This window comes from Neolamprologus multifasciatus, chromosome 13, assembly GCF_963576455.1.
Source record: "Neolamprologus multifasciatus chromosome 13, fNeoMul1.2, whole genome shotgun sequence".
Classification (NCBI taxonomy): domain Eukaryota; kingdom Metazoa; phylum Chordata; class Actinopteri; order Cichliformes; family Cichlidae; genus Neolamprologus; species Neolamprologus multifasciatus.
This window is the reverse complement of record NC_140451.1, coordinates 9,037,065-9,109,153: the sequence shown is the minus strand read 5'-3', so window position 1 is coordinate 9,109,153 and position 72,089 is coordinate 9,037,065. Positions and strand designations below refer to the sequence as shown.

The following is a 72,089-nucleotide window of genomic DNA, read 5'->3' as shown; positions in this document are numbered from 1 at the left end:
ATAATCAACCTGTCCCAGGATGGACATCCCTGTTCAGAAACATGTCATTTGTTGCCTGTTAACACTGGTAGCTGGCACAGATGAGCATTAACATCAACAACATCACCAATGAGAGCACTAAAAGGCTGTAGACGAACACAGAACCAGGCTCTCTGTGGCTGCTGTGTGTATGTTCACCAGCAAAGTGTTCAATTCTATCTGCTGTTTGGTGTTGGAAAGCTTCTGTGCAGCGGGGTTATTAAAATCGCATAGATGAAAGCAACTGCCTCTTGCTGTTGGCATTGTATTTAATGGAAACTATGAGAACAAATCAAAATCACAAAGCTGTGAGCAATTAAAAACTCAAAGCAAACAAGCTAAAATATGACAAACCTACCTGTGCTAATGTGCAATAGATTCTTTTTAGACTCTTTTAATGGCTTTCTTCAACATAGTAGACAGAGAGTAATTATCTTTTTAAATGTAATAATAATAATAATAATGGATTGGATTTATACAGCGCTTTTCAAGGCACCCAAAGCTTTTCAATGCCACTATTCATTCACTCTCGCATTCACACACTGGTGGAGGCAGCTACAGTTGTAGCCACAGCTGCCCTGGGGCAGACTGACAGAAGCGAGGCTTCCATATCGCGCCATCGGCCCCTCTGGCCAACACCAGTAGGCGGTAGGTAAAGTGTCTTGCCCAAGGACACAACGACCAGGACAGAGCCCGGGGATTGAACCGGCAACCTTCCGGTTACCAACCCCCTGACCCACGGTCGCCCAATGTATTACTTCTTAATGATAAGACTCTTTTAAAGGTCACTCAGCTGATTGGTTTATTATTGTTTTTGAAATCATGGAAGAAAAAAAAAAAAGAATTTATGACCAGTGACCAGGGTCAGAAGTTAATGGGGTCGAGGTCGGGTTCAGAAAATACCCATAAAATGAAAATGAGACAAGAAATGCCTGAGTAATTAGGAGTAACTGTTTCTGCATGGCACTCCTGCTCAGCTCCTCTTTTTAAATATGTTGTTAAATATTCACAAACGAGCGTGACCTCTGACTTCTTTGGGCCACTTAAGTGAACTGTGGAAATTTATGACTGATGGAGTTTTGAAGTCTCCGCTGTGACTTCAAATATAGATGGAGCACAAGTAGGACAGTAGAGCTAATCTATGTACGTGTTTGTTTGCCAAAATAAGGAAAGATTTGTGAATATCTTTATACCTTTATAACCTAGAAGCCTGTAATAGATTAGCGCTCTCATCACATCATGAGTCAATCGCTCTGGCTTTGAAAGAGACCTTTAACAGATAACGTTGGCAATCTGAGCAGTGGAGATAATCGTGTCAGTAATTCAGTGTGAATATAAGTGACACAGATGAATGGTGCCTGTTACTTATGGGGTTAAAGCAACCTAAGATTTATTTTCCACCGAGCGAAAAAAAAAAAAATCAATTTACATCATCTGAGTTGCTGCAGTCTGATTCCTCTGAGGATGTGTGTGTATCCAGTTAATACTGCCGGAGTGTTTGTGCTAATGAATGACAAATTTATTCTCCTCATATATTAGTCAAATACCACAGGATTATCTGCACGTATACACCGCTGGCGAAACGTATTTGGAGTCGTACAGAGTATTTATGACATCACAGGAATTCACACCACGTGTGTGCACTTGAAGCCACTGAGAGGTGGATCGGTGGGGGTGGGTGACAAGTTTAATCAGGAGGACGGCGTAAGACATAGCCTCACATACAAAGTGTTTGCTCTCTCAAACTCATAATCTTCAATAAACAGTGTAAACTCAGAAAGCCAAATATTTATCCCTTATACCCCCGTGCTTCTGGTCCTCCTCCAGTGCACGCTGCTGTGGATAAGCAAGCTCTCATATTACCAGGGAGAACTGTCGATAAAGTTTAATAACGAGTGTCGCTTCATAATCTGGATCTAATAAGAATCTACCACCCTTATAGCACAGGACGGTATGGAATTGCCTTTTACCTCCCAGTGGTCTTGGGATAACTCTAATTGTACTGCGGTGCAGAGCTGTTATGCTCAGTGGGGATTGGAGTCCAATTTAGCATCTGCTGTTCTGATCATGTTTTGTCTTGTCCCGTGTTTTAGGCAACGAGGCGTCCTGTCCTGGCCGCATTTCATCTTGTACTTGCATTTAGAATCTAAAGCTCCTAACGCTCTACTCTGATCATGTTTTGTTTTTAAATATTCAAATGGCTGTGTTTGCCACCCTGCTGCTATAGTGCCTAATATAAGTATATATACATATATATTTGCATTTAGAAAACCAAATGATGCCATCTCTATGCCAATTATCAACTGATAAAACAAGACGCCTGACTCGCTTTGAATAAACTCAGACTGCAGCGCTCAGCATGTTTAAACTCAGAGGAGATTCAGGGTTTCAGTATGACTTGGCATATTAGGTAGAGGTGAAAATACATCAATCATGATCTGCTTGTCAGTTACATAACTGGATGGCTGCTGAGAATGCATTAGGCTCAGAGATAACTGGCAGTAAAACAGGGCGTTTCAGGTTTTCTCCTACACATACAGCGAGGCGTGTCATGTAAACACCCACAATAAAAGGACTGCATGCACAGTCTTGTGTTGTTAGGAATCAACCCTGAACTAGTATAAGCCTATTACTTATTTATTTATTTAATTTTGCCCAGGAAGTTTTGAGTGAAATGGAATTGCTGCATGAGAGCAGACAGCCGCCTGCGAGCGTCTAAAAACTGTAATCAGATCAAATTACTCTGAATTATGGTGCACCGCTATCTTTCACCGTCAGAATATTGAAAGTACAGCTGTTGCTTAAAAATGTAAGACCGACAGATTTGGTCTACAGCACAATTACTAAAAAGCACAGCCGACCGTCTTCCCTATAGTTAAACCAGTTTACTCTCTTGCTTTAAAAAGCGCCATCGTCCCAGGGACGATAAAACCTAATCAAATCTCAGCACGACAACCCGAGAGAAAGTGAAAGAAAGAACCTGAATGCAAAACTTTTTAAAACCAGGTGAAAGTTGGAAGTTTTTCCTGAAGGACAGCAATACACACAAAGTCAATCCAGCTGGGCAAATACAACCAGATGGAACAGGCTGAGACAAAAGCTAGTAAACACATTAAGGTCGAGCACATGGGAATCCTAACACGAGAAAACCAGTGCTGGAAAGCTAAGTACATGACAAAGATGATCTGGCAGAGGATAAGGGGAATGCACACACACACACACACACACAGCTTATATACACAGAGGAGGGGAGACAATTAGACACAGGTGCAGCACATTAGGGCAGGTAATCACACAGGCAGGAAGCACAGGGGGGAGAGGAAGTGAAGGACCTGGAATCAAAGAAAAGGGGGAATGCTAATATAAAAGAGCAAATAAGAGGAATAAGGGAGAAGAATACAAAACATTATGGGTCCTGATGGGGTCACGCATTCAGTTTGGTCATTTCAGTCGTCAAACCAAACCCGACCCGTATTAGATAAATGGGTGTAACTGTTTTGATACACACAAAAAAGGGCTGGGTAGAGCTCTGTTTGATCAGGAGAGGAGCTAATGACGCATGAAAGCTCGAATTGTCCAGTACATCCTGGTGTCTGACCGACTGCAATGTCCACATGAAAAGCCACCCCCCCCCCCCATCCAAAAAATCATTTGCAGATCATTGCAGGAACTATGAGGGGGAAAAAATGCCAATTAGAAAATTAGCCACCATCCTCGCATAAGAAATAGATTTCTGTGCCACTGCATGACTGAACAAGTGTTCCAGGTGTAAGGATCCGTATTGCAGGAAACTAATTTCTGTGTTTAGAATCCAGTCCTGGAAGTTTTACTGTGATTCCTGAAAAGAACGATGTTTTTGTAAAAGTTTCACTATATCCATCAGTATGTCTAAATGTCATGTTGTGTGTGACTTCCGCAATCTTAACAACAAAGGTAGAGAATTCAGCATGGCCCATAAAGCTGCAATAATGGGAAAATACATTTTAGATTCCGAAAACTTGATTTATCCCACCAATGAGCAATGCCATTTCACAGAACCCAGAATGAATAAACAACACAAGAAACTGAAGTAAATAAAGAAATGATTTATTTGACTGGTGTGTGATTACTTGTAAAATGGTTTACCGGGAATCACATAGCAGCCAAAATCTAACATTCGACATTAAAATTCAACTCGTCATTGACAGCAGTTCAATGTTAAAGTCGCACACACACACACACACACACACACACACACACACACACACACACACACACACACACACACACACACACACACACGCACGCACAGACTTATAGACAAGCCGATGAAAATAAGAAATGAAAATAAGAGATGCTCAGAGAGCATAAGCCGCTGCCAAGGCAGCTAACTCTGTGGGCAGTATTTACTTTTAAGTTAATAGTAATGAATTTAATATATATATATATTCATTTTGGTTTGTTTGGTCTTTATAAATATACTTGATGTTTGCAGTGCAGTAAAGATAAGATCAGATAAGAGTGTGCATGACAGATGTTTACTCAGACTACACAAACATTATGTAGGAGTAGATCATGGATGATAGTGACTGATTTGTAAATAACTGGACATGCATAACTCAAACTTATTATATATTATTATTTTAATACAGTATATTTCTAACTAACCGTCATACAGGCAGCTCACTCCCTTTCTCTGGACAATACTTTCTTAAAATAACGCTGTATAGCATTATTATTACGATTATCACGTAACCTTCATATCAATCTATTGACCTTGAAGGAGAGGTCAGAGGTCAAATGTGACATGATATTTTAAATCTTGACATGGTGCCTTCTACATGTTGACAACACAAACCACAGCTATAAGAATCCTAGTTTCTAAGTTATAAGGCTTTTTGTCCATTTTTGACCAACAAATCATTAAGTTGACCTTGCAGAGCACGGTGGATGTAAGCCAAATTTTAATGGATCGTTAACGCGACCTCGCTCTACACCCCTACAAAGTTTGATGAGAATTTATTCAAAAGTTTTCAAGCAGAATGACACGCCCACACTCAAAATCTACCCCAAATAAGGATAACTAACCTCCTAGGTAATAAAAACAAACCATTACTCTTGACATGTTTAAATATGAATTATGGCAGTTTGATTAAAATATTATTGGTGCTGTTTTGATAATAGTGTAGTTTTCATAGTAATCTCTTTTCAGTGGTATTGGTGAACCTGCTGTAGCAAAAACACCACAGAGGATATTGTCACCAGCTCAGTTTCCTCTGTGGAATTTGCTTCATGTATACATATGTGTGCTCTTTATAAAAGAAAGTAATATAAAGAAAATATATAAGATATAAAGAAAGTGAAATTTGCAGCCACTGCACAGCACCCCGAGAAACTCTGACAACTTTAGACATTTTATGCAATGGGAGAAAAAGTAATTTCCTGTTTTCTGTTATGCAGTTCTTGCACAAATCGAACAGTGGAAAACAAGCAGACTCGTGCGACTGTTAATGTAGCAAAGATTGTTTATTGGAATTTTGTTGCGTTGCTTTATGCATCATCAATACATTAACATGTGCAAAATAAAATATCCCATTGCACATACAGGATAAAGAGAACCGATGCCACTGAGGCAGAGATCTATACAAAAGATTCAAACCCGTAAAAATGTCCGCGTGATGCCATTTTATTAGAGTGTTGTAAACTTGATCACCAAGTGAATGTGTTTTATTGACTGAAATAAGAAGAATGGCTATAATTCTATTGCTGCAGACACACAGCCTTCCAGAAGAGATACCGATAAACAACACCAGCCTCTCCAGAACTGTTTCACGCTGTGTTTATCTGATATAAATGTGTGACATGAAGGCTTCTTCAACAGCTATTGCCTATTATGACTTTAATTCAACAGCAGTTTGCAGTTTAGGTGGAATAATTACATCTTTGCCTCTCAATTTGACCAGCATTAAGCTGTCTCACTATTTGTGAGGCCTCTTCTGGGCCTTTTAGTGACACATAAAATTAAGGTGAGAAAATGGAAAGTAATGGAATTTTCACTAACAAGGATATCTGTTCACTGCAGTACTTTCTGTGGCAAACAGTGTGAGATTAAACAGCTGCAAACCTGTTAAAAGTCCCCTGCCTGCTCTGACTTCATCTTGATGAAATTGCTGTCTAGAGTCATTAAAATTTCTCAACTTAGTCTTTTTCTTCAGAGAATAATAATAATAATAAAAAAAGTGAAAAGTGAAAAAAACTAATAGGCCTAAGGAATATTAAGTCCCACTTTTATGTGCTTTATCACAGAGACTCATAGAGCACATTTTGGGCTCTGATATGCAATTGTGTTCGCTGTTTAAACATGCTAAAGGTTTAAAGTCTGTTTGCAGGACAATGGCCACTAAATCATCAGATGTGCAATTTGAAGAGAACGACAAGCAGAAAAAGTCACACACTGAGTAGATTTGAGACCCTGGGTCAATGCTCTTTTTAGGAAAAACCCTGCTGCCACATGCAATTTGAGCAGATGGTCCACTACCATACACAAGGAGTGCCATCCCAAAGGAAATGACCCAATATTTGGCAACAATCTCAGAGATGTCACGTTGAACTGGGCTGTATTTCCTCAGGTAATTCTTCACTGGGTATCGTATAGCAGGTTAAGTGGGCAGAATTTCTACTGGTGAGAGCATTAGCAGTCCATAAAAATTACTGTCATGGCAGATTCAGACGGGACTAAAATTGCCGACATGCTCTGGTAATGATTACATCACCCCCACCTCTACTTCCTAAAACTAATGCTGCCGAAATAGAGCTGTATCAAGTGAAGACTTTCACAAGGTGGTTAGTGATAGATGAAGGATTTCAACTATAAAAACTCCAAAACTATTGATTTCCATTAGCTGTACCAGATGGTATTTAATGATGTTATTATTAAACATTAGCTTAACGTTGCACACAGTGAATAAAGATAAGTATGTCTCAGGATCTCATTATATACTGAGTTCACACTCAGTATATTATATCTCAGCTACGCATGCAATGAGCTGACAAATAATGCTGTCACTAAGGTATCACCGAACCTGTGATCTGAACCTAATGTCACCCAGAACATGCAGTTTTAGGCTGTTTTCTGTGCAGCACTTTTCTGTAGGACATGTGTATACAATAGCCATAGTCAGTTTTTGAAACCATTCATGATCAAAGATTGAATTTGAATCATAAAGATCCATCTCTCTCCGTTAATCCTTTCATGTTCCTGTAATTTCTGTGGGATGTTTGGAGGTTTAGATACATTTAAGAAGAAAGTGCGCCGTTACTGTTTTCATAGGAAGAGGGTAAGTAGCAGGCAGGTAATCAAATACACCTGATTAAGTGTGAGCATAAGTTTTGGTAGTTCACTGCTCTGGAGGATTTAGATATGTGCTAACAAAATACCACAATTTTACCACAAGTGGATATCCCATAAAATGTACTGCAAGGTCAGACTATGCAATAACTGGAGAAACTGCAAAAACAAAACAAAACTGTGGAACAGTGGAAAAGAGCCTCGGGAAGTGGAGGTACACTCTGGAGAGAAATGTGTACATTAGAAGGACAGCTCAGGTTGAGTGGTTTAAAAACGAAGTTAGAGATAATGGATATGTGCAGTGGAGGGAATAGTAGATATAGCCTCCTGTGGAACACAGAGCTGCCAGGCAGGAGGAAAAGAGGAAGACCACAGAGAAGATTCATGGATGTTGTGGAAGAGGACATGCAGGGGGTTGTTGGGAGAGAGGAGGATGCAAGGAATATAGGGTGAGATGGAGGCAGGCAGATGGACGCGGAAAGGGGCCATCCAAAACAAGAAAAAGTAAAGTCCAGCTATGGCAATAACATGGTCTACTCTAATATTCCGAATATAAAAACCATTTGTTATCATTTATCATTTAAATTGGACAATGAAATAAAACCAAAATAAACCAAATAATCCAAAATTATGCTTATAAGGTCTCAAAAGACTCAAAACAACAAATGTAACAAATATCATTCAAATTTTACATGAAAAACAATTTTACTGCATTGTAATTATAATTTACTGTATTATAAATGTAGCTGTAGCTCATATATTAGTGATGTAAGATATTATTTTTAAATACTAGGAAAGAGTTCAGCCCTCTGTTAGTCACCACATTGTGCTTTCACTGGTTAGTTGCCAGGAGTCAAAGTGTTTGAATCCTTTAACAGAACGCTGAATGTGAATAAGAGCATGCCTGCTCAGCAAACTCTCCCTAAAGGTAATAAAAAAAGATTTCTCAAGGGTAATGGCTGAAATTAGCTCATCACTGTAGTAAAAGAAGGGGCTCACATTATTAGGCCTATCTCCACTTTCTGCCTAATGTAGTGTGGAAAAGGCTCATGCAAATGCAGAGTAAATCCAGTTACAGGCACAGAGGCTTCCTCCCTTGGATTCCCTACTTATTGCTGGCTGTATAGAAAAAGAACAAGGATTGTTATGTTTATTCTGCTGCTGCATTGTATGTATGTTTCCCAGCATGAAGTAAATAGATTATAAAAATTGCTTAATATCTAAACACTTGGACATGGTTTACTTCTCTGTGTGATTTATCCTTGTGCCTTCTTTACAAAGCTTGCCAGGGACAAACACAAGCTTAACCTGTAGGAAATTAGTCTCAGTGAGGATTTATTGATACCGCTTTGATGTAAATACTCTTCTCTGAGGGTGTTGAAGATTGTTTTCAGGATTTACTGAAAGCCTTTTCCACTGTGTATCAACTGAATCTCAGCAAAATTATTGCTGAATCGCTTTACATTTTTCAGATTTTTGCACTTCTAAAAGGAGGAAAGATAAACAGTGTTGGAATTAATGTGTGTTTTGCTTGCATCCTCCAGCTTGTGATCTTAGGACCACTCCCAAGCGCCACACGCACACACACATACACTCAAACACACTGATCAAAACACCAGCATCCTCACTCTACCATTCTTGTTTGGCATTCTGCTCTAGTCCTGATGCAGGCAGGGGTTTGGACCTTTACTGACCAGGAATCCTCCATCCATTACAATGCACACATCATTAAATCTTCAGAATTTATTACTTATTCACACCTATAAATACACTTTAGCCTGATGTCATTGTCATTATATCTCTATGCTCGGTGAGTGCACATGGTAGGAAGAACATCCTATACATTCATAATCATACTGAGGAACTCAGTGTTTTTTTTTCTTTTGCAGAGACACCATAGATTTGAGTGCCTGTGGCTACAAGACTGTCATAGTTATAGTCAGACTACCTGTGACAGAAAAGTGCCATCAATACATATTTATCTCCTAAAATCAATGGAGATATAGTTTTGAAAAAACAAACCCTGTGGTCTGTGGTGTGACTACATGTGTTAAGAGTTATATTCTAAAACACTTCTTCAGCAGAGAATCAGAGAGGAGAAACACACATATTTTCTTGCTAGCAAGGGCAGTCATCAGAACTCACACACCAAGAGTGAGGCTCAGAGACTAACAACTGAGGACTGCCCTGGTCTTTATTTATACACTTCAGAGAATGTGGAGATGTATGTGTGTGTGTGTGTGTGTGTGTGTCAGAGTGTGACCACATAAACAACTTCCCTAAACCTGCTGGTCTGGAAGTCCAGCAGTTCATCTAAACAAAAGGCACTTAGCCTAAAACAGATATAGCTATGTTTATCCTACCATAAAACAATAAGACAAGGTACGACCTTTCCCATGCTCCTAGGATGTGGGGGTGAATGCCAGAAGAATGTACACAACGTTGTTACAGACCTCCTAGGATGAGACATTCTTTCAATATGCCACCAACTATATGCTTCTGAACACAAATGATTACATGCAGTATTCTACCATATGCAAACTTATATCATTAAAAGATTATACTGACTACTAAATACAATTTTCCATTGACAACATGTGACTGACAGTGGTCTGGTGCATCATCAGATTCTGATTTAAGATTAACCTGGATCTTAATTGGTGGAAATCAGTGAGAGGAACACAGAGATAAATACATAAATGAGAGCCCAGTTTACAAACCAACAATAGTTATTGTAGTTTTTTTCCCTACCCAAACCTGTAGAAAATACAATTTTGTTAATATGGAACAAGGCATATGGTTAGAAAGAGGTATCTGGAAATCATTAATTCCTTATATTAAGGAGCTTGAACAAGCAGCACATAAAATTATCTGCATTAAAATTAATGATCAAGGATGTCATCAATTTTTATGTTATTCATCACTCGTATAAAAAGTAATGGAACAAGGAGAGATCCCTGTGGGACACCATTATTGGTGATGTCTGCCTTGCAATCACAATGAGTTCTCTTAAAAAGGGACTCAAGGAAACAATATAAAGCACTGTCATCATCTAAACCTAGACTATGTTTTTTATATAATTAATTTTAAGGGTGTCAAATGCTTTTAAGAATTTGTGACTTACAGTAGATGTTTTACGTTTACTTGTGCTGCCTCTTTCGAATGGAGAAAAGGAAACTGGTGAATAAAAACCTACTTGAAGCAGGTTACTTGTTACCTTATACTGTGGAGGAACTTTTAACAATGCACTATGATTTACACACTACAACCTGGGTTTGCCTCTTATCTCTATTTAATTTTATTTAATTTTAATAACTGTACAGTACTCTGTTTTTGGTAACTATTGTCCTTGACGTAAATATGTATCTTGCTGCTGTTACAACCAAATTACCCCTTGTGGCACAATTAAAAAAATATTCTATTCTATTCTATTCTATTCTATTCTATTCTATCTTCTCCAGGTTACACACTACCAAAGTTCTACAGCCAAGTTGAAACACTGCACAAATAAAACTTACTAGGGTTGGTTTTTATTGACCACATTCAGCATCCCCCCCACACCACGAGATAAAACTGCATTTGGAATGAGTATAAACTTTTTATGTGACTCTTTGAACAAAGCAGAATTAATCAAAGCACAATCTTGTGACAATTCTCACTCTCTGATCTGCTGGCTTGTCACACAGTGCTGAAATGAAGCGTTGTTAAAAGATTTTGATCTGACTGACGTTAACTCAGTCATGGGACATTTTTTTTAATATTGAAGGGACACAGAAGAATAAGCTATTGCTGTCTTCTCTATTATATGCCAACCACAATTAAAGCTAGAGCAACCACGTTTTTAAACCATTAACCACTGAGGCTTTGCTGAGCATATATGCGCTTTCTAAGAAATGCCTAAAATAGAAAAAAGGGGGAGTAGCAGATATTTAACTTGGACCCATTATGGATTCACTCTGCCCATCTGTGTCTGGGAGACGTTCCCAATCCCAGCCTCCTTTTCACCAAATCAGAGGACCATTCATTTTTAATGGAAGATTTTCAAAGAGGAGAATACGGCAGTTCTGTCGTCGCCCCCTTCACCGTTTTCAAAGGGAGGCCAGGAAGAAATTGAGAATATGAATAAATTAGCTTCAGGATTTGAAGTTTTTTTTAGGGTAGAGCAATAATAACACTGTGGAGTTGAATGCATTGACCTCTTCTGTGTTTTAGAGCAAGGCAGGCAGTTCCACCGAGCTATAGATGGCCAGCTGGTGGGTCCAGAAGATGATGTGAGGAAATATGCCGGGGATCATCAGAATGAGCTGTATTATGTTGTACAACAACAGTGATTAATTCACTAGATAGAACAGCTCAGAGACTTAAGCAGCATGTGTGCTTCAATGAAGGTGTTTCACAGACTATAATTCACCCTGCAGGCATCTTGCCTATTGCTGATAACGCTGACTCCCACCAAAGAAAGCCTTCTCTAAACTTTCTGTTTTGAACTGGAGGATGAAATTATTTTGGTTTACAGTAATAAACCCATTTTGTTTGATTTTTAAATATTATGACAAAGGATCTTTGCGTTATTTTTAGTATATGTTTGTTTAGTATGTATGCCATTTGTACATAGCCAATAAGAACTACATTCTCAATCTATATGTATATGCATTAGCTATATCTACACAGCCTACATGGAAACCTACAAGAGCTGCTTGTCCTTGGAAAGCCATGCCATTAAGTTCCTGGTGCACAGTTTTTGTGCTGATGTTAATGACAGAGGAGGTTTAAAAAGCTTAGGAATTACTGAGAGGGTGACTCTTAAGCACTATGCACTTCAGGATTTCAACCCTCGGTGTAACTTTATGTGATCTGCCACTCTGTGGCTTTTTTGGCGCGATTCCTAAATGCTTCCATAGAATCTGTAGTAGGCAAGTAATTTCACAAACTTGTTGCAATGGTGCCATGCTATTGCAGTACCACATTCAGTGACCTCTTTAGAATTGTGTAAAAGGAGACTGCATGACACAGAATTCAAGGCGTGACCCAATACTTTTGTTTGTAGTGCGTTTTTAAATGTCATGGATCATTAGGTGCTAGGCAAGGTACACATTTTGTTGGCTCACCTATCACAATAGCATTGGCTTGAATGAATTTGGAAGGAGAAGCTACAAGTAGCTAGCCTCGCTAGGTATTTCACTATCCATCTTTCTGTTAATATAGGACTGTTGGAATAAGTCATCAATGTCTGATCTATAACAGAATCTGGTATTTTTATAGATTTTTTAAAAATAGACAAGCCCCCTCCAGATCTGAGCCAGTAATGTGGAAGGAACTCCTGGAAAAAGCTTCCGCAAAAACAGGAAGAAGAACACAAATTTATATTATTAAATCTTTATGTTCAAAACTGGATTGAAGAAGGTGTACACCATGTGTTTGTGTCAGCTGGGAGAGGATCAAGCCTCTGTGCAAACTTGGATAAATGACAAAGAAGATTTATGGATGGTTGAATGGATGGATGGATGATGTCAGCCATCCAGACATGGTTTCAATAAATGTAAACGTGTCATACACCTGTGATGCACAAATCCATTTTATTCCAACCACATGCAAACAGTATATCTCTGTGGCACTTGCTGAAACAGCCTAGAACAAACCTCAGGACACACATGTTTGCAATTCAAACCTAAATCATGTTTGTCACTCAGGAAGAAAGGACAAACCATTCCTGTGTCACTGTAGCTGTCACACCCGTGACACAGACCGCCCAGTGGCTGCAAAAGCACGACTTGTCCTTGGTTATTCTTGCTTCTTGGAAAGACAATACAAGCCTGCAAGCTTTTATGGAATCTATTGTCATTTACAATATCTCAGACATGAATAATTCAACACTTCACTCCGATAACAGAAAAATCATTTCCGTTATCTGAGTGAAGTTATGTAAAAGTCTGAGTGATGTAAAAGTTTACATCTCGAAAAACAAGAAGGATAAGATGGGATTATACGTGTTTCTGACTTATAGGCACTGTGACACTCATAATTGGAAAAATGCGCTCATCTAAGAAACACATTTTAAAGGCTATTTTTATTTATTTTTTCCCATAAAACATAAGTGTGTTAAAGCTTATAGTTAGGGCTGGACCAGGTGACCCTGAACCCCACCTTAGTTAAGCTACAATAAGTCTAGGTTGCTGGGGGCTTCCCATTATGCAATTTTAAACACTGCTCTGCATTTATTCATAATTATTTCTTAATCTCTGGATCTCTTCCACAGTGTGTCTTTTGTCCTTAGTCCAGGTTGCATTAAAGCAGGGGTGTTGAAGTCCAGGCCTCAAGGGCCGGTGTCCTGCAGGTTTTAGATCTCACACTGGGTCAACACACCTGAATCACATGATTAGTTCATTACCAGGCCTGGAGAACTTCAAGACAGTTGTGTTGGATCAAGGACACATCTAAAACCTGCAGGACACCGACCCTCGAGGCCTGGAGTTCGACACCTGTGCGTTAAAGGGTTAAAAGGGAGTTTTTCCTTCCCACTGTCACCAAATGCTTGCTTATAGGGGGTTGTCTGATTGTCTCTCTTTTACTGTATCGTCTTTACCTTACAAAACAAAACATCTTGAGGTGACTGTTGTTGTGATTTGGCACTATAGAAATAAAATAGAATTGAAATGACCTGAAGTGAATGTCACAGTATCTGCTGAGCATGATGGGTATTTGGTATGCGTAATATCTCGAACACTATGGGGAGTAAATGCACAATATATGCCTGGTATTTAAACCATCTATCTCTAACATTCCTTGAGGTCATACAGCATCAAATTGCATTTGCTGGGTGCCTCTATGATGTTAGCAAGAGATCCCTGTTTTCCTAAATTCTTTTTTTTTTAAATGCATTCATAGTGAATGCTGATTATAATGTTCAAAGCAATTAAACTGGTGCTCATTTGCTCAAGTGTATGTGTGTTATATATGCTATCTAAAATGGAAAGCGACCGAGTGAAATAAACTACTAGTAAAAGCCTCAAAGAAATGAAACAGTGGATTCTATTGGATGTTAAGTTCTAGACAAAAGTTGTGCAAAACTTTGAGCTCCATTGTTGCTCATTAACTAAAAAAAAAGACTAAAGTTTTCTTCTGAATTACAGAAATGCATCAATAATACAGAAAAATGAAAAAAACATATGGAAGTAGCAAAGTGGGAAACCACAGACTGGTGAGCTCTATTGCAATTCTGCCTAGTAGAGGTGTTTATCCCACAATGATTTATGTTAATATTGTGTTAAATGGGCTGTGAACCCAACATTTTTCTCTAAGCTTTGGCTCACCAGAAGATCTATCTGTGAGACTGCTTAAGCCTGCAGATGGCCCAGGCTGATCAGGCATCCAGACAGGTGGGTGAGACCCTTTTTAATTGATAATCCCATTGTTCCTACTTAGTCAAGCATGGATCAGTAATATCAGTGGAGAAAACACCGGCAATGGATGTGCTACAATTCACAAAGTATAAAAGCAACAACACTTTACATCTTTGTGATGTATAGGCTTACGTGGTGGAAATGAACTCAGTTCTGATTATACTTTACTATGGAGTAATATCTCATTAGGCACCTTAATCTTTTGGTAATGGTTCATCTTGTGCTGCTATAAGAAATGAATGGTATTCCATGCAAGAAGTTACCCAAGTACTACAGGTATTATAAAGCAGTGTGCATCGCTTTCTCTGCAGAGCAACACAAAGCTCTGACTAAGACTTCCTTGTGTAGCAATATCTCATTAGGCAAAAATAATTGTTTGATAATGGCTTCTGTTTTTCTGCGTAAGCAGATAATGCTATTCCAGACCAGCAGTTGTCAAAGATCCAAAGATGTTCTACAATATGCAGCTTGTATCTTTGCTGAATGGACACTCTATAGACAGATTTCGGGGGGACTTTGAGACTACAATCAAAACGTAATGTTTGATGCAATGTGCCACTGGAACACAGGAACGAGCCCTTAATTTTGGTCTTTATATTACTATGCTGACATTCCATTAAAAATATAAAGTAATTTATGATTGACCAGTTCAATTAAATATGAATTGGTAAAAAAAAAAAGTTTTTTCTTTCAAAAACAAAGACATTCCTTAGCAAGTTCAATCTTTAGAGCCGAGGTGTATATGTCAAGATATTAGTCTTTTTTCCTAAGGCATGTACTATTAGTCTGAATCACAAAATACAGGATCCAAAGACTAATATTTACAAACGGCATATCATTTATTCCACTCAGAGAAGTTTTTCTTTCAGTGGGAGCATAAACAGATGATGTTCCTGCTGCTGATGATACGTGCAATGTTTACATTGACCAATATTTGAATAAGCCCAGCATATGTGTATATATCAGTCAAACCAAATGGTTTGGAAAACACCCGAAGAGCGGCGTATAATTTATTAAACACATGCGCACTGTCTTTTTTCTTTCATCATAGCAGCCCCAGATGCATGAAATGTGGACCAGTTGAGATTGCAGAGCAAAGTGCCTCTCTGAAGGGCTAGGAGACTATTTAGCCCAGTTGAGCTGGCAGCCCACAAATTATTCAGGGATGAATGCCGCGGCGCATTCACACGTTGGTGTCACGTAGAGTTCACAACCTAGCTGCTCTGCACAGGTGGACTCTGAAACGCCCGCAGATAGCCTGAGGGGCTATTGGCACCTGTTAATTTGAATTTGACTGTGTGGGTGTTTGCATGAGCAGCATCAAATTGTTTGCGGTCAAAGTGAACAGGCTTTTGAATCTTTGCTGTTTGAATAAGCCTTTTGTTCACGAGTACACCAGAAAGTATGCAGTGTGCAGCGCATTTGCTTGCATTCCTTTCACACATCGAGCAGTAATAACATTTTGGTGGAAGGACACATACATGCATAAGCTTTGAATCAAATAAATGCTGTTCCTCCTACATTTTTTACTTTCTTATTTTCATAAACTCCTTCACCTAAATCGGACACAACAAAGTGCTGTTTGACAAAAACTAGTTAATGTACTGTATTTACATTTTATAAAACTATGAACTGTAAACGACACTGGCTTCAGAAACATCAGGGATTGGTCAATCTCAGCAGTGGCTTTTATGGGTAAAAACTCACAGCTTACAAGTGATTTGTAAGCATTGTAACACCATGTTATACCAACCTTTTACTTCCCTCCTTAAGGCGGTAAAGAGTGTTTTCATGCTATTTGGTGTCCTTACCTACAATTTATGGGTAAAATTAAATGTTTGCCCTGAAAACATGCACTGTTGAATATTAGAGTAGTATTAATAATACCCTTGTGAATCACTTCCTAGAATACCTACTTGTGTTTGCAGAATTGAAATTCTGCTCATAAACAAACCCCTACAACCGTGATCTGCTGTAGGGAATGAGCTGAACGGATTTTTGATGTTAAGCACCGAAATGTCAGACGCATCTTCTTTTCTTGGTATTGTATATGTCTTTCACCTTTTTCTGCTGTTAGCCATTTTCCTCCAGAGCCTCACAAACACTGTGTTAGACGATAAGTAATATCACACAATCATATGAATGTACATAAATTATATTTTCATGTGATCTGTTCCTGGTCAGTTTACGTCACATTCGCCCATTTTCTTCTTCTTCGTTACATATTCATAGCGTCCCTTTTCATCGCCCCTGGTGCCTGAAGAAGCGCACTGAGCTTGAAACATGTTTCTAGCCTATCTGCATGATTGCTACATCCTCTTTGATGTCCTTCCTTGTGCTTACGGCGAGCTTTTCTGTGGCTGTATTAGAAGCATTCTTTGAAAAGGAAACGGCAACAACAACAACAGTAATAACGGTCATAATATTAATGCTGTTTGACACGCGCACTAGAACGTCTATATTTTTGACATTAAAAAAAAATTAATTGCCCAACTTCTTTGCACAGTGAATGACAAGCCACACCACTTTTTAATCAAAGAATCCTAATTGCTAAAAATGAATGAAGGCTTAAGCGAGCATTAATTATTTTCTGTAACTTCATTACAGTGTTTCTTTGTTAAGTTCCCCATTAATTAATGACGTGATAAGCTGGGGGAAGGTATGCTGAACATGATTTTTTTTTTTCATTGATTCAAAGTTTCATCTTTGTGGAACTTGGCCTCAGCCAGCTGTGGGAAGAAGCCTGAATGGCAGTGGACTGGAGTGAGGTAAAGAAATTGTTAAAATGCTATATTAGTTCTAATGTGAAGGACTACATGATTACAAGAGGATGAAGTTGAAGGAAGAAGAAAAGCAGTTGACTGAGGCTTTATGAGTCTAATTTTAGTAATAAACTCATCACTGAAATAGCTAAGTCAATAGCACTTACAGTTATACAACAGGGTGGTAACTGAGATTGTTTTTGATTTTTTTGTAGTTCAGGGAACAATCACTCTCTAATCAAGTGGATTATAAACTGTGGGAGTCGGTTTTGTGGGAAAGGAGACTCAGATGACAATCAGCGTTTCAGCAGGCACAAAACAACTGGTAAATACCAGTTGCCCTCTCAATCTCACTTACCACAGCACATGCATGTTTTGTCAATCATACAAGTTTGTGACAAACGCCGTATATCATGAATATCATGACGCATGCCGTCAATCTTTTTCTTAACTGAACATGGTGCATCACATCTAGTTTTTAGAACACAATGACCCTTTTCCTCCAGAGCCATTCTAATAGCGTCATGATTTCTTTTTTAAGAGATCTGGTTGCAAAGCAGGCTGAAGTTTTCCACCACATGCACGGTGGTTTGATAGATCAAAGTACAAAGTGAAACATGTTGTGCTTTGACAGGAAAACAAAATCTCTTTTTCATTTGTAAAATTGTGTTTTTTACTGTAAATATACAATTTTAATATTGGAAATCGTGTGCTTCTTGTCTCTGAGATATGGTCACCTTATATAGTTGTTTGTGTTTTGCAGGGTCTTACATGTCTCTAAAGATGATTTGGCCATTTGTGCCCCTTTGTAGTTCAGGGTTGCTATGCAACATTGAAATTAAAGACACACTTTGGCAGATCTTCAGTGTTAAATATTGATTAATATTAAAAATGAAAAAAAAAAGCATAATCAGGATGCCTCTCATTTTATCTGCTCTTTTAATTAAGCTGTAGTGTTAGAGTTCCCGCGTCTCTGAGTTTGTTACAGTCGGCTTGGGTCTGAATTTTGTCTTCAGACTGGGAGCGTACCTGTGACCCTACATCATAATCCATCCATCCATCCGCTTCCGCTTATCCTTTTCAGGGTCGCGGGGGGTGCTGGAGCCTATCCCAGCTGTCATAGGGCGAGAGGCGGGGTACACCCTGGACAGGTCGCCAGTCTGTCGCAGGACCAACACACAGGGACAGACAACCATTCGCACTCACATTCACTCGCACATTCACACCTAGTGGCAATTTGGATTATCCAATTAACCTATTCCCACAAACTGCATGTCTTTGGATGGTGGGAGGAAGCCGGAGTACCCGGAGAGAACCCACGCAAACACGGGGAGAACATGCAAACTCCACACAGAAAGACCCCGGCCTGATGGTGGAATTGAACTCAGGACCTTCTTGCTGTGCGGCAACAGTGCTAACCACCGTGCCACTGTGCTGCCCTACATCATAATGTACCAACTATACTTGCACCCCTCAAGCGTACTTCAAAGATGTCTAAGAAGAATGAATACTTCACTGTGATATCTTCAGCTGTCTGTGACCACAAAAGAATATGATTGCTCTCTAACTGTCACTTTACACATGCAGGCCTTTTCAGTAATCCACGCTTGGCTGTTTAAAGAAGGGCTGGGTCATCCAGAGAGCCGAGCCAAGCAAATGCTTGCACAGCCGACACCCAAAAAAGATTCTCAGTGATACAAAAACACCTTTAAACTTCTACTAAAGGCACTTTAAAGTGCAACATCACTGAGCTGTTTAGGGGTCTGTGCAAAGACTCCCTCTACTGTGGAGAATCTCTGTGTATGCCTATGAAGTAACCTACGTAAGTGGCCGAAATCATAGCCAGCATTTATGCTTGTGCTGGTGAATCACATGATTGACTGTGCGAGCCAAAAGAAAAAAATAAAATCCTGGGTCCTGCTCTTTGTTGTGGTCAGTTTGTTTAGGGGATACGTATATTTGTCCCTCTGTATTTATACTGCTTTGTACATTATAGTTTCAGCAATCTCACTCTAGGAATTTGCTACCATTTGCTAATCCTTATATTAATGCTGTGATTATAAGTCCTTATACTGAGGTGATGATCATTATTCTCTCACTGATAAATTCAAAAACTGTGGTGAAAAAATACCCAGAAGTGCATTACAGCGCTGACCTGAACAATCGCAACATATGTGGGCTGCATCAACCCGATATGTAGTTAAATATCTCAGGAGGTGCAGGTCAGGTTATGTGGTAGGTTACGGCGCAGGGTTCACAGGGGTTTGCGGTTATGTCATAGGTTACAGGTTAGTTTCAGGTATTATAAAGTGGCATATTTAACATTCATTTAAAAATCTTCTCTATACACAGTCTCAGTGCTGATCAGAACTGCACTCAACCTTGATGAAGATGGAATTTATACTCGTATGTTCAATAAATGCCTTTGAACTTTGATTATAAATAACCCACTGAGACACATAAAAGCCAAAATCTCAATACGCTTTAAAGCTCTGAAGGGTTTTTTTTTTCAGCCTGGGGAAATAGTTAATCAAACTGCTGTAAACAACCTAGATTGGAAGGTTTGTAGAGTATGAAGTGCGTTCTTAAGTTGATAGCACAGGATGGGTTCGATTATAACTGATCAGCTGATTAAAACGGTATTTGTTGTGAGTCCCCCTGCTGAGATGATATGTAACCAAAACTGTGTTTACAAGCTAATTATGAGCCATTTGATCTAAAATTCCTGCTAGTTCAATCATGATCATTCACAAACATACAAATGTCAATGTTTCTTCGTTCACATTCACAGATATGTACAGTTTTTTATTTACCAATCCATCAGGACAACAGATTACTGTGTGCATATCATTCCTGGACAAAATAAGTCAACTGTTCATAGTTAATGCTAGATTAACTCAATATCCATTAAAAATAAATAAATAAATGTAAATTTATTCCTTACAGTTTATGCCCAAGGAGCACTTCCTTAGCATGCAGAAAAACTAAAAAATACTAACAGTATTAAGACATCTCAGCTAAATGTGTAGTAAAACTATCAGAAAAGGTAGTTTCATTGAAGATCAGTATGTGGCCCACAATGTAAAAACGAGTTTGACATTCTTGAACATTCCTGAACTTGTTGTTCTTGTGACCTTTCTTGTAATTGCCAAACAAGTTTTGGTTTTTAATGAAAGATTTTCACCACCATTAGATCAAGTTCTATCGCTGTCCATGGTACCTAAAGTGTGAAACCCAATGTAAAATAAGAAACCCCTTGGAATTGTTAGTATATTATTGGTCTGATGGTTAACATTTTAACATTACCAGCTAAGCACTGCCATGTTAAGAAAGTCAGCACATTGATGGCGGAATTTAGCCAAATATGTTGCAGAGGTAAACAAAAACCAGAGTGAAAACAAATGTTTTATCTATTTATAGATTACCAGCTGAATGTCAAAGTTTTACATGGACACCAAGTAATTCCCACTCTATCTTGGCAACCTGACTAACTGATTTGTTATCTGATTACTACATTATCTTGCTTCGTCGTCATGATTGTCTGATATTAAGCACCGGTGTGGATATTTCTAAAAGAAAAACTCATGCAATGGAGAGAGAACAAACAGCTTAAAGCTTCCAGTTCGAAGTTCTATGATATTAGTCAAGCCTAACAAAAGGTTTGGAGGTTTTCTACAACAAATAGTCAAGAAACCTGTGTCTAAAGTCGATAGACTTTAGAGACAAAATAGGTCTACAAAGAATAAACAAAAAAACGAACCCTGTGAGCAGGACAGTCAAGAGGCCATGTGTCATGTTCCTTCATCCCTTCACTGGCTTTTTGCTCAGTGTTATTTTGATCTTTACTGGTATAACCTAGAGTCCCTAAAGGGTGCACTTGGCACACAGACAAGCTCTAACTCCCTGAGGCTCAGCTGCCATCAGTGTATCTAAAATATGCAGTGCTGCATAAAAAAGTTGCGAAAAGAAACAAAACAAAAACTAAATCTTACAACGAATAAAAAGCTATCACACTTGGTACTTTTGCTTTGCCTGAGGACACAAATAACTTCAAAGATCTGTCAGAGAAAAGGCAAAGATGGGATTTTTTCCCCCTCTTAAATGTACTACCCTACCTCTTTTTGTGCTTCTTTTATTTCCAGGGATGAGGGCAGAGCTGAATGCAGGACAAACCTATCATGTTTGGTGATTTGGTGATTATAGAAGTGATCAAAGGGAGCATGGACAGCTCCAAGCTCCAGCACGAGAACAATTTGACCACAAAAGACAAGGAGGAAAAAAGTTAACCCGAGGCAAAGCTTTACTATCGATATGACTTAGCTTTGCATTTCTCTGGCAATCCTGCCCTTCCAGCCGCCAGAATAATTAGGATATTGTATGCATATTATAAGACAAATCCATCAAAAGCCTTTGCATACGCGCATTTGCATTATGGTGTTGTGCATTGTGTTGTCAAATTACGGGCCACAGAGTGAGTTATAGACCCAGTGAAATGAGTGATAAATGTACAACTAGTGCATTTGCAGAGGCCAATACTTTCCCATAATCACAACTTTACTGAATCTGTGAGCCATCAACACAGTTGTTTGTTGAGCCTTAAAAGCAAATAAATATGCAAACACATCATATCCAGAAAGAAGCCTTTACATACCATTAAATATTTATCCTCTGCATAAAATAGTTATACACTATGTAAACAAAAGACAAACATGAGCAAGTGCTTACACATGCAATCTGCTGCACTCTCAGTTCCAACTTCCTGCAGTAAATGTATTCACTGGGTCTTTTTTTATGTGTATTTAGGCCTTTTATCCACTCTCCCGCTTCCTTTCTCTTTATCTGCACCATTTGTCGTTTGCGGCAGCTGACATCATGTTTACCGTTATTAATGCAGAAAACTTTTATGGGCGTCAAACTTCAAACGGGCTTCTAATCAAACGGAAGCGACAGTACTGTCACCGTTAGCAAAATGTCACAATGTACAGCATTAGCTCTCTTTAATGATGCTCTTTCCTTTTAAATAGCACACCTGATCCCTTATTCTTTTCTTATACTGTAAACATACGACATCTCTCAGCACCGACTCATTTATTATCAATTTGCTTTTCCTAATGTTGAATAATCTCTGTAAATTTACACTTTTTCGCCTGATTGCAAAAATAGCTGTTTAAATGTCATCATGTAATGAAATAATGAAACAAATCTAAGCAATAATGCCTGGTTGGCTTTAAGGCGGATGTACCATGCCCTACTGAGAGCTTGGCAACAACTGTGGAAAAACCAAAAAAACCCAAAGTATAGACTCTGTAGGGAATGAGTCTTTTGGAAGGCTCCTACATGAATTAATTGGCAATTAGCATGTAAAAAAACCTCAGTAAGTTAAAAACAAAGAAGATGTTACACTAATGAGAAATTACTAATGTAAAGGTGAAACGCCCCTGCAGCTTGTCTATCAAACTGTTCCACAAATACAACATTTCTGATCATTTAGAATTTTGTTATCATGATAAAAGTGCTTCTGAAATGCAAATGTTTTTTCTGTTTGTTTTTTTTCTTGTTTTGTTTCACGATTTCACTATTACGTTGCCGCCAAGCATTCCCAGCACTATGTGCTTTTCTTAACATGCCTCTCCCCTCCTCCTTTGATTGACCTACTTTTCAGGATGCTAATAAGTCAGGAGGGAAATGTTTGGTGTAGCCCTGTCGAATTTGCTCTCAGTGGGCCTACATCACACTCCTGTCAGCCTGTTTATTGTTGATGAAGTGTCCTTTTTTTTTCCCAAGGAGCCAAGGTGTGAAACAGAAATATGCTGAAGGATGTATGTTTTTAAGACGAGAAACAAAATACCTTTTGGCGCCGCTGCTTTTGTCAAGAAGCTGCGCAGGTGATAAGTTCAGGAACATGCAGCTCTGTTTAATTCAAGTTGTAGGCCTAATCAGTTTCAATCAAGGAAGACATTTTATGTTTTTTTGTGTGTGTTTTTTTAAGGCTTGATTGACAGGGAAGCTGTTCACTTTAGTCACTTCCAAATAACATGTCTAAAAATAGCACACAAATTGGGGCTCATGGAGAAGCTGAATATGCTGCTGTAAATGAGTTTAACTTGTATGGAGATGTGTGGTCATCTGATGTCACTGCCTGCCACTGTGTGGAAAGCTCATGCTCATCTGAAAGTGATCTAAAACCAACCCAGAGGTTGACTCTCTAAACGGCACCAAGCCAAGGATAACAGACTCCAGTAGCTAGGCCACATTTCATATTATAGTGAAATGATACACTTCTACACCGCGAAGGCTCTAATTTCAGATTTCAAATATCTTGATAGCTTGAATTTACAGTCTGATATTTAAATATGCTTAGTCCCAAGACATTTAATATGCCACTATTAGCAAAGATCGAGTTCCTAACGTCTAATGAGTCTATTTGCAAAGTATCTCTGAATTGTTATATTAGTAGTACTATATATGTAATGTGTAACTAATTCTAGGTGAAAACTACATGGCAAGTACAGGCAGTGTATTATCAGCGTGTGATTCACACAGTGGCAGGTGGTACATTGTCAGCTGTGAATGTGTGAACAAAAGCACAATTATAACTTTCCCACATCACCTGCTCCAAATTAGCTTGGCTGATCCTCGGATTTATCCTTGCTGCTGGACACAAAGAGAAAATGACAGCTTGGAAATGGTTTCTGTCACGCAAAAAGTGAATCATTTAAAGCCAGACATCTCTTCTTTTTCCAAAACAAAGACTTGTTTATAATGTTGTTTATCCTTAAGTAGCAAAACAAATCTGCACAGTCTGAACACTGAGATTTTCTTCAGTAGTAATATATAAAAATGTTAACTTTGACCTTTCAGATACTTATTTACATAGATAGAACAAAAAACAAGTATTTGCAATTGTTAGGAGTTATTAGACATTTTAGGAAATATGCTCATTTTAACTGCTTGCTTAGAAGCACCACTGCTATATCTGTGGAGCAAATATCAAGCTACAGTAGGAACTGGTTAGCAACAAGAAAGCTAAGCTATCTCTATTCACAAAACAAAACAGCAGCCAAAAACTCCCTATTTAACAATTTAATACTGTTTAATTTAGACAGAAAACGGTTAAAAAGCAACAACAATCCTACAAAGTATTACTTATGATGGGGTTTGAGTAAGTTACAGTGTTTTGCTAGGCTAAGGCCTCAGTCACACAGATCTAAAGGTCAGTCAGTAGCCGGTCACTCAAGAAAAATGTGTATTCCCTGACTGGAAGTTTCCATTTGTTTCTAGTTGTAAAGATGGGGCTGCTACCAAAGCCTCCTTGTTATGCTTTGCTTGCTAGCAGATTAGTGTGGACACTAGCTAACTAGCCAAGCTAAACTTGAAAAAGTGCTACGCAAACCAGAAACATGGTCTATTCACCTCCATATTAAAAGTGCTTCATTGCTGAAACCAACATGTGAAAAGGTACTACAAACTACTTTGAAGGCAAAATGTGTCAGTTTGCTCACTTTTCACAGTTTAAAAATTGCTTAGCCAGTAGTTAGCGAGTATTTGCTCACAAGTCTGCATCTTCAGTACAAACTACTACCACTTACCACGCCCATCTACTGGCAGTCAAGGTAAATCACAAGCAGGTGTTCAGTACCCCACGGTATCCCTCAAGGTGATTGATTTAACCTTGCAACAACAAGAAACTTCCTTCAACCCCTTTCCGATCAGCTGGGAATACACATTATTTTCCATTTCAACAGGCTGTTGCCAGTTGGTCTCTAGCCCTATGTGACTGGGCCCTAAAGTAACCACCCTCTGTATTTTTAGTCTGGACATATAAGTGGTATTTTTTTATTATACAGATGAGTGTTAAAAACTATACTTTGTGCTACTGACAAGTAGGTTGTACATGCATCCCTTTGCCTGCTTGCTGAGAGTAAAGCGAGAGGACTAAATGCCAGGTCTGGATGGTAAATATGAAGCTATAGCAAGCAGCTTGTTAACTTGCATTGAAATAGGGAGATGGGATCATGCTGAATGTTGGCTTTACTCCATATAAAGCCAACAGAATCTACAGGTAACTCCAAATCTTCATAGTTAATACACAAAAAAGTAAAAACAACACTTCATTTGTTTTGCGTTTTCTGTTGTTTGCCAATTGTCTCCAGTGTTTATGCTAAGGCTAAGCAAGGCTAAGCTATTTCTTTATCTTCACTGATGTGAAAGTGGCATCTTCTCTACAAGCTAAGTGTTTATTTTTAAATAGCTTTTAAGAGCTTCTAACCAGTTCAAACCTATCGCCCAGTTATTTTGAAGTCATACTCACAGCTCTGTAATCAATTTTGATGCATCTTCAGCTCCTCCGGTGAAACACGTGGCTTCAAATATACCTCATGCATAGGTCAACACTTCAGTCTCCTACGTGATTTGGCTTTGTTCGCTGGATAATCAGAGCTCTGTGCATTTTGAATCATCAGTCGTGGGTGAATGAAAAGCCAGGTGGGAGGTCAAAGCTCTCTATCCCATTCTTTGCCAGGCAAATAAAACATTTCAGCACCAAGCACGGGACTGATGGTTTGGCCTCCCCTGTCACCATGGTGATTGAGTCACCTCACGCTAGGAGGTGGCTCCAGCTCACAGAGTTGTTCCCTTCATACTCAGTGTGTAGCAGTGAGCAATCACAATGACTGACCTGGAGTGTTGCCTTTTTTCTCGTGTAGAAATTCATAGTAAGACCCAAGACTGGAGTTGGACTCATAATGGAGCTGTGAGTTATTTCAAAATACCCAAGCTCTTTGGGTTCAAGATAAGCATTAACCAAGGTTTAGCGCGAGTTCATTTCCATAAAAAAGCAATAAACGCTGACAGATGCAAATTAATCCCAGGAGTCACAGATTAAAGCTATACTAATCAAAGTTTGGTTTCCTTTCTTGCTACTTCACTTTTAATATCAGAAAAATAGGAGACAGAATGAAATTCTTTATTTGTGTTGGAGTTCTGGCAAACAAGTTAGCGACATGACCTTAATGCATAATGTGATCCTATGACTGATGCCCCAAAGTTAAGATGCATTCTCACAAGTTATTTTCCCCTCAAAAATGAACTATGGAAAATAAACTTACACAAATTTACCAAAATTGGATGGTAGAGGGCTGGAAAAATGTTGCCTGGTCTGATGAGTCTTGATTTCTGCTGTGACATCGGGCCAGAATTAGGTAAAGAACATAAAACTATGGATGCATCCTTTGTTATAGAAATGGTTCAGGGTGGTGGTGTTATAGTGGTGTGGGGGAACCTTAGTATTGTTGCTGACCATGTCCGTGTATCTATCTTCTGACGGTTGCTTCCAGAAAGATAACGTGCCATGTCAAGAAGTAGCTGATTACATGCTTTTTTGTTGTTGTTGTTGTTTTTTAATGAACATAGATGACCTAGGTGTTTCAGTTTCTCACTGAGCCTTCACAGTCTTTTGTGCTTGTCAGCAGTGCCGGTGGACATACATGGTTAAAAGCCAACCGTATGACACTGCAGTACATTCTCCAAATGAGATAACACTAAATAAATTTTTCATAACCAGTGTAGTACCAAAAAAAAAGAAGACATTTTCTGAAAACAGCTCTGTTTTTGCCCTTTTGCTGATATCTCAGCATACTGTCAATATGCTGAGACATCTTTGCCAGTGACAGCTATCTTGTGTGCAGTTGGGCCATGGGTTATTCGGAGCAAATAAATATAGTAAAGTGTAATTCCTTGATTTTGACTGTAAAATTAAACTGAGATACATCATTTTAATTAAATTTTTATTAGTGTTGTTTTTATTTTTTAAGTTTTTATACATACTGTATAAAAAATGAGGAATAAAAAGGAAAATCTGTGGTTTACTGATTGGGTCCTTGCCACTAAGGTAAAATAAAATAATCTGAAGCCTTTTTGTCCAAATACTGAGGAAGAATGACGCTCCAGCTTTCATAAACATGAAATGCAAAGAAAAGACTGGCTCAGTGTCGACCAAGTGCTTCCATTAACATCCAGAGTTTTAAATCAACACTGGTAACAGTTTGGAAAGGCTCATGATGCCGAAAGCACTAAAAACACAGCATTGCTTTTACTCCACTGTTTAATTTACTGAACATGTTCAAAGTGTTGTAAAAAGATGCTCTAATTCTGAAAATAGTTTTTAAAAAAAAGGAAATATGGCAAAACGACTCATTGGTATCTCTATCGCGTCCCTAAACAAACTAACATCTTGATGTGTGCCCGAGCCAACTATAAATCTCAAGCATGTCTACAGGTTTGAGTCAGCATTAAATTTTAAACACACTGCTAGAGGATTTCACAAGTAAATACTATACATAAAGGAGCAGCGGGGGATTAAAAACCCTGAGGTAGCAGAAGATGGATCTCATCATTATGCTCTTTTTAAAGAAACAATTGCTATTAAAATATGCACCTGCTCTTGACAGATACCAGCCTGTTGCGTCTTCAAAGTTGGTCATCAGTTAGTCACATCAACCAGAAAGCGTTGTTGTGTTGGTGGTTGAGGCACAATGAAATGATCTGAACGAGAAACTGTCACTTCTAACCAAAATAACATCTCAATCATGTGTAGTCCAAATCCCCAGCAATGTGGAGGATCCCCCCCTCTCAAACAGAATAAGTTCCCCTGGCTATCAAGACATCAGATCTGCTTTTAGTGGGTCTTGATAGAACGATATCAGTACGAGCTGATGCAAGTCACTGGGGAATTATGAAACTACGCTCACGCTTCATCTGCTCAATGAAAATTTCATCAGCGGGAGCCTTTTCCAGGCCATGATGGGACAAGTCTGAACAGCACCAATGCAGCTCTCTGGCTGTGAAATGGAGAAGAAAAAAAAAGAGATTACACAACAGACAACAATGACAAACGCTGCGCATTCAAATGACATAAAAACACAGGAGCAGCAGAGGAGCTACATATACGGAGGTGTCACATATAAGCCATCCAGGGTGGGGGAAGTGGTTAAAATACCAGTGAAACTACTACAACCATTACAAAATCCCCTTTCAATAAATAATAGCTTGCTGTGCAGATTTAACGTGCGAGTCTCCTCTAAAAATTTAAAGTTAAATATGACTTTGAAATATTGCCTTTATCTACCAAAATATTATTGAGTCAGCGTGAAAAGTTCATTTTGAACTTGAGACCTCGTGACTTAAGGTGTCTGGCTGGCTGTGGGCTGTAGGTAATCACTGCAGCTCTGCTCGGGCGCCTGATAAATTATCAAATACATCGGCACTCCACAAAGTGCAGCCTGCAACTATTCCCATCTTTTACACTCCAGTACTCCTCAAAGTAGGGTCAGAACCCCTTTGGGGGTCCTAGATTTCCCATTTCCCAGCATTTTTTTTTAAATCTAGCACAGCACTATATTTTATTAAGAAGGACAGAATTTTAGTTTCCACTCCTCCAAACTGTTACCCCGTCACTTGAAAGTTCTCTTTTGTGCTCAATTAGAGCTAAAAGTGACTTTTTTTCCCCGAGTCAGACTCCCACGTCAGCTCCATTGGTGCTGACTAGGCTGCGACTTGTTCAGCGTCCCCATTTCTCTGTATTAAAATCTACATACAGCCGCCATCCTTTGTCCTACAAACACCATACATTTTTAAGCACTCAAATATGATCTCTGTCTTCCCCTCGCTCCCCCTCTCTCTAAAGGTTGACTGAGCTATTGAAATATAAATGCGGCCTTCACTTGCCCAGGCATTGGCTCTCATTTTAGGAATCCAGCTACAACAGCCAGGATTCTGAGACAACCTCCTGTAGGAAGTGCAGTCAATGGGGATGTTAGACACACACATACACTTCAATTATGGATGGGGATTTTGGATTCTCATGATGCTCCCGGGCATATCTGACCCTTTCTTTGTAAAAAGAGCTTTGTCTTTTGCAGACATTATGTCCCAGCTGTGAAATGGCGAGCCTGTTTTTAGACTTGTTCGTGCAGATGTTAAAAAGAGGGTGAGAGATTGACTGATTTGGCTATGTTCTCATGCAAATGAGGTTAGAAAAGGTTCTAGGTTAAAATCGGATGCTTTAAAACAAGGGATGGGGTGGGTGGGCTAAATGTTTCCTGCAAAGGGAAATATCAGTAATATGAGACATCTGTAACATGTGGAAATATTTCATGAAGAGCAAGAGAATAGCAGTAACCACAACAGCACAGACATTCTAAAGCTGTTATGTATGACGTCTTATAGGGAAAAGCCTGAATGAATTACTGGTGGGAAAAAAAAAGATGGTATATTTTGAGTCGCCTATGGTGTCTGATAATAACAATAATGTAGAAAAGCAAAGGATGAACACAATTTGCTTCCTTTTCACATTTCTTCCGCACACTCAGGTGTCTATAATGAAGCATTCAACATTTACTGAAGTGAGTGGTTTCTGCATGTATGCCCATCCATAGGAGCACGAGGGGTCGCCGAACTTTTTGATGAGTGCGAAAATGACTCGAGTCACGACCCATTTGAGCACTCATGAGTTTTTGGAGTGACGTGTTAGGCGGGGCTTTCTCAAATCAGAAAAAAACAAACAAACACTAAACTAAACACTCTGGTGACCCGTTGTCTTATTATTAGGCACCGATTGTTTATTTTTTCCTCTTATTCATAGGCTGGGATTATATGTTTGCATGTTTTTACTGATGACATGAGGACTGCTGGTCACTGAAAAGAATATGTGCAGTAGCTTGAAAGCCAAGGTGCAGCAAAAGCTTAATCAACCAATCATTTTTTCTAATGTTCAGGTCTGCAGAATTTTCTATGTTCATCTCTGCAGAAGTATACAGTATTGTGCAAAAGTCTTGAGTCTTCATTACAGTAAGTAGCTTCCAGTGAGCCAGACTTTCTTGGAATTTTTTATGTTGTCTTTAGCAATAGTTCTCCTGTGTTTCTGAAAGTCTTTCAAAGTTTTTCTTTCTTTTTTTTGGACATTGTTTGTTGAACCACTTAACACTGACCTATGAATCATTCATGGATGAAATTGACACCTAACTCACAAAAGAAATGGTGGTGGACAAAAGAAGAGGTGGCAAACTATCTGGAGCAGATGGATAGTATCTGGAAGTCGTGTCTTTAAGAAGTAAGAACAATAGGAAGGAAGAAACAATAGAAAATAGAAACAAAGTCCACTAAAGAGCTGACACAGGACCTGAGAGATGCACGCGAGCCTTCAGTTGATCCATCAACTGTTTGCAGAAAGCCTTGTTAGAAATGGATTCAGAGGAAGGGTGGTCGTCAGGAAGCCGTTCTTAAAGAAGGGAAACAGGAAGAAAAGGCTGAGCTATGCCAAATTACACAAGAACTGGACTGTCAACGTGGTGATAGGTCTTATGGAGTGATGAAACCAAATGCGAAATTTGGGTTCAAATTGTTGTCAGCATGCATTGAGGAGGTCAGAAGAAATGTACATATCTACACCCATCTGTAAAAACACGGTGGAAACTATGTCATGATTTGGGGATCTTGTCAAAATTGATGGAATTATAAATGTAGAAATACACTGTCGGATTCTTATCCACCATTCAGAACCATCTGGAAAGAGTCTGATTGGCAAGAGCTTCATTTTTCAGCATGACAATGATCCCAAGCACAGTGCCAATGCAGTAAATCCATACTTGGATAGAAACACACAATGGAACATGTCCAGTCAGTCACCTCGACATAATTGAAGCAGTCAATGGTCATGTGGTTAGAGAACAGCCAACATCCAAAGCCACAATCCAAAGAAGAGAATTGAATGTACTTCAAGAAGCCTGGAGAGCTATACCTGAAGACGTTTTTTTTTTTTAAAATTGCCTGAGAGAGTTCAGGCTGTGTTGAGGAATGATTGAAACCATGTCAAATATTGACTTTCAAGCTTGTTAGAATCTCTTTTTGTAATTTCTGTTTGTATATTTTTTTTTACATTTTTCAGTAAATTGCTGCACCTATATTCTATTTTCCTAGCAAAAAATGGATGGTGATTTTTGCACAGTAGCGTGCATCCACCATGAGACATCTAAATGTAATACTTAATAACACTTAGGTTCAAGTAAGGGGCAAGCTTCTTTTCTCCTTCTTTTAAACTCTAGATAAGAAGATCTGTTTCTTTAAATTTCCAAAGGCAACAACATTACCCCTCCCCCCTTTTTACAATTTCACTAATATTTAGGGTAGTTTTAATTTGAACAATGAAATCCAGCACTTTGACTGTCTTCCAAGCGACACTGTCTGAAAATGTGCGCCTTCATCTCCATATTTAAATGATCACCCATGAAATCTGGCTTCTCCCTGTGCCAGGATGGCCATTTGGAGCGGCTATAAACACGTCTGATTTCCAGTGTGACTAGACAACTCATCACCCTTCTTTTCTAACAGAACCAAGACTTTAATCAAGAAAAGAAAGAAAAGGCCTCGTGTATAGATTGTAAATCAGTCTACTGTTAAGTCTGGTGCCAAGGCTTTCAAGAAACGCTCCTTTAGTGCTTTGTCTTGGGCACATTTCTCATAATAATGTGATAGGACGAATAGTGTGATGGCATTGGTCGAATTTTTCTGTCGGAAGTATAATATGTCTGTTTGAAACTGAAGTTACGCATTTTCCAGCATGTTTGTTCAAGGTACTAATATAGAGTCATATAACAGTTTAATATCACTGCTCTGTCTTCTTTAGGCATCTAATTATTGTCTATAATGGTAAAGCCTATTGTTTATTAGGCAAACCCAATCGTCTAGTCACAGAAAGGCACAAGTCTGACAAAACAGAAAAAATAAAACGAATAATAGATAATAAATATGATTAGGGTGGGAGGCTATTGTATTCGGGTCTGAGCTGGAGCTCTCCCTTAAAGCTCAGGATTGCAGAGCATCAGTGAGGAGAGCACCTTTCCCTGATCATCTGACGGCAGACGGCTCCTCCCCGCTCCCTCCTGTCTGCTACGCAAAGCAGTGGCTCGGGCACAACTCTGCCCGCGTTTCTATCCACGGGGTTCGTCTACGTGAGCAGGAGACCGGAGTCGAGTTCTCCACTTTGAATAAACAAGGACTGCGTTCCTGCACTGGTGTCGGCTTTCCAGTGAATCAGTGATGAGAGTGGCCGAGAGCACAGGCGGACGCTTTTCTCCCGTGCGGACCTGCCGAGCGCAAAAGTGCGCGCCCTGGTTCGGCTTCGTCTCCATCCTCCGCTCCTGAGATCAACCCAAATCCAAAGAGGCGCGCTGAGATCCCCCACGAACCCCCCTCGTGCGAGGTAACCGGATTTTCTCTCAAGATTTCCACTCACTTTGAGGACACACTGCTTCTCAGCAGCTCACACACATGCGTTACGCTTTCATGCAACACTTGAATCTCCTAGCGTCTGAGAAAAGGATGCTGTTTTTTGAATTGAATTTTTATTCTTTTCAATTCACGGGTGATTCATTTCTCAGTTGTCAAGCTCGAACAAATCCAGTTATCGCCTCGCAGCGAGCCGATCCTCTGACATTTTGAAATATGATTAGTCACTCATGTGAAATAGGTGCCTCGTCATTTTTCTGAACCTCACATTTAAATTCTTTTTAATAGGTATTGATCAAACTAATTAAAAAAAAATAAACGCTGCATCCAATAAATTAACTTTAAGCGCTCACGGGAGCACCGTCTTTTCGAAACCCTGTGGGCTTTGACATTTAAAGTAAGCGTTCCAATAACACTTCTAACACATTAAAAGTTTGGGGCAAAATTTGCGAAGTTAGTGTTTTTTTTTCTTTTTAAGGGATTAAAATGCGAACTCAAACAGAGACGTTTGCAGAACTTTCCCCTCCCAGCTCCAGATTGAAACTGAAAGCTCTTATATTCCATTTTAAAGAGTCGCCGTGTAAACTCAATCAGACAAGAGCAGCTAATGATAATTACCCCTCTCCTGTACTCGGGGAAACGTAGCCTTGATGTGGCATTGTTTCCTTCCTCAGCATCATTTCATCTCCTGTATCTGCTATCACAACCAAAGCAAGTGAAATTCCAGCAGCCACATATTATAACGTCACAGGATGCAAATTGCCATGGGCTGTGCAATTCACCTTTGATTATGAGCATGTGGGTGTTGGCTTATGTGAGCTGGTGCTTCTAGCAGCAGGATTTCCTCCAAGGCATAAACCGTTGTTTGAGTGGAATAAGTTCTGTGATGAAATTCAAATGAAACATAATGGCTTTTTTTCCCCAGCTGAAACCCTGTCCTATCTCTTTTGCTTCAAGTGGGCTTTAATTGCTCTGTATTTAAAATAGGTTCAATCTTTAGGCTACATAACCATGCTCTGGAAAGTAATGTGGTGGTGTTAATGTTCTGACAATTACTTTTTGGGTGTAGACTGCTCATTATATTGAGATGTGCTGTAGTCTTTTTGTTATATTTTTTCCACTGAAAATCCCCCTTTCAAAGATTTTATTTGAAATATATAGTGAGCGCGTGCAAAAAAAGCTTTCTAGATGTACACTTGTTAATCAAGAGGCAAATGTATGGAAATGGTGAAAATGCTACACAATGAGTTCTCTGTAAGCTGGCTAGAAAATTGGAATTAAAGGGCAAAAGGTCGACATGAAAAAGGGGTCACCCTCATTATTTTCATACCCGACTAATCAACATGAATGTGGTGACTGTGCATCTGTTGCTAAGCTAGAACGGATATTTTGTTTGCTTCATCCTATGCTCGAACCAAACGTGTAAGTATTGCAGAAAGCAGTGAAGCCGGGTGGTCTATGAGATCATCTCGACAGTAAGCGTGTACGAGTTAGGTTGTAAAGACAATGGTGAGATAGGGAGGCGGTTATGATCTCTAAATCCGCAGAGAAAACAAAAGGTGTCTCTGTGGTGTAGGAGTGGACAAACACGCAGGGTCAGTTGTTTTTTTACACGACAGCGTGAGGGGTTCGTGTGGTAAGCATAGAAGAAGGAGGAGGAGGTGGGAGAGAAACAGTTTCAATTGCCTGTTATTACATTTTTTTTTCTTTTTTGTGTTTGATGGAGTTTATCCAGTTGGCTCCACTTGAGCAAAGTGGGGGACGAGGGGTGGGCTGGGGGTGGAGGAAGAGAAGAACAATAAAACAGAAGTGAATTTTCTCCTCCTCAAGTTTTGCTAATCAAGAGCAATAAAAAATAACACGAGTGTAGAGTTAATATTTGATGAGGTTATGTTCGCTGAATTAAAGGATGAAAACTATTAGCTGAGGCATATGAGACTTTTGTTAAAAATGCAAATGAAATCCAGGCTTTGGCTTTTATGTGTTTGTGTGTGTGTGGTTGTGAGAGGATGTAGGTTTTCCCTCAGGAGATCCAACTTTTACGAAACACTTTTTTTAAAAATGCTTTTAAATTGGCACAATTCAGCCTCAAGGCTCTAAATTCTGTATCAAAGTCAAATGTCAATGAAACCATTAAACTATTTATCCATAATGTTTATTTTTATTTGTGAACAATTGTGACAAAAACAATATTTTTAATCGAAATTTCTTGTACTGTATGGTGACATCCTCTATTTTTAAGTCATGGAATTTATGCTGCTTGCGTGTAATGGCCAGACTGGCCAGGACAATATCATGAAATGTATGAAATGCGTGTTTGTTAAATGCCCTGTATTTGTATAGCGCTTTACTTAGTTCCTAAGGACCGCAAAGCACTTTACACTACATTCAGTCATGCACACACACTGGTGACGGCAAGCTACATTGTAACCATAGCTGCCCTGGGGCGCACTGACAGAGGCGAGGCTGCCAGACACTGGCGCCACCGGGCCCTCTGGGCCTCTGACCACCACCAGTAGGCAACAGGTGAAGTGTCTTGCCCAAGGACACAACGACCGAGACTGTCGGAGCCGGGGCTCGAACTGGCAACCTTCCGATTACAAGACGAACTGCCAACTCCTGAGCCACGATCGCACCGTTAACCTCGACCATGACCCAAAGTCTTAACTGTTTCAATTGTCATAAAATGGCTTGAAAAGGGCTTCAAAATGCCGCTCTGTCAGAAATGCCTGATTGGTGTGCTAATTATACAGCAATGACTGTTAGTGGAGAGTGTAATTCAGATTATTTTCTGTAACTATGTCGCTTCACATTAAGTGTAACAGCAACAGTTTTTAGCCACAATAGATACTGCCTATCTAAATAACTGTTTAGTGCCCTTCAGTCCCCAGCAGTGTACCCGTATCCGTGTGGAGCAGAACGGATACATAGCTGTCGAGACACACACTGACATATGTGGCTCTGTATCCACTATGAAAGGTGATAGCCCTATCATATTGCACAGGCAGGTAACCAGATTGGAGGTATTGTTGGCCATTGCTTTGTAGCACCTGTGATTTGAGCACTCTCAGCACTGCTGAATACATTTGCATATTAGCTACTTCCTGTGATTTGCATCCTGGAATTACAGGCTGAGTTAAGAGGTTGCAGAACTCCCCACTGCACAGTTATGACAGGTGCTAACTAGTCTCCTTGGTACAATGCGAGAAAAACATCACAGAGTGATAAGTAGCCGCCAGAAACTCTGAAGGTGTGAACATAACATGCATGAAAAGACATTTCTAGAGAGAATTGCTGCGATTGTTAGCATGCTGAGCTAGCTATAGCAAGCTAGCCAGCCGAGCTCAGTGGTTGCTACTTTCAAAGTGAAATACAGACTCCAAGGCACAATGAATGAAAGTTCCCAGTGTGGAAAGAGTAAGAAACAATCTTTTATCTATGTAGTGCAGCTAAGAGTTCATAAGGCCATCTCCTGTCAGTGGTTGCTCTTAGTCATCAGTTAGCCTGCTTTCTTCCTAACCAGGGGCCTGAAGCTCTCTGTCTCCAATTAGGCCCAAAAAGTTGTGTTGTTGTGAAAAAGAATATAATATAAAATACATCAATTAAACTGAGGTATAACTTTATTTTTTAATAAATATTGAAGGCTGTTTTCCTGACTGATATGGGGCAGTGAAGGAGTGGTTTATTCATGTTAGCATCATGAATGGAGTGACTTGCTAGTGATAAGATTTACAAGGCCCAGGCATCATTATTTCCCTGCACCCAGTTAAATAGAAGTTGTCAGCTGTCATGTGCTTTGTGATTGACTTTGATCCTGCCTAATGATCGCAGTGTTCATCTTGGAGCCGTAGGACATCGCTCGTCATGCTCTCAGCCTGATATAATATGCACATGATTTCAAAACTGAGCCTCTTGACCTAGTGGATTCTCAGTTCTGCTGGCTTTTTGATTTTGGATATTTACACCCCTGTGATTAGGTCACCCAAGTACAATCACTAATCCAGCATTGTGATGGTAATGTCATACAGAGGCTGATTTATATGTGTGTGTGTCTGTAGAATTGGCTGGATCCCCTGTCTGCCTCCCCCGTGGACTGATTACTGATCAGACTAGCATTTCATATCAGCCTTGCGGGGGGAAATTAGAGGATTAGCAACAACTTCATGCTTATTCCCTACATATCTTCCAGGCCTCCAAATCCTCTGGAAGCCATTGTTATTTTAAGTAGCTTGGCAATTGAGCATGGAAGCAAGTTCTAATTCTCCCAAGTCTTTGGAGATGCTGAGCTGCAGAAAGTTAACATTTTGGAGCTACTTCCCCTGCTATTCATGTTCTTTCATGATGTGAAAATGAGTAACTGAGAGAGGGCCGTGAAGCTGGCTGCCAGGACCTCTTCACTCCAATCCTTGGTTCATTCATAATAGATAAGTCACTGTAACTTACAGTACAGGGCCATAACTAGGCTAATGCTTAGATTTGCATATTTGTGCCGGGTTCCATAATTCATGACGTGCAGCAGGCAGGCAGATCCATGCTGCAAACCTTGGTCCACTTGATGAGCACCATATATATCTATCCAACATATCCAACATGCGTACCAACAACATTAAAAGGGTGTACAGAAGCTGTCTTTTCCAGGCACATGAGGGCTTTGTCTTCATCATCAAAGCTTCAGAGTCTGAACTCTGCCTTTGGGGAAGCCTTATTAAAGGCACGCAGATGAGAGAATCAGACAACAGGCTTTCTCCCGCTTAATTTACTGCAATTCTGAAATAATAGGACAGGGTGAGAGCGGATGAAAGAAGAGACAGCAGAGGGCAGCGACACCTTGTAGTGAACAGATTTCACGAGCCACTTTTTCATCAAGGGGTTCAAGAAAGCCAGACACCCTCATCATTGGCGAGTGTTATGAAGCAGATTTATCATTCCACTTGATGATGGGACAAGTCATTTATTCATTAAGTTTTTGCTCTGTTTCTTGCATATACACACACACATATATATATGTGTGTGTGTGTGTGTGTGTGTGTGTGTGCGCACTCATAGTTTGAATATCTTGTCATATTTGTCAGTCTTGTGTTGCTTTGGAGGGAGCACAACCCTGTCATGTAGAGTGAGTCTTGCTTTGATTCAGATGCCTTTTCCATACGTATCAATTTATTTTGTGTGGACGCGTCGACGTGTGGGTGTGTGCGCCTGTGGCTGTGTAGTGGTGAGATTTTCTGTTTGTGACACGGTTCCAGTGTGCGTCTGGTGACCTGAGTGCAGATTATTTCACATTTGAATGAAACGATTTCCTGCATCGCAACGTTTTACCATTAATTTTGAGATTTTAAAGTAATCTGGGGAGCTAACGAAGGAATTCACACAAAGACAACCTTATGGTCCACATTTTCAAAGAAGTCTGCTGAGCTGTTAGTCGTCTGTCAGTGTGGACATCATCATTACTCCTAAGGAATACATTTTCTGCATTTGTCCACGTTTCCTTTTCTTTTCACATCACTGGTTGTAATTTTAAAGGAACAAATGAATACTCATGAGAACAAAATGTCAAGCATTGGTCGGTCCTACTGACTTGCGCTCTTGCCACCACCAGAAGCAACACTTGACATTTGTTCCAAAGGCGAAGATCTGGGTTAGTCTAAATATGAAATTTGATCTTTAGAGACACCGATTTAGATTTATTGTTGGAAGGTCAAACACCTAACGAAGGCAGCTCAGAGGATGTTTTCAAAGTTAAGCGGAGAGGAGATGAAAATAATGACACACTGTTGAGTATTTAACAGTGGCTCGGCACAGCGTGGCCCAGTAGAAAGCTTTCTGACCAGTATTAATAATGTCTCACTTGTGCTTACTGGCGAAGAGTTTAGCAGCAATCTCTCGAGGTAATGTGGGGAGCTGTCCATGGTGCTAAATGAGACTGTTCATCTTGTGTTCTGGAAAAGAGAAAGTCCAGATAAGTACCTCTCGTTTTTTTCCACCTCCAGAGGAAACACTGCTCATCTCAAACTTGAAATTGAACCTTGAAAGATTCTGTTTCTCCTTTTCTGACTTAAAGGCAAAGGGGTGACATGAGGTGTAGTTACTGAGCTATATGAAGCTGAATCTGAAAATAGTCACAATTATGACACAATTCAAAAGCGAGGATTCAGTGCTTGTACATTTAAAAACAATTATTTATTGTGATTTGTAGTCTTATATCAGCAGGGTGAAACACAGTACAGTGTAATGCAACTTGCATTTGTACTTGTACTGAAAGCCTGTTTTTTAATTTTCAATATCATTTATGTGTGGTTTTGGAGTACCTTTTTTAGCCAAATAAATATTGCTCCCATATCTGGTTCATTCTCTGTCTTTATTGGATGGCTAATTGAATATAATGGGGCTGGGGACTGTGAACCTTTCAAAATGAGCAACTCACAGTCTATTGTGCAACACGAATCTGAAAGGCTAATAATAAAAGTCATGTCACAAATGAAAGATAATAAAGTGTTTTGGGTTTTTATTATTATTATTATTTTTTTTACAGGCAAACGGTAAAAGGTAACATGGTCTTTTTATTTTTCCACCCTAGAAAAAATATTTGTGCTTTTTCACTATTATGTTTAATTAACAATTAACAGATTTTTAATACTAATCAATAATGAATGAATTGCTCTAACATTGCTTAAAATATAAAAACTCTTCAGGTGAATATTTTTGTAAATTGAATGTATAAATAATTATAAATAAATAGGCAATACATTGACCATTTAAAAGTGGTTATCAGTTGCAGCACAATTATTCTACTACAGTGCAAGTTAATCATTGATAACTAGCTCCAGTTTTATAAGAAAACATAGTTAATCAAACACCCTAACACTTAACCAACAGAAAAACAAACAAACAAAAACTTATCAGGCTTATTACGTATTTCAGAAGGAAATATATTTAAAATGTGTTAATAAATTGGAAATTCCTAGTTAATTACACCTTAGTAAACACTTAACTTTAAGGTTTAGATTTATGTGTCTCTATGTTAATAATACTTCTACAAAAATATAAAAAAAAAAATTTGTTAAACTCTGTATAGTACAATTTATAGTGCATTAAGTAGCTGATAGCAGTTGACAAGGATTACATTTTGATGACACTGGCACAAAAGTACTGTAGCTGACTTAAAACGGCTGAATTTTCAGATATATGCGCAAAGGTTTTCAGTGTTGGTTCTGTGATGCACTATTTGTGTCTATGGTGAGACTAAGGATGTCACTACATATAAGCTATTTGCTACCAAAACTCGAAAAGCACAGCGCATCAGCGTATTAGCTGCTACAATAGTGTCGCTCCAAATAATTGATAAGAAAGACAGTATGGAGGTACTTTGTGCTGTTAATCTGAAATAAACATTACCATTTTGTTTGAAAGAGCTCGCAATGCTGCTGTGAAATGAATCTTCCACAGGCTGAAATGTTTGCAATGGAAAATGCTACATAGATGCTTAAGCTAATGTAACAGCTGTGGACAACTCAGCACCACATCTAACATTTCAGTGACAACATAATGCTAACATTTTTAAATGACTTTTTTCAGAGAGATTTTAAGTACTGCAAGTCCAAATATATGCAGTTAGTGGAGATAGGCTCCAGCCCCCCCGTGACCCTGACAGAAGCGGAAGCGAATGGATAGATGAATTAATTTGAAACATATCATGTTATAATAATGAAGGTTTTTACACTGCTTACGCCAAATGTTCCTGCCAGTACAAATTCCCAAATGTGACTCAACCCATATAAAACACAACAATGCTACATCCATTTATTTTTTATCATAGCATTGCTGTGCAGCCCTTTTATTGATGGCGCCATACAACCTTAAAAAATGACAGCTAGTTGCATTTTAAATAAAAGATGTGACCTGGTTTCACTACAGGAAACGCAAGAGTGGAACAGGTTAAGTATCCAGAACAATGCATATAAAACAGGACTATTGAACAGACTTACATTTCTATCTTTGGGGTCAGTCACTGTAGAAGCTGAAAGAATTTCATTGTTTTCTAAGAGCAGGAATTCCATTAAAAACTGCTAATGTTTGACTATTGATTGTCCTAAATGTACTCATGTATTCTTACTTGTGCGCTGTGTATGTTGCGTGTTTGGTAATTGGCTCTGCATTAGTTTCTGAACCCTAAGGCCATGTCCTAGCCCCTTTTCTGTAACACTGCCACTGTAACATTTCAGCGTCAGAGTGCTCTCCAACCCTGAAATGAAAATCCACAGCGACTAGTGAATGTGCCGTATCATTATCTGGGGATATAAAGATGTAATCTGTATGGATAATTCTAATTTCACTCAACTATTGGAGAGATTCACATGAGCTTCTTCTTAATTTATCCATATTCTTTTTCAGATTTTCCATTTCACTTCACAACACATTTGTACACTCCTAATCTTGTAATTACAGCATTTGCTTCTTTCCCACAAATCTACAGTATGTGTGTAACAGATGTTCATTATGTTTTGATTGTTTGATCAGTCAGCAATAACTTAGGGTGTAAGAGGATAATGGTGATTATTTTTATATTTGCTTTCAGTTTTTTCCCATCTAGATAAACAAGCCAAAATATTACATAAAATGGGATTAAAAATAATTACATGCAGCCTGAAATGCTTGAAAAAGCTTTATTTTTGTTTTTGTTACCAGTGTGTTTATGTAAAGAGGACGATTTGCAATGCATGTCACTGAAATTGTATATTGTAATCAATATTCATGCATCACTGTAAATTAACCCACTAAAAAAAGGCTTCGCTTTAGTGTCAGGTAAATATTTAATGGCATGTATGCTTAACATATGTTCATTTTGTATGCATACTTTGGCTCCTGGCATTTTTCTACACAGTCACTCACATTTTAGTAGCTGCCAAACAGATTTGTACAAATTTGTAGAGTGGAGCATTTATTGTACAGCGCACATGGAGGGTATTTTTAATTATTATTATTTTAATTTCAAAGCAGATCTATTCTTTGGTTCAAAGAGTGAGCGTGTGATAAAACCTGTGCCATTTAACAGGATTTAACTTGAGGCTATCTCGACTCGATAAAAACTGGACAGAGTTTGGCTCTCACCTTGAGAATGACTTTTCAGCACATGGCTTCTTCTTTACATCATATCCTCTTCAGTTAACTGCAGTAGGGTCCACAGTTGTGGAATACTGCGAGGATTAGCGAGGGCATTTGATGTTGGCATTCAGGGTTTCAAAGAATTTACCAATTCTCATTCTGCATGTGTCAGAATACAGAGCTGGTGGTTTCAGTCATTGTCTGAAATGACACTCAATCTGAGGATGAATTCTTTTGGTTCAGCTTTGAGGGAGAGTTGAAAATCTGAAATTAAATTAATTAGCAATAGTCGAATAAATTGACAGACGTCACTGGGATCCATCTTTTGAGTTTTGAACAATCTGTTTGATTTTTGGTGTTATACTAAATAGTGCAAAATAAAACATTTTAGCCACAAAAAACGCATCATAGTGTTAAATAAACACTCTTTATTAATGTTATAGTAAGGAAAGACTGAAAACCTTTGCTTAGATTAGCTCCAACGTTATCATTTCGCTGTTAGCCTTAATGTTAACAGTAGGCTGATGTGGTCATCAGGTAATTGTTAATAGTTAAATGGCTAATGTTAATGTGTGAGCTGGCCAGGCTAACATGTTAAATACTTAAGTGTTTTTAAAGTGGGGGCTCTGCTGACCTCTTGAAATTCCTCACAGAGGTTTGCTCCATATTGTGAATATACTATGTTCAGCTCCTAGTGATGGGTGGGGTTGAAATAATGTGTAAACTGGAGGAGGTGGAGATGATGCTGTTGCAAATGAGCATCTAATATGATATTAATTTTTAGTCTGGATTAGTATCTGAGTATTTTTTACAACCCTAGTGCATATATGCTGTAAGGGAACATTTATACCAAGCTAAGAAAACTCCCTCTCGCGCGATATAGACTAATAGATTGTGACAAATCATGTCAGTGTGTCAGGAAATTACCAGTCTCTGTAAGGATGCTACAAAGCTGCATAGCATGGCTTATTTGGAAGCTAGCTAGCAAGCGTAGAAAGATTATTTGAGAAAGTTCACATCAACAAGTGACGTTAAGCCCAAACTCATTAAATTGACATTAGGATTATGTAAGGTTTATGTGCCCTGTGAGGGCTCCTTGCCCCCAAGAAGGTTTGAGAGCTCCTGCAGAAAACCACTAGCTTGGGTTTGATTTTTATATCTTTGGATGGCTGAAGTCACTAGAGATTAAATTTGTTTTGTGGGTTAGAGAAGTCTGTAGGGGTGTATCTGTGCATTGATAATTTCCAGAGCAACAGATGCAGTTGTATTGCAGTGTAATTTAATGCAAGAAGTACTCCACATAGGAAAACTCATTGCCCAGCAAATTAAACCATTACCTCCCCGGTTGGAGTTAAATATGGAGAAATTACTCATTTAATGTCTGATTACTCCCTAATAGAGCCATCTAAACAATGGTATCCACACATTCCCACAAGTAAATCCTGCTTCTCTGCAGCATACGGGTGGCAATTGCTTGTCAGGGTCAGAGTGAAGTTTTATTAAAAGATGCATGCTAAGAAGTCAAAAGAATTCATCTGTTTGGATTCATTATAAGATGGCTCTCTAGTCTGAAGATTTGTCTTCATTATCCAGCCAAACACCAGGCAGATAACATTCTGCCTCATTTGCTTTCCCAGCCTCAATTTTCCCTGAATGATAATGCAGCATCTCTTTTGTGTGGCTGTGGTAAAGACAAGCAAGCCATTTCCAATATGCACACAGGATTACAAAGGTTAATCATCAATTTAAAGCTAATCTTTGTTAAATACCAATAGAAGCTTGGTCTGTGCTCGAGACAGATATAATCAGGCAAACCCCCAAACAATCCTCCATCTAAATGAAGTGAAAGATGGTTAATCTAGGCTGTACGGCACAAGTTGATGAGCGAATACGGCGGAGGATTGCACCACAACTCTCAACTAATGTTCCACTGTTTGCTAAATTTAGTTGTCAATTCTACGGGGCAAACCACAGAAATGCTCCCAATTCTCGTATTTACTTTGAATAGAATCCAATAGAAAGAGACCCCCAATAAAACGAATGCCACTTTCCAACTGAGGCATTTCATTTCAACCCCATCCTGCTCAGAGATCGTAATTCTCGTGTATTTATCCTTGCTTCATTGTGTCTTTGGAGTTGAGATAATTATGGAGTTTTAAAATTATGCAATCCCTTTTCCCTATTCTGGGAAAATGAGTAATTAAATTTCTCCTTTTTTCCTCAGTTAATACGCAGACGACTGGGATCACAGGGTCCTAGTCATTATCTGGTCTGGTCTGCTCTGGTGAAACATGTCTGCCAAGTTGGCTAATTAAAATTTGAGTTTCCTTCCATTGCAGGCTGTTCATATTTGTCAAAAGTGGCACTTCATGATATTAGAATAAAATGATTAAAGATTTTTAAAAGCTCGTCCTCACATGCAGGTGTGCGGCACATTCACACACAGATTAAAGGCAGCCTTGCAGATAGCCGGTCCTCATTAAGTTAAAGGCCAAGGGATATGTGGAGACCTTATTGATTGCATCATGCTGGTGGTATTACATGTACTATTCATAACGATGTAGTCGATGCATAATCACCACGTGAACGAATCACTAGGAACACCCAAAAAATATCTGTTTAATAAAACCTTGTATTCTTAAAATTTCTATATGTCCCATATAACATCTAACTGAACCAATCGCTTTATGTCCTAATCTACGGAATTCAAGGGGGCAACATTTAACAGGAATTATGGTAAAGTAAAATAAAACTAAAATATTCATGACAACCTCGGGTGGTATCGACTTTTAAATGCACAGGAAGTAAAGTTCTATATGTTATTTCTTTCGAACTTCTTGACTAGCGAGATAAGCTTAGGACAAAACATTGTGTTTCCCATTAACCTAAGCCATTTCAAGTCTGGGCAGGAATTTACAATAATGGGAAATAGAATCAGCTCACCTTAATGGCAGAGGCATAATTCCATTGACAAGGCAGGCTCCTTTAATAAAGATAAGCCCCGAAGAAAATCAATAACCTGAACTAATTTCGAATGGACTCAGACGAACATAACATTCGCACCCAAGCAAACATTTTTAAAAGGCCTTTTTCATTGCTATTGCTTAGAGAACAAACCGAGGCTGTTTTCCAATCTTCGCTACATGACACAGTAACAAAGCAAGCCAACAAGTAATCTTGCAGATGCCCTTTCTCTGATTCTTTTTATTCCCCCATTAGGCCTCCGATGCTGGGTCCACAAACTTCTCTAATTAAGAATTCGTCTTCAGCACATTCGCCCATAAAACGGGCCTTGCTGCAGAACGTGGGGTGATAAAAGGAGTTATTGGGCCTGCGACCTCCTTTGCCTCTTATCTCCCATAAACACTTCAGTTGGTTTTTACAAGACTGTGGAGGCGGTGGTACGAGCAATAAGCCAAAGGGGAATGGCCAAAAGGCTGGGGTGGTGGGGGGTGGTGATGATGTCTTATTCATGAAGAACGGCTCAACAAGGGGGCGCAGATGAAATTGACAGCGAGAAGTCATCGTCATCATACTACAGGCGGTAATGTGGTTCCGATAAGGCCCGTCTCGTAGTTGAAGTTGATTAATCTTTGCGCCGGGCTTCATTTCACCGTGTGCCGTGGTGATTTTTAAAGCGGTAAAATACAGAGTGCTTAAGCTCTTTTGGGAGGGAAATAAAAAATAATATTGCACACTCATTAGCTTTACCGGGGGTTCTTACATTAGCTTGTGGGTTTAGCGACACACCAGCAGAAGACAAAGCTCTGCTCTCCTATGAAAGTCACCCCGCTGAAGTGACACGTTTTATTCCCTCTATCTTCTTAACCTGATTCTGTCACACACCCAGGACTACACACGCACAGATATTTTCATTAAGTTGCAGACAGGTTTCTTACACCCATCAAAATGAGCCTGAAGTCTTGTACGTCACCTACTCTGGTTTTCTTTCCACACACATTAAATTCAGTTAAAGCAAACAGTGGTTTTTTTTCAATAACATTTTTTTTTTGTTTTCTTTTCTTTTTAACCCACACCTCATTTCAGTGTGCACATGCTCTGGTGATTTGAACCGATGGTGGATCCCTTCCTGCTATGCAGGCTGAACACAAGAAAGTGTACGGTGAGATTGCATTCAAACCGCTGCCAGTGTTGTGTTCTCAAAAAAGAACAAGAGCAGAAAGAGTATAAAGTAACAGAGGCTGCCAATACTTGTGGTTAGCCTTCCTTGAAAATGTCTGTAAACGGTGCCTCACTGGTGGAGGAATCTCAGCTTAAAAGCGCGTGTGGAGCCCAACTGGCGCTGGAGTTTTCGTCTGCTCTCATGCACGGGGAAGATTTTGCAGAGGTTACGCTAAAAAAAGCAGCTCGGTGCTTCACGGGCAACGGTGTGGAGCGGTGCGAAGGCAAACGCGGTAAACAATGTAATGATAGAACGAACGACAGCCACGCGGAGCTATGGTGGTTTATGTCCTCCCTCATCTCTGCCCAGTCAGGCCTCTGAAGCACACCCCTGCCAGAGAAGCAGGGGGCCGTGCACGGGGAAATTGAGCTGGAGATTGTTATTATAGATAAACACTTCTCTTACGATCGAGTTTGCCCTGCAACCAGGAAATTACAAGGATGTTGCTCAAAGTTGAGCGCAGAGGCAACTGGTTTTATTTGCCTCTGAGGTGCCAGTATGCACGGTCACAAACTGCGCTCAATAAATGATGCTGAGTCGCATGTGGGAAATTGATGGTCTTTTTTAGAGTACTTTTATAAATTTGTATATATGGATGATGTTTATTGATAGAAAAGTAACTGGGGGTTGTTTGTATAACTGATGCCTTTCAGTTGCTTAATTGCTGCAGTATAATTATACCATGTGTTTAAATATGAAGATTTGCATTCTGTTCTATTAAATACAGCATTCAGGGGTTCGCATAAACATAAGGTATTGACATGATGACGTCCATTGAGATAATATATTTAAGCAATTGACTCATTATAAAAGCAACGGTTAGTCGAAACCTTGTGCATCAATCCAAGAGCATACGTTATTTTGCAGTTAATAAACAAAATCTTGCCTGAATCTTAATATATATACTGTACATATAAATGCAGTATGAACTAGGCATGCCACATTTTAAATGATACTGAAGATTCCAACAGAGTTGCTCTAACCAGTCGTCCTGTTTATTCTGGAAGTTAAGAGATGCCTCTCCACTGCACTTCAAATGAACTCAAAGTGATGAACGATGCAACTTTGAAAAATACTTGTTTTGTATTCTTGGGGAGGAGGGGAGAGTATTTTTTTATGCCTATCATTAATTTAAAAAAAGCAAAAAACTAGAATATGCCTGTACACAGAAAATAGACTGAAGAAACACTTTGTGTGCAGTATGAACAAAAGGAATGACTAGATCAAGTCTGCTTCCACATTAAAATGAGTAGATTTTGCCTCTCTTAAAGGTTTTGTGTCTGATAGAGACGGTAAAAAGGATGACTTAGCAGGTTTTAAACTTAGCACCGTCCCAGCCCACACCGTCTGATCCGTCCGATTGTGTTACGATCCGTGAGCCGCATTCGAGGCGACAACTTGAATTACTTATGCAGATGAGGTAGCTCGATACCTTGAAAGTTCAAGTTCAAGGTCCTTCGCTGCGGCTAAAGCGACATCCCAGAAATGGGCGTCTGTCACCACCAATCTGATGCTCCTTGCATTTCCCATCTCCGTATCTCTCAGTCACGCTTGACTGATTCGTCATTCGCACGTACTGCACAAACAAATCAAGACGATCCTGGCTCTGCACTAATATGATAGCCGAGCCGGTCGAGCTGACCGCTGCTCCCTGACTTTGCTGAACTCCATCACAGTTTGCTAATTGTCAGGTGTCTATTTTTATTGCCTCTTATGGGATACATTGAATTCCTACCTGAGCATGCTTTATTTGTGCTCACTGTGTTTCCAGAGCGCGCGTCTGCTTGTTTATTTACTGCACATACGCCAGTGATATCCCAGTGTAACCACTACTGACACATCTAACTGCATAATGCTTGGATGCAAGTGAATGCAGGACACCTCTGTGCTAAATGGTTTTAAGATGAATGTGTTATTATTAGCTTGCTAACTGCCGCCTGGTGTTGAATCACTCCAGCGCTTGGCAGCCAACAGCAAATCACAGAAGGTCCAAATACTAAACCTCGAGTTCTGCAGTACTGAATACATATTTGTGATGGCGGGAAAACACTGGCAGATCCGTGGCGTGTGCCTTCCAATAGAACGCTGCTTTGCCAGATCGTGAAAGGTTTTCCAACTGCACACACCAGCTGTAGTGTGGGAAAATAAACACAAGATATAAGTTGACCTCTTGGAGGAAAACAGCATGCCCCTAGTGTGTGTGTGTGTGTGTGCGTGTACACCTTAGTTAATATGTATTACGCGCTTTGCCCTCGAGTACAGTTTACTCTCTGCATAACTCAACACTTGGCAAGGTAGGATTACGTTCAGTGTATTCTGTAATGCTGTGTATGAGCTGTAAGATTGATGCCATTTAATAAACAACGGTACGGAAAAAAAATCATAAAATTCTCTAAACGTTGCACATTTTTCTCACTTTACTCATCAGAGCTTTGATATCATCGTCAGTACCCAGCAGGCCTTGCCGTAGTTTTTTCTCATTAAACTATTCATCACATCGGCCTCATCAAAGATTAAGTGTATCCTCGCTGTTCATTACAAGATGGCCTGCTTTTTATTTGATGAAGTAATTCATCCATAATGTATGTGTATATTGGTGTTTGCAGGATGCCTGCGTGACTGGGGGCGAAAGCGCTGGCGTTCCGCAGACTTAGACCCACGAAGGGAGCACGAAGCCGGTGCGTTTGTTTTGATTAAGTCGGCATTTCGTAGTGTTCCCTCTGCGATGAACCGCAGATCAATTACTTTACACAGAGAAGATCAGACTCATTGTGAGAAGCAGGAAAAAGGTGTGATGGGAAAAGAATTACAGCAGCATTAAATTGGGGCACAGCAAAATTAGCTTTATCTTTGTGAGATGAGGAGGCTATTGCAGAGCGGGGAGCTTGATTCTGTGGAAAGCATAGGTGCTTTATCAGAAGTGGCAGGCTGAATGAGGATCATCAGGCCACACTCTGATTGAATTCCTTCTCATAGTCTGTTGTTGTTTCTGACGGACCGCGGAACACTTTCCTGAGTGAGTCAGTGTCCCTGGGATTGGTTGCCTCCACTCATCCAAGGGTGATGAACAAGTCAGCCTATTTTATCTGTGAAAATGCCTTCTGGGAATCCAGACAATGTCAGTTGGTGCTTGAAATAAATCTCAGAGCATTGACAAATGTCAGGGCTAAACTGGAGGAGGCCCGGGCCGAAGACTGCGGGACTGCGAGAGCAATCCCGTGGCAGTTGAACAATGGCGCATTTAGGCCGGGTAACTGGAGGGGTGTTGCCACGGCGAAATGACAGTGCTCCACGGCATTGTTTGACCCGGGCAATCGGGAAAAGCAACAGCATTTTATATAAAATGCTACGATGCGTTGTTTGTCGATAAAGATCCTTATTCAAACGTTGCCAATCTAGCAGAAACATACATTTGTTTATGTGGCGCAGGCCTTCGTCAAGTTGGGTGGCTCATGTTCGTGTGCACAGATGGCAGTGGGCAGAAGGATTGGTAATTGGAAGAGCTTACGTTGCGCACTGAACCACTCTACGGGTGGAAAAAAAAAGCTGAAACGACTGCTATACAGAGAAAGTTTAACTCAACTTTAACTCAATCACAGATAAAAGACTGTAATTAGGGCCTGAGGCCACATGCGTTTGAGTGTAAAAGCAAATGACAGATTACATCCTCTGTTAATGAATGCCTTTGCTGACATGTGGGTGTGGATTAGGTCATTGTCTTACTCACGCGCTCCAAAAATAGCTCGATACTGCTTCCCATCAGAGCTGCAGTCCTCTCAAAACAGGGAAATATTGTTTCTCCAGCATCAGTGAATGTAAAATGCTGCTAAGTTGTCTGCATCAATAGTTTGTCATAGTTATGGCATTTTATCAACTTCCAGGGCCTGATTTAAAGACTGAAAGTTAAGCAAGGATTAAATTAACATGGCATTCCAAGGCTGCCATTAATATAGCTTTAAAACGTGCATTTTTTACGAACTGAATACATTACATTTGAGTTTGAAACACTGTTGAATCAGGCAGTTGCCCTGCATCAACACTAAACCAGGCAGAAACCCTGTGAGTTCACTCAGAAAACATGTCAAGGCTGGCACAGAAATCCGAGAGAAAAAGGGTTTAAAACACACCTACATAGGCTGGCATGGGAAAAATAATGAGAGCACTGTGTGCTCTTTGTTCCTGAACGTGAAGAGAGACTGAAGAAAAGGTTAAAAAAAAAGAACAAAAGAGTACTTTTGTAATCTGATTTACAGAGCTTAATTTTCCCTCTGAGAATACAAAGCTGATATGTTTTACCAGAAGAAAGAAGAAACAAAAAAGCTTTAATTTGGTTTCATGTGTCCAAAGTACATCCTTTCACAAGCATTGCGGCTTGTAAACATGCATTTCTACCAAACACCAGTCAGGCTTTTTTATGTTTGTCTTTCAAAAAGTGTACTCTTCCAGGGTCTTATTTCATCGAAACCACTGTCATTTTGAAAGGGATGCATGCAACGAGCGGACACAATCACGAAGGTTAGCTTAGTGTTTCAAACTCTCCTACTGTTCAGTGTGGGGTTAGTTTTCGATGGAAGGTTGGTCACAGCCCAAATGGACATTAAATTTTCTCATTATATCAGCAGCTGTGGCTACAGGAGTATCAAAAAGGCTTGGAGAGGGTGTTGAAGTCTTTCCTTGACCATGATCAGTGAAAGTTTCTTTCTTCTTTTTTCTTGCGTTGATCCTTTGGAACACAGGAAGTGCTCAGTTTACTTTACCAGCAGGTGGCCCCATAGGAGAGGATTACTCTGATGCTTTTGCCACTGCCAAATGTCACTTTGATAGGTACATCTAGCCCAAATTAATGCATATATGTTATATGTAAAGCAGTGCTGCAACAAATCCTCCTTTTTGAAGGCTTCTGTTGAAACTGTCATAATCGCCACAAACTGTCTTCTCAGAAAAACCTGATGAAAACGGATTCATCATCCTCTTCTTCTTATATTCTAGTTATTGAATGAGCTGTGGAAAAGAGCACACATGACAACAATCGCCCAATACTAACAGCTCCGTGTGAACACGCCTCCACATTAACCTTGGATAATGCCAACATCACAATAGGCTCAAACTCTCTCTCTCCTAGTCAGGGGTTAAATGCCTTGCGTATGGGCACATCTGTTGGCTTTCTAATGAGAAGAAAGCATTGCTCTTCCCCGATTATATTTTCTTTACCAGCCTGGAGATTAAAAGTGGCAACACTGTGTTCTCGAGCTACCCCACAGCCTTCTTCTCTTATACTCACCAGTTAACAGCTGTAATATACCATTATTGTAAACAGAGGGGGGATACTCACTCATTATTTGTTCACATCATGATGAAGCTAGCTTTGAACAGGGATTGGAATGCTTCACAGGGCTCAAGGTGTCCCTTCAAAACTCCTTTGCATGCTGATGCAGCACAGGGTTGGAAGTTAAGGATTTTACATCTGAGAAACTAAACGTGTGAGTTTCTTAAAGCTCTGCTGGCTTTCATGCCGTCTGTTTGTACTGCATCTATGCAGTTTAGGTTAAGAAAGAAAGAAAAGCTCTGTCTTTGTCCTCGGTACGTAGCTGAAGCCTGAAGTTGTTGCAATAGAAATTAATCAAGTGAGCCAGGAATCCCACTGCGAACCAAAATGCATCCATAATTTAAAGTCAGTCCTGCAGGTGGGAGTGAAGTTTCAGAGTTCCAGTTTGGATGTGGGTGGGTGGGAAAAAATATATTGTAGTGGTTTCTGAAACCCTACTGGAGAGGATGGGTGAGGAATGGAAGTGGGAAAGTGCAAAACAAAAACAGAGTGAAAGTGCATGTGTTTCTGTGTCCAAAGTGACTGGACGGACGGGTCAGAGCCTCTCACACGGGATCGTCTAACAATGCTGGACGACAGCGAAGTGGAGACGCAAGAGTGTGGGATGGAATGAAGTCAAATAAACAAGCGGTAGATAAGAGCAACGGCAGATTCTTATGCTTAGATCAAACAAGTAAAACGATCTGTGTGTCTTTATGTTTACTTGTGGTGCTAAATGATTTAAAATGTGTGACCACACAAGAAAAATGGATAGTAATATTGATTCATTTTTTTTAACTTCCTCACTTGAATCCGTTTAATAGTAAAAGCCACCCTTTGTAATCAAGCTTTATTGCAGTAATAATTATTTTGTAGTAACGTCTCTAATGAGCAGCCATTAAAAAAACAAAGCACCCTGTGCAATACCTGCTGCCTGCCACAGTTAATGGCAGGGGGGCCTGTTGAATATGAATGAGGCTTTTTTTTTTTTTTCGCTGTAGATGTATAGAGGCGGCTGTTTGGGTTAATTAGTGGGAACCTGGCTTCCCGTGGTGCCTGGAACCTGTGGAGCCCTCCTCTTAGCCTGGTGGGATATAATGAATAGTGCAGAACTGTTGGCGGAGCTGTCTGCTCAGGTGGTACGCTGCACTTTTGCTCCGGTGCCAGAATAGTTTTAAAGTCTGGATAATGGTCAGCGAAGGGCAGCTCTCGTACATGTGTGTACGCGTGTGTGCGGAGGCTCGGAATTATGGGTTCAAGTGTCGAGTGTGGTGCAGAGCTTTAGATTTTTGTTATCTCAGCAACTGTGCCTCCGACTTTACCGAGTTCAATTTCCATACCCACTTCTACATAATCAGGGTCAAAAAGAGGATGGAGAATATCCCAGTGTGCGGGGCAGGGAGACATCTTCAGCACGAGTGGACACTCACAGAGCTAATGCATGTAAAACGAATTCAGTAAAAGTGTGGTCGTTGCTTCCCTTCCAAAGCTGCCCCCCACCCCCACCCCAATCTAATTAAAAATGTCTCACCATTTTTGAAAGAGAGGGAGGGATTGACTCTAATTCATGAGGTATTAATGGTTCATATTAGTAATGCACTGATAGTGCGATACCTTAATTCTGGCTATCTGGGAATATTAAGTATTAAATGTTACTTTTTTCTTTTCTGGAAATTTATTATGCCTCATTGCCACTGGGATCGTTCTTATGGTATCATCAGGTTAAGGAGTAGCGCTGCAGTGCTAAAGGATTAAAGATGGTCACGTCATGGCTTAGGTCAGAATGGTGCCAGTGTCTATTTAGCACAGCAAATCAGGATATGTCTGGTTCAAGATGAAAAATGCAAACAACAGAACAGGTTTAAAAGCATTTCCACCGCCTTGACATCCGTGGCCTGGCGGCACTGTTATGCCTTTAGAGTGCCCGAAGAAGGTTAGCCAGAGGAAAACATTAAAACTCTACACTGAAAAAATTGGATTTTTCACCCTCGATAAAAATGAAGCAATGAGTTTGAGTAAAATGTAACTAAAATGTAAAAAATGAAACATTTATTTTTGTTGTGGCAGATGGTTTCCCATCTCTGATCCACTCATGGAGGTTTTTTTCCTGTTGAAAGGGAATTTTTCCTTCCCACTGTCATCAAGTGCTTGCTCATAGGGGGTCATGTGGTTGCTGGGGTGTATTTTTATTCCAGTTATTGTAGGGCCTTTACCTTACAAAATAAAGCACCTCGAGGTGACTGTGCATTTGAGCAGATTCTGTTCAGTTTAACATTTTACATTATAGAACAAAGTTACAAAAAATGAATATGCAATTAAATTATTTAAAGTCAGCAATTTCGATTTTTTTTTTTTTTGAGTCTTCAAGCAAAAATCTGTCCAGTTCTACAATCTGAATCTAGGTTCTGATGCTGTGAAGCAGCAATGAGACACCAAACAGATGTTATATCTGCACACAAAACTCAGTGTGGCCATAGTTATCCCCTGCCAGCCCTTTGCTGTATAACCTTCCACTGGTTCCTGCAGTCTTCAGCGGATATATTCTTGGTTAAGTGGTCTGCCAGATATTGTGGTTGCCATGTGCCGATTGAAAAGCTGGAAAGATACACATCAAGTGCAGAATAAAGCAATAAGGCCCGGTGGAATGCGAAACAATGGCTCCTTCCAGGTGGTGCTGTACTGTGAGAGGTGTGGGGGGAATTGGATGAGACAGAAAGCTCGTCTGGCTGCCTGGCTGTTAGCATTGGACTTGGCAGCTCTCTGCCAGGGAAACGCTGACAGGCAGGCGAGGCTGTCACAGCACATAAGTGCCTCCTCGCACCATCCCCGCTCCTGTAGGGCAGGTCAGCTCTCCCGCGTTCAGAACACGGGCCCAGTCCCACACTCAGACCACAGATCATAATGTGTAACTGGGGAGGGGGAGGCATGTGTCACAGGCTTTATATGGTTGAAAGACTCTGTAAGGTGAGAGAAAGCCACTGGTGACACCTCAGAAATGTGCTCTGCGCGTTGGTAGTTACACTCTTCACTTAATTAAGAGACGGCTTCTGTGATTAAATTGTGCTGAAGGCTGAGCATTTCTGCAAGCAGAGGATTAATGATAACAGTTGGCCCGCTAAAAACAACTCAAGTGCGCAGATTTAGATCGTCTATGCACGCCTCACAAATCTATGATCCCCTCACAGTGTGTTGACAGTTTATGTAAAGATTACACTTTCATACTTTCATCAGTCCGGAATGAGCGTGTCCCACAAACTTATCTTAAATTACTGTAATGGCTGATCATTCTGGAGTCCAGCTGATCGTTGTTTCACACTGCTGGCTTGGTGCATAAATTAGGTAGGGAAAGGACTTTTTTCAGCCTTTCTTTAAACATAAAATAAATTACTGAGTGTGTGATTTATGTGAAAATATATATATATATTGGTGGTGGGGTGGGGGTGGGGGCTTGGAAGGAAAAGATTGCTGAGAAAAATAACTGCCGAAACAGGCAGCCTCCCTGCTGTTATCAAAGAAATGAAAGATCAAATTTATTTTAAAAAATATCCTTTCCTCCTTGAAAACCCCAATAGATGTAATTACAGTAAATGGCACCTACAGACTGTGAGCCAGGAATTCAGCGTCTTAGTTGGGAGGGAAATTATCCCCAGTGTGCTGAAACGTGCAAAAGGTGACGAAGTTACTTCCACAGAAACACCCCGTTTTTAAATTGCATTTGAAAGAAACCCATTTGTGGTCTACATTATGAGGGACGAGGTAGGGAGAAAATTGTCTACTGTAGGCATTTGAAATAATGTGTGTGTGTGTGTCTGTGTGTGTGTGCAGCCATGTGTTCCCAGGATGGGAATATGTGTGCTTGTTTGGATTGCCTTACCATGACCTTTGCTGTTGAATCTGGATGTTTGCATAGCCCATCCCTGTTGTTTTGACTAGCACAGAGTAAGCAGCAGCTCTCTCGGCTGCCTTTCCTCGTGAAAAATATCTGAAGACTTTTGCCATTTCAATTAATTCCATGGCGTTACATATATATATATATATATATATATATATATATATATATATGTATACATTTATTGCTACAGAGATGTTTTTTTCCCTTTTTTCTTGCTGAAGTTGAGGCACACCATTTGACTAGCGCTTGTTGAAGGCAAGAAAAACAAGGCGAATATTAAAATATTTAAAAGGCCTTATAGAAAGGATCAAAAGTTAAAAAAGACGAGGTAGCGACATTCAATTTTCCCATGCTCTTGAAGGGCTCCTCAGCAAGATTATAAGTCATACCTAACACCCTAAATCCTTCTCCTTGTTGTTTGCTGGATTTCACTGCTCTGGTATCGATCTTTCTCGGCTCGTATGGAAAATCAAAGCCACCTAGAGTGGGAACTCATCTGATTTCCGGCAATAAATTTGTCTTTACAATCTCTTGGTTTCAGCGTTGTGGGTAGGTACGTATTGATACAGGTGTGGATTTTTCATCTGCTGAAGGAAGACAAAGAACTCTGGTCTCATCTTTTGGCCTTCAGACTCAATTGCATATTTCAGACACATTTTCTGATGAGCTGTCTGGCTAAATGTTTTTCGCACCGAGACATTATAGTATCAATTGAAAGTGACTTTATAGAGTGAGAAAAGAAAGCAGATGGGAAGAGGGAGAATTAAAAGAGACTCAAAGAAAGATGAATTGAGATAATCCTTTTGAGATCATACACTTATAACTGATGTGGATTGTATTTATGGCTGGATTGCTTTTCATGGGAATGAGAAAGGTGCCATTTCAGTATAATACAGACATTCATTCTTCATTATATGCCTGAAACCTAAAAGCCCTTTCTTCTTTCTCTTTTTTTTCTTTGTTCTTCCCTGCAGATGTGCCGCAGACTGATTCGTCCTCCGTCTCCAGTTCATATTCAATGGCAGACAAAGACTGCATTTCTTAGCACCACTGAGTTCAGACAGTCAGCTTTGGTCCACAGCTAAGCCACAGCCTTCTTTCTTGCTACTGACTCTTTGCAAGTCTCCACTTCAGTCCATCACCATGGCCTGTTTTCTGGCATCAGCCTTTCTCCTGGTTCTTCAGACATACGCTGCCCCACCTGAGGCAGGATTTGGGATTACACTGGACACCGTGGACCTTGACACCGGCCTACTAGCAAATGTCTCTGGAGATGTAACCACATCTCCACCCCCGGGAACAAGCAAACGAGCTCCACATAGTATCATTATTGGGGTACGCAAAGGTGGCACAAGAGCGCTGTTGGAGATGCTGGACATACACCCTGAAGTGGCTGCCGCCGCCACCGAGGTGCACTTCTTTGACTGGGATGAGAACTACGCCAAGGGCTTTGAGTGGTACCGTGAGTTAATGCCCTACTCTTACCCACACCAGATCACAATAGAGAAAACTCCAGGCTATTTCACTTCAGCCCTTGCACCTGAACGCATCTGTGCCATGAACTCGTCCATTAAGCTGCTGCTGATCTTGCGAGACCCAGCTGAGCGGGTCATCTCCGACTACACCCAGGTGTACTTTAACCGGCTGGAGAACCACAAGCCGGTTCAAGCCATTGAAAACCTGCTAGTGCGCAACGGAGCGCTGAATATGAGGTACAAGGCCATTCAGAGGAGCCTGTACGACGTCCACATGCGCAACTGGCTGCGCCACTTTCCCTTAGAACAGATACACATAGTAGATGGTGACGCTCTGATCCGTGACCCCCTCCCAGAGCTTCAGAGGGTGGAGCGCTTCCTTAACTTGCCACCCAGGATAGTATCCACCAACTTCTACTTCAATCAGACCAAGGGGTTTTACTGCATCCGCAGTGATGGCCGAGAGCGCTGTCTGCACGAGTCTAAGGGACGACCTCATCCTGCTGTTAACAGCACTGTGCTCCAGCAGCTTCGCTCCTACCTTCAAGAACACAACCGCACCTTCTTCAGGCTGGTGAAGCGCACCTTCGACTGGCAATAAAAAACCCCAGTTCGCATTCTTAACAGAGCCACTATCTTGTCTGTGACGAGGACAAAACATTTTAAAAAATGCGGGAGGCTATGAAGCACTTTAAGGATGTTTAAAAACTTTTGAATAGCCTCTTAATAACTACTGTTGTAATCTCTGGTTTCAGCAGAGGAGTTCTATATTTACACGATAACGGCAAAAAATGTGAAAAACTGTAACTACAGGCGTAAGATTAAAAAGAAGAACCTTCAAGCTTAATAAGTCATTCTCTCTGTGCTGGAAGTGTTAAGTGGTGAAATTGCAGTGAATACAAGTTTATGAAACAGATGAAGTTTTTTCCCCCTCTCCTTTGATATTCTTGTTCTTGATAATAAATTGTTCTGCTTTGAAATGTACAAAAAATGGCACGTTCTCCATTTCATTCTGACCATTGCATAGCCCCTCAGCCTTCTAACCTGTGATATTTAGAGAGTATGCTAAGATAGGCAAAGGCATTAGATATGCCTTTGATTTGCTGTGGTGGAAGGTAGACATTAATGCAAGGAAATGGGTACCCCGGAGCAGCGCTTTAGTAGTACAAGAATCACTAATAGCTCTGGACATTGAATGCAGCCTGTGCCTGCAGCTAAATAAGTCAGATCTTCACAGTCAGCAAGCTAAAATCCACAGAGCTTCTGTTGCGTTTTGCCGCTGTTCAACAATTTGCTCAGGTGTAAAGTGTAGTCATTAAATTATATGCCTAACAGTGCTGTAAATCTTTTACGAAGGATACTGTATCCATTGCGGATCCTTTTCCTATTTTCTCCCTTTCCTGAATCATGCACATCATGCGGTCTTCCAAGAAACAGCTTGTCGTCCTATGCACAACAGATAGACGCGGGTCATGTTTCTTTCATTGATTGGGCTTTAAACAGCAGCCAAAGCTACAGCTCCGCCGGGATCTGATATTCATGTGATCTCCTTGCTCTGTCTGCTGGAATAAGCACTACAACTCTCCCGAGGCAAACAAGTCATTGATGCTATGCTGGATCTATATCCAGAACGAAGCAGGGGTGGGGGGTGGGGGTGTGAAGCTGTGGGCTATATAGAAATATGCTGAATATTTATATTAGTAGTGTAGTTCGTGGGCCATCTGGGGTTTTAAATTATAATTAGGCAGGAAAATTCTGTGTGTAGCCAAGTTTGGTTTGATGACAAAGTGCTAAATAAAAATCAGCCCTAGCTCATCTCGCTCAGGGACTTTTCTCGCTTCTGCTCGCCAGGGGGCACTTGGACCCCAGAGTAACTGACGGAGGACCCGGTGGAAGGAAATGTGTCTGGACATGATCTCTTTAGGATCTAGTCTCTTGGCACACACGCAGGTGACAGTCACCCCGTGACCCTGGCCGACGCCTGTCTGCTTGGGTATGTATCACCCAGCCGCTCATCTGAGAGATAACGAACTGTCCTACAGCACAAGCAGCCTGGCGCACACAAACACAAGCGCGCACGTAAGCAATCATTCCCAAGGTGTTACACTGGCGCAGCGCAGTGTTTCCATTAGACAGGTGGGCCAGAAGGACAAAAGGGCATGCTTTGCTCGCAATGTGAGTGCATACTGAACAAAGTCCTTTTATACCCTTTATTTGTTTGAGGCAAAGTTTACTTAGTGTGCTTGCTGGGAGCTGCATAGTGCATCTGTAGCTGTCAAATTCTCAGACCCCGAAGCAGAGGAGTCGAGCAAAGGTTGTTTAAGGAAAAGATTTTCTTTTTTTTCATGTTTTTTCAACAAATGTAAAAATGTGACTCTTACATCGAGTCCTGTAAGAATGAGCTTACAATATTTTTAAGCTGTGAGTGCACTTTTTTTGTGTAGGAGAATCCAGTTTTCATCTTGTCTTGGTTATGTCATGGGGCGTGTAGATGTTAGGAAAATTAGAAAATAGTACTGACGTGTCAAATTTATCAATTTTAATCATTCTCACTGTAGAAATGGTAGAAACCACCACTGACCTGCTAGCATTCATTGTGTTATCCTTGAACAGAATATATTATCCTTGAGCCCTTTACCACTGACCTGAGTATGATGGTTACCTGGTACTCATCTTTGTGCAGCATATTAACCACATAAAATATGATCGCAGCCAAAATTATATCCCAAAAAGGTGTATGGAGCGCTCGGCTTCAGCCATGTTGGTTTTTTGAAAGCAAATATGCTAAGTGAGATGAAAATTTTAGATAAGTAAATATACATATGTATATAAATGAACAACATAAACACAAATAAGCTCTACTATATGTGTTATATGAAACCGGCAAATCATTAAATGCTTACATGCTGAAAGTTAAACTAAAGCTAAGCTAAAAACTCAAACTAGCTGTGGAAACACATTTTACTTAACTAAAATAAAAATAAAAATTTGACTAATGGTTAAAAGAACATATACTCTCAATGACAAATACTCTCTATATAATAACAACATGAAAATAGAAAACTATAATAACTGTTACTGAGGTATTAAATCATGTTAAGAGCATGATACTTGTGTCCCAGACAATTGGATGCTAGTATTTTAGCATGAAAATATTTCCTAATTAGCACTAAACACAAACTACAGCTGAGAATTTGAAAAGTTCAAAGTTTGAAACGAGCGTTGCAGTAGATAAAAGGTTAGCTAATCATGAAAGTTCACTCTGAGGGAAATTAAACATCTGTGCCAAATGTCAGGGTGAGCTACGCTAAGAAATTTACCTTTAACAAGCAACTCTTGGTTTTTATCAGCTAAACCGAAGTCGGCATCATCTTTGTGGCTCTAACCCACGCTGACAGGGGCGTCAGCGCGGCAACCATCTGGATGCAAAGTCCACCACTTAAATCTGAAGCCCGAAACAATTGAGCTGGAGCTCTGTTATTAAAAACGGCACTGTGCTGTGGAGCAAGTAATCGCCTCGATGAGCCACTTCGAGCATTACCTTTTCTGTCATACAGAAACACACAGGTTTTTTGGGGGACGCCGACATAGTGCAAGCCATTTAAAACTCTAACACTAACAAGTTTCTTTAAGTAATGGCTACTATTGAGTGAGTCACTTATCACTGCATGTCTTTGATATCTGCCAACCTCGGGCGTAATTAAAGGTTTGAGGGGTGGTCTGGGGCAATCTGCTGTAGATGTTTTGGCTGGTCTTGTCATCCTAGAAGCCTCTAATGATCTGTCTGGGATTGTGATTGATGAAGCACTTAGCATCAAATCAAAGCACAAGGAACGCTTGTAGCTTGCTAAGCTGTTTGCAAACTAGCAGCCGCTTTATTTGCGTGATAAAAGTCTATTACAGAGGTGTCCTTGATGTGAATTAATGACCTCCATGTTTACATTAGAAGCATAACCTAATGCACATTAGGGGTTGATTGACATGGCTCAGCAGATATGCACAAGCTACAAACAGCATGGGTCAGTAAATCTGGCTGCAGCTCAGTAACAAGCAGAGTTGGTTTCTTCTTTTTTTTAAACTTTTGAACACTGTGCCATTTGAAGTATCTCTAGAAATAATTAAATGCACACTGAAAGTTTACAGTCTTAATGGTATTACAGCGTTTTTATAGGACTTCAAAAGTAACCCCGCTGCCAGTTGAATGAGCTCCATTGCTCTTATTTCTCTATTAAATTTACAGCTCTTTCCCACAGCTGTGCACATAGGTGTGACCATCTGGATGATCCCTCTGAAATCTTATCACAGCGAAGCTATTTCGAAAACATCAAGGTACGGAGCTCTTTTGCGGGATGAAAGAAACCCTCTACTATATTCAACTGTTCATGCAAAGACATAACCCAACATCAAAAAAAGGTGTTTTCACTCCTATATTGCTGGCTCAAATGCAAAAAGCCTGTGGGGAATGACGAACACTGTGCATCCAACATTGCCGTACATAAAATCAACCCACTAAAGCCTTTTTACATCTTCTTAAATCAGGAAAAGAACAATGAACATAAATCTAATGAGATCAGGGAGCCAGCATGTTTCCCAAAATACACGCTGGATTATCGCAAACACAAAAGGCTCAGAAACAGAAGAACTGTGCAGAAAAATGCATTTTTTCACACATATTTTAAAGGTTCCTTGTGTTTTTATTCCCCCCCCCCCCTTTGTGATTGCTTATTCATTTGTTTGTTGATTTGTTTTTCATTGCCTCGGGTGCAGAGGGCATGTGTTTGATGTGCTCCCATGGCAGTCTTTACTAAAGGGGAAGGAAGGTTTCTGCTGCATACAGGTCAAAGGGAGGAGAAGGAGACATGTCTGCTTATATGCAGCTGGATTTTAAAAGCCTCTGATTGATCCTTTGAGGCGATGGAATGAAAAGGATATTAAAAAAAACAACAACTTAAGTGCGTTCAGGTCTAAGAGTGCACATCGCATTGTAAATACTGCCAGTGTAAGCGCGTGAGGTGGCAAGAGAAGCACACATGCCAAGTCCACACACACCGATGTTCCTTCCAGTGTTGTGAAAGTTGACCTCTTCCTGGTTTGGAGGAGACAGATGAGTCACTGGTGCAATGTTTCACTGTTACTCTTGACTGGCATCCTTTTGCACCAGCTTTTCTGCAGCTTTGCCATTAAAACAGTCTCTGTTCATGTGAATCAGGTCCCATACACCCTCAACATAGTTAAACATACTCAGGTAGCTTACTAGTTAGTTACACCAATAGCTTTAGGTTATGGAGTCGGATATAAACAGATATTTCTGTCGCAGGGATGTACGACAGAAAGTGATCGGTACAACTAACCCACTGTGGCATCAAATTAAAATTCTGACAATGTGTAGGCTGACACATAACGAATCTATAAGATCTGCATCACTATATTCCTGCGAGAAAAGAAGACTTCTGCCAGCACTGCTAACCTGACAGAACAGTGTCTCCTTACTCTTTGAGCCCTGGTAGCGTTCCTGCTATATTTATGTAACATTACATTTCTAAGAGTATCCCTACCTTCTTCCATATATTATTGCTGGAGGTACCATTAGTACTTGTTGCTGCAGCTAATAGCAACACATCTGCAAGCATAAAGAAGAAGCAGTGTGAAGTGTTATGAGTTTGTGTCCTTTTTGCATAGGCATTTGTCTACACAAAGAGGTATGCAACAATGCAAACACGCTGGGTACTTGGAGGACTACAGCTTGATGTGGACAGCTATGCGTAGGTTGAATGTTGATTGTTTGAAAAGTGAGTTGGTGTCGTGACACAAAGTAACACTCTTTCCAATGCTTATGTGTTTTCTTTGGCAATATCTTTGCTAATATCGATAAATAAGCAGTACTCAACAGGATTTTAGATAAAGGGGTTTTATCTCAAATAAAGAGATGCCCTCTTTCTCAAGTATTTTGGTCTTTTTGGCCACTTTTTGGCCACTTATCTAAAACTGTAGTTAACACGTTTTACCTGGATAAACAAAGGAGATATAAGTCATGACTTGATATCACTCATTAGAGATATGTTCAAATTCAGGCATCATCTTGTAACTACTACTAGAAATCTCTTTTTGGCACAACACCGTAACATAGAAGAGAGCAACAGCAAAGCTTACCATTAACGGGAGAAGCACAAAGAAATATCAGTGATTTAAAAGAATAAAGTAACAAAAATACTGCATGGCAACAACAGTCTTTTCCGATGGCTGGAACACAAGCGAGAGCTGCCCATAAACCAGCTATTTGTGAGACTGCCCCCTGGTGACCGCAAACAGCTACAACATGTAGACGATGGTCTGCAAAGCCGTCCGTGGGACCTTCACAGAGCCACGAGTTAGAATTTATTATGAGAATATTGTATGAGCTATATTAGTTTTGTCTCTGTATACAAAATAAACCAGTTTAATCTAGAAAAAGCCCAAGTATGTTTCACTAATGTTTTATTTTCTCAGTATTTAAATTTGCTAATGCCAGTAATGACAAATGAGATAAAAAAACAAAAAACACAAAAACAGGAAATGGAGCAACAGAGTGATAAGCGGGTAAGAATCTTTCCCAACTGCATGTAACATATCAACTGTGACCAAGTCGTGTCACATGTCTAGTTTTTAGCATTTTTAGCATCCAAAGTATTTTATGCTAAATTCATTCAATTTGATACCTAACTGGCCTCTTTAGTCTAGCGATGGGTGTTGCAGTATGCATTATAGCCTATAGCCATGCAGGATGGACACAAAAATAAAGCTGTAATATAAACATAAAGTTACTTTAACATTCAGGTGAAGTAAATATTATATAGAGAGATAGAGTAGAAAAAAACTCCATAAAGCTGTAAACAAACTCCCCTAACATTGTATTTTCAGTTTTCTAGCTAACTTAATAAGACAGAGTCTCTTTTAGTGTCACTTCACACTCAGTGCTCCGTTTCTCCATATGTCTGACTGCTGATGCAGCGTATAGACTGTGCATCTGTTCTTGAGGCTCCAGTCACTTTCCTCCCTCAGCCTCTTTTATCCCTCAATCATCCCCAGTAGCTCTTGTCTATTCAAATCAAGGGCTGGCGGAACAGTGCCAGAAGGCATTTCACTCTGGAATATGACATCTACTCTCCTTTGGGTGTACAGTAGAACCCCGAGTCCCCGCTCTGATTCTACCGCAGCCAAACAACAACAACAGTTGGAGTGCAAAGGCATGGCAGCGAGCATCACATTTCACTGCTGGCTCACAGCACCCGGGGCCCGCAGGAGCCAAGTGTCACACAATTGCTATTTCTAGCCATCCTGCTTTAGTGGGCAAGAGGGACCCACTAAAACAGCAAGGTCTCCCGAGTTCCCTTGAAGTCTGCCAGTCTTTTTTATTTTGACTCCCTTTTTTTGGTCAGCTGGGATTCCAGCTAGCGTTAGATGCTCAGCGCCTCTCTCGTTCATTCATCTTCTTCCTCTGTTCTTTTGGTTGCCTGGCTGTGGCACTTCAGGGGGGAAGGTGACATTTTGACTCTGCTAATTTTTCAATGTCGCACCTCATCACTGTCTGAGTCTTATTGTTTCAAGCTCTCCTTGAGCCCCCTTAAAGGGTGTGTGCGAGTATTATTTTTAGAACATTAATTTGTGTTTTACAAATTAAGTATGCTTCGCAAGTGACTCGGGCACCTTCCTATTGCTAATTCATATCAAAGAAGCCCCTGTGTGGTGCTCCATTTGCAGGCGAGTGCAGAGATGTGAAGATAAAGAGTGTTCAAAGGCATAGCACAGACTTGAGAGGAAACCATATAAAGTGAACAGCCTACCCCTTGGGGCGGTTGCTAATCCAGCAGCCTTGTGGCAGCTCAAACAGGTAAATAAGCCAAATGGAAGGAGAGGGAAGCTAAAAGGATATAAACAACCTTATTTTCACTACTTGAGAATGATTCCCCAAATTATTTTTATTTATAAAGCTGGCATCAAACCTAGCAGCACTTGCTAAACATCTGAGGGACACAGAGGTGCAACACTTTCAGCTAATTTATCATTAGTGTGTTTCCATTATGATACTTTTGTTCTACCGGTTAATCTAGCTGTATTTAAAAAAGAAAATTCAAAATGACATGCAACTCCAGCATAATTAAAGCAATAAACAGTCATCCAAATGTAGTTTGAAGTTTCTACTTAATGGAACCTGCAGCAGGCACAATACTTAGCCTTCTCTTATCAGACAACACCACAAAGTGGAGCTACAGCAGGGACGAAACGTCCGTCGCTCCTCTGCGGCTGGGGCACATTTATGATATTCAAAACTGCTGTTCATTTTGGCGACTGGTGTGAAATCTTCTCTTCCTGCTGTGCAATATAAAACTGTCTCCTCGAAATTAGCGAGCGAGTGATCTACAGACGGTCGGATTGGCAAACGTTTGAGCTTTCGCCTCTCGGGTGCCTTTGGCGTCACTCGGTATCAGAGCAGCCACGTACTGCGTCCAGTTAGCTGGTGCTGGTCGGATTTCTGGCTTGTTAGAATTTTGAACATTTGTTTTTCTTTGTTTGTTTTTTATCTGCTGATTCTTTTTGGTGACACCAAACTAACAGAAAAGCTGCTATTGTTTTCTTTCTTATGCATCTTTTAAAAACTGGCTGAAATCAATTAAATACATCAGAAAATACGCTGTAGTGCATGCAGAGGTGTTTCGCTTTAGTGTAGCATTGTTTGGTATGAGCAAGAAGTTACACTGGCAAATGGTTCATTTTAGATTAAGAGAAAAACTTCAAGTTAAGAAGTTAAACTTTTTATCCTTGTTTCTAATATGTAATTGCTTTATTAGGAAAAAAAAAATTACATTTGTGGTCAGTTTTCTTATGAGCCATTGCCATTGTGGATCATTGGTTGGTTGAATTCGCTGTTCCAAGGTCAGCAATGGGTTTGCTTTCCAAAGACACAAAGATACTTGGAGATACTTGTCTTACAAAGACACTCTTTGAGGAAAAATAAATATTTTATGTAGTCACAACACTACTTCATATCAGATGTTTGTAGCATTGTTTTTTTTATGTATCTTTCATATTAATTTAGAAGATAAACATATAGTGGACACATATTTAGATATATTTAAAATCGTATTTCAAACCAGTAGTCTCTGCCATACACAGTCATGTGAAAAAGAAAGTTTTCATAAGATTTATACAGATCACGTGAAAAACTAAATACACCCTTACAATTTCCATACATATAAAGAGGGTAAGTAGCAGCCAATCACTGCTAATCAAATGCACTTAGTTAATTAATCATCAACAAGTGTAAACACTTTTAAAAAAGCGTTTGCAGTTTGCTGGTCTGGAGCATTCCTGTGTTACACAATCTCCTGGTTTTCCCAGGAGTGATCCCGGCAAATTCACCCCTGAAGTCAGACTGCAATGCTCAGAGAACCTGCAGAAAACCTGCATCTCACTCTGCAGGCCTCAGCTAGCACATTAAAGTTCATGACAGCATGATTAGAAAACAAGTATGGCTTTTTTTTTGGACAACAGAAAGCCTCTTAAAAGGAAATGTTAGCAAAGCTCAGGTTTCCAAAGTTGAATATGAACATGCTACAAGACTTCTGGAGCAATGTCATGTGGACAGAAAGCAAAGCAAAGCAAAGATGTCTGGCCTTGGTGCACAGTGCCATTTTCGGTGAAAACCAAACACAGCATATCAGCATAAACACCTCATACTATTTGTCAAGCACAGACATGGAGGGGAGATGATTTAGGCTGGGTGCAGCCACAGGACGCGGGCACCCTGCATGTGCATATATTTGTATACCAAAATATTCTAGAGATAAATGTTGGGTCATTCGGTCATGGTAACAGCAAAACAATCCAAAGCACGGCAGTAAATCTGCAAAGGAATGGCTGAAAAAGAGAAGAATCAAGAATGCTTAAGAGAGCTGTACAGAAATGATTGCCCACAAACACCAATGCACTGAGGTCACACTGTAAAGCAATGGGCCAAATTCCTCCACAACCAAGTGAGACACTGACTGAAGTCATTTAGAAAACGATTACGTGAAGTTATTGCAAGGATGGCACAGAGTCCCATGGAAACACGTGACTTTATGTTGTTGTTGTCCTTGTGGTATAATAAAGTAGTTAAGTGAAAACTTTAGTGTGGACGTTCAAACAAATCAGTGATTGGTTGATTACCGTTCCAAATGATGGTCCTCGTACAGGTTCTCACTAGGACTTAATAACAATAGCTTGAAATAATTTACTCCACATACACCCTAGAGGGTGTTTTCATTTCAGTCAGATGCATTATTCAGTTTGACCTCCCCTGACAGAAAGCGAGGGGTTGCCATTATCATGCATATAACCATGTTGTTCATTTATGCTCCTCTGCACATAGCTCATTGATTCAGAAATTGGGAGCATTTTGCACACGCATGCACAAAGGGTTTTAATGAGTTTCCAACCACAGCCAATAAGAGAAGTGTATATATGTGTGTGTGAGTGGTAGTTTGGAACGGAGGCGTGTAGCTGGTCAACTTGAACACAGCCTTGTTAAAAAGTCAATTAAAGAGAAACAAAAAGGAAACGAGGAGAAAGAATTGTTTCTCCTCGCAGCTGTTTTTCGATTGCAAGGCGTCGAGCAGCCTTAGCGAATGGGAAGCGAGGATTATTTATAGGCAAAGCCCGGCTCTCTGTGAAGGGAAAGAAGTCTGAGTCCAAGATTATGACCTTCTTTTCTGTGGAATTCGACATAAAAACCCAATTGTTGCAGCGTACAATTTCACACTTACTCCCCAGTCTTCTTCAGTCGTCATAAAAAAAAAATAAAAAATTTGAGTCTCGAGATTCCTAAACTGTGACAGATTTTTACAATGAATGGCTGTGGAGATAGTCGAAAACAAACACACACTTTAGATGATAAAGCTGTGTATACTACACTTTAAATTCAATCGACCAGAAGCATCCACAGACACTTTCAGGGACAGAGCTGCTAGTAAAAAGGGCAGCTTGAACAGAGCGCTCATAAATCTGTCAAGTGTTCACCTCAGTTGGTAGATGCAAGTGATCTGTGAGGGGAAAAGGACTTTTTATTTTTTTGTCCATTGTGTATTCTTTTAAATTATAATTCTAACTGTAAAGCAATCATTTATAAAGTATTTGGCAATATATTGGATGGGCTGGCCATATTTCTCTCTGTGAACATCCTGTGCAGTAAGTGGTAAATAGTGCAAAATATCCACGTCCCTTGTGACTGCACCAAAAGTGAATTCATCCCAACTCTGCTACTATTTCCTGCTGCTGTCTCCACTGCCTCTTCTTTCATCCTCCCAGAGTTGGGCGCTGACATGTCGATAGAGCAGAAAAAGAGAAGCAGCTAACAGTCAGCTGTAATTGCTGGCCTGTGGATGTGCACAGGGAGACAGCTTCTCTTTAAGGGCACAGAGGGCACCTGCGAGCCCCTTTTATTTATCACACCACTGCTCAGCGCCCAGTCCTCAGTGACCACTGCTAAATTATTCTGCTTTGAAGTTGTGACTAGATGAGTCAGTCCCTGGCTTCAAATCCACTGTTAACCCGATTGTAATTAAATAGGCCATAAACAACTGTCATTAAAAAGCACGCTCAAACCTTAAAAGCCACATATATGTCTGGATTTGAACTTTTATGAAGACAGCGAAGGTCATCTCAGGACTCATTTTGCAAGAATGCATCACTTACAATCCGTTCAACAGAAAGTAGCCAAAGGTTACTCGAAATTCACTAAATCTTGCGAGATGATATCGTACTCTAATTAGCACATTCATACAGTTTATTTGTTATTGTAGTAGGAGTAGAAGTAATGACAGAAATGTTGCCCGTAACAATAAATGTTTGACAGCACTCACTTATGAGCCATTTTAAAGCTATTACTCTGGATTCACGATGCTTCATTTGTCTCATGCACATGTTTTATTAAACATGCAGGTGAATTAACGAGATTCTTATTTTTTGAAATCAGATAAAAATAAGATGGAATAGAATACTAATGCTAATAAAGAATTATAAACTGTGATTTCTTTTTCTTTTTTGGAAGCTCTTTTATTGCTATGGCAGCTGCCAAACGTTCAACTAAATACTGTATGCGGCTCACATCCTGGGAATTAGACGGAGAAAGATGTTTGCAGTGGGAAAGCACAACCGAAAAATAAAGGTGATTTTCATTAATCGAAATTGTGAATGACTATCCTCTGGAAAACAGGCTGTAAAAACTGTTATGCCTTTTTCCTATCAAAGTTAATCAGGTGACTCGGCTTGTCTGATTCTAGAAACAGAGCACAGCCTGTGCGGACATCTGTCCACATTTAGGTGTTTGCAAGCACTTCACATTAAAAAGGTTTGTTACTTGGTGGTTTATTTTGCCTGTTTGTTCCTACCGTGCATTATGCCCAAACTGCTTTTCACATGTGTATGTTTTTAATAAATCGATCACGTAAAAGCACTCTAATGGAAAAAAAAAAAAAAAAAGAGTTATTTGCCTATCTGGATGTTCTCTCCAAAGATCACCTTGGCTCACAGTAATTCAGATATGTTGCCTTTTCTAAATAGAGGAGAGGATTTTCACCAGAATTTTTATAATTAGAAAGGCTTTTTGGCATTGGGGAGCTGTGCAATTAATAAATATGAGATAATCGATGAACTATAATTACAATCTCAGATTTTGGCCCACAATTTGAAATAATTAAACAGGATAAGCATTAACCTGAACCTTGGTGGAAAATAACTTAAAAAAGGTTAATGGGAAAGGTTTGAGAATGAGTCCTGAAGAAGAGATATGCAAATTGGAGGTGAAATACTGAAAAAAGATAATAGAGAGCAACTTTAATGAAATTAGTGGATTGTAGAACTTCTAAATCTAAGCTGTCAACTTTTCCTCTGGAGTTTTTTACTCATTCCATGGACAGGTTTGATTAAATACTTGGATAGCACACAAACCTATATTTTCAAGTATTATACCATGAATATGTATAGGAATATGTAGGGAATTATGTTCTAACAGCACTTTTCCTGATTGGTTTTGCTTCGGTTAAAAGTCCTCTAATTATTTTTAGGTAATCAAAACATAATTTTAGTTATTATATTTAAGGATTTCAGTCAAGCCGATCGGACAACACCTGTGAGTTTCATGGTTAGCATGGTTGAGTAAAAACTAGCAAACAAGCTATACACAAAGATCTGATTGGTCCATGTCAAAGAGGTAGAACAGCAAAAACCTACAACAGTTCAGTGCATTCACTTCTCTTTTAAGATCAACCTCGAAAAATATATAAAAAATTGTGAAAAAACACATACAGTACTACTTATGACATCAGCAGTAGTAGTACTTAAAATAAATAATAACAGGTGTGACATAGGTCAACACAAAAGGGTTCATGTTTGAGGTAGAATTTTTTCATTTCCAGTAAATAAGTACATAACAATTCAGTAGGCTATGTACTGAACATAGAGGACAGAAACAAAGTATTGATCCTGTCACACTAGTATCGATCCACAACCAATACCAGTGTTGGTATCAATACTGTCGACATTTGGATCAATCTGCCCACCTCTAGTTTGCGTCTAAGGCAACGTCCACACTAGCCCGGATAGATTTGAAAACGGCGTCCACACTAGCGTTTTCAGTCATTTTCACAGACTTGTGCGTCCGCATAGAAAAGGCCCAAAACGCTTACGTTCCAGTCCTGCACATGCGCAAAAGCGAGTGAGAATTAAAGAATTTGAAGAAAAGCTATCTGGAGCATTTACAAACTGATATTAATCTTTTTTTAGGGCTGTCAAAATTGAGTACAATCAAAACAACTGCTGTAACAAATTTCCCAGGTGTGGGACTAATAAAGGTTATCTTATCTTATCTTACAATGCCCTCCGCTATCTTTATTTAATTGGTCACATGACTGCATCACATGACTAAAATGCTCATCGTTTTAGAAAGTCTGCGTTTTTCGAGCATCCACACTGTGACGGGACAGCTCCGTTTTGAAATGTATGCGTTTTCAAAACGCTGCATTTTTCCTTGAGGAAAACGCTGTCTCAATGTGGACGGGAGGCCAAAACGGAGAGAAAACGATGTTTTCAAACAAAAACGCATTAGTTTTCGTTTCAAAAATACACGTACCCGGGTATTTTTGAAAACGCAGATTTTTCTATGCGTTTGCACCTTTGTCACTGAAAACTGAGATTTTTAAAAACTCCGGCCAGGGTGGATATTTTTGAAAACTCAGTTTTTGCATTTACGTGTGGATGAGAAAAACGGAGAAAACGCAGCGTCAAAGGTGTGCGCATTTTTTGAAGTCACACTGTGCGCCACGTTATTGTTTCGGTGAAATGAATTTCTACAATACTGTTACTGTTAATTGTACTCTCTGCAGTGTTTAAATGCTTACATATACACACACAGTTACTGTCCCTCCACACCAGTGTTGCCAACTCCTCAGTAAGGAAAATCGCTATTGGTTGTCCTAAAAGTCGCTAGAAGTCGCTAAATGACGTCATCACTTAATTTGCATAATTGGTCATGCTAATGTAATTGTAACCTACGCTGCTGGAGAGAGAAATAACATCGTGGACGAGACATAAAGTGAGTAAAAAACGTCCTAAATGCATTTAGAATTTATTTAGAACTACAAATTAAATTTCTTTTAGCAATTATTGTTTTTTTAATGTCACAATTCCAACCCTGCTCCTTTACCCGGGCTTGGACCGGCAAAAGTGACCCGAAATAGGCACTCTGGTGGAGTTACTTTGTGTGTGTGTGTTTATAAGTAGTTTTAAACCTGATCCACAAAACAGCATAAGAGTAAAAGAAGAACTGACTGCGTTACAGCACCCGCTGCTTGTTGAGAGTAAAAGCGATACGCGCTTTCACGTCTTTTTTTAGCGACTTTTTCTAGAAAAAATGTCGCTAGGGGGTCTGAAAACTCGCTAAATATAGCGACAAAGTCGCTAAGTTGGCAACACTGCTCCACACATACAACTTGGTTCTGCTTCTATGCCCCATCCTTGTTTACTTTTTCCCACCAGGCGTCTAGACTTCTGATTGGCCAACATTTCTGCACGGTTAGGAATATAGCGCCACCTGTTGCTTTGGCATGTTCCTAGCAGCTTTTTCCTTCCTTTCTGCCTTTACGTGTGGACGGGATTATTTTTTAAAACGAAAACGGAAAATCTCCGTTTTCAAAAATACCCATGTACGTGTGGACGTAGCCTGAGTGAAAAAGTATTGGGGCTTGACTATAACATAAGGGTAGAGCACTTACACCTACAATATTATCAGCAGTAAATTTGTGCTTTTTGTGGACTGATACCAGAACTACAGAAA

At 39.9% G+C, this 72,089-nt stretch overlaps 1 protein-coding gene across 1 annotated transcript; it reads left to right on the top strand.

Annotated features, from left to right (window-relative positions):
- Positions 1-32,351: 32,351 nt before the first annotated feature.
- Positions 32,352-66,890, top strand: hs3st1l1 (heparan sulfate (glucosamine) 3-O-sulfotransferase 1-like1). The gene is made up of 2 exons (XM_085182769.1): positions 32,352-32,763; positions 56,243-66,890. The coding sequence occupies exon 2, from the start codon at positions 56,412-56,414 to the stop codon at positions 57,342-57,344; it is 933 nt and encodes a 310-aa protein (XP_085038895.1). The 5' UTR covers positions 32,352-32,763; positions 56,243-56,411; the 3' UTR covers positions 57,345-66,890.
- The last annotated feature ends 5,199 nt before the right edge of the window (positions 66,891-72,089 follow it).

Excerpts from the sequence above, each read along its gene's own strand:
- hs3st1l1 (XM_085182769.1), top strand. The coding sequence starts at position 56,412 with ATGGCCTGTTTTCTGGCATCAGCCTTTCTCCTGGTTCTTCAGACATAC.